Genomic DNA, 72,089 nt, shown 5'->3' with positions numbered 1-72,089 from the left:
ATAAATATAATGCATGATCCATTCACACAATATTAAATTTATCAACTAAATAACATCATCATTTTCTAATTTCTTACCATTTAATGATTTTCGAAATAAAAAATCTAATGATTTATGCACATCGCTATAGTCAAATTTAGCAGACAGAGATGATTCTAAATGTAGTAATACTTCATCAACAATAATATTCATAATACTTTTAATCAAGATATTTGTGATGATTGTATATATCCAAAAATTTAATGATCTAATTTTAATAATAAAAAAATAAAATATTAAACGTGGACCAGTCAAGTATCAAATGAAGAAATAACAAATAACGTTCAACTAGAATTTTAAATTTTAAATTACCTTAATGTCTAAGAATTAAGATACTAGAATCTCTGGTAATATTTACATTTATATTAATGTTCAAGATTATACTTAAAATTTTAAAAAAGTGGCCTTTACTGTTTACTCTTCGAACCTGCAGGTTATCACATTAGCGATAAATGATAACGTTTATCAGTGTTCAGTTATCTGTTGACCACAGGGGGGTATTATGGTTTTTGTCATGGGGGGGGGAATTCATTTTATCCAGTAGCCCGCGTCTTTTAAAGCTAGAGGCCTTAAGTTAGGACTCCGAAAAATGTTGCATATTATATACAGACATACAGTCTATAGGGGGGGGGGGATCCCCTTGATCCCCCCCGTAAATACGCCACTAGTAAGTTGACCACGATCACGGTGTAGATATTATCTTATATTACATTTTCAAATATTAGATTTAAAAAGAAAAATTGTTATAATTATAAACTCTCAACTCAAAATAATTTGCTAATTTTCGTGATTTTTCCGTATTTTGTCAAAATTTGAACTTTAAATGCTTATAAATAAAAACTGTGACTAAGGATTTTTAATTTTTTTCATCTGCCTTTGAAACAATAACCTAGGAGCCTTATATTAAATTTTCAAGCTTTTTTACTCAACAGATAAAATTTTATTGATATTTATAGAAAAAAAACTAAAAAAATTGATAACTGACAATGTCCGTAAACAGCTCAAAAAGAATCAAAATATTTTCAAAATTTTATGGTGTATAGAAAATGCTATTATAAACATTCAGTCAACATTTCATGTCCCTACGGTCATTTGTTTTAGAGTTACACCAAAAACCAAAATCGATTTTCTCGAAAACAGATTTTGCGTAAATTAGTTTTTCCTTAATTTTTCTTTTGTTTTTCACGTCGCTTTTGAAAACTACTGGGAAATTTAGTAACAATATAGTAGGAGCCTTCTATTAAATTTTCAAGCTTTTTTACTCAACAAATAAAACTTTATTGATATTTGTAGAAAATAAAACTAAAAAAAATGGAAACTGATAATATCCGTAAACAGCTCAAAATATTTGGAAAATGTTATGGTGTATAGGAAATGCTATTATAAACATTCAGTCAAAATTTCATGTACATAGGTACGGTCATATTTTGTTTTAGAGTTACACCAAAAACCAAAATCGATTTTCTTGAAACAGATGTTTCGTAATAATTCCCTTTTTTATTTTATTTTTCACGTCGCTTTTGAAAACTACTGGGAAATTTTTAATTTTGATCCACCAAAGTACCAACTAGATTCGCTTTCCTATCAGAAAAATTACGGTTGAAAAAATCCAAGCATTTTTACTGTCCTAAAAGGTGATGACAGACACAAAAATAAAAAATAAAAAAAATTTTTTCTTAATTTTGTTTTGTTTTCTACCGGCGCTTTTAAAAACTATCTGGAGTTTCAAATTTTGACATCTTTAATTCATCAACTAGATTCACTTTCCCATCAAACAAGATACAGAAGTTTAAAATCGAAGCATTATTTCGACTACTTACAATGATCTTTACAATGATGTGTGTTTTTTTTAACTTTTTGTGTCTGTCATCATTGGTTTGGGGCAGTAAAACTGCTTCGATTTTCTTCAACAAAATCTTGTTTGATAGGTAAGTGGATCTAATTGGTGCATTCGGGAGGTCAAATTTTCAAAAGCTCTGGGAAAAACAACATAAAAATTAAGGAAAACGGGAATTTTCATGCAAAATCGGTTTTTGACAAAATCTATTTTGGTTTTTGACGTAACTCTAAAATAAATGATTGTAGAGACATGAAATTTTCGCTGAATATTTATATTTGCATGTGCTATATACCATAAAATTTTTTTGACTTGTTTTGATCTGTTTACGGACATTATCAATTTTCAATTTTTTTAGTTTTTTTTCTACGAATGTCAATAAAATTGTATTTGTTTGGTAAAAATATGTGAAAATTTAATACATGGTTCCTAACGTATTGTTACAATGACATTTTTGAAATAAATAAAAATCCAGTTACAATTTTTTTTTTTATAAGCTTTTAAAGTTTGAATTTTGACAACCTTCACAAAATTTATAAGTCACGAAAATTTGCATATTATTTAGAGTCAAAATTTTTTATTTTTATATCTAAGATTTAAAAATGTTATATAAGATTCCTTATAAGTATTTTTTTGCCTAGAATTTCCGGAAAATCACATTCATTTTTTCAAGTTCAAATTTTTGACATTGAATATTCCTCCTTAAATTAACTATTTCCCCTCAATTGATTTTTGATATTTAGTTCAAAAATTAATAACCATATATACTTGATATTTTCACCAAATGATTATATATTAGCATTTTCAATACGCACATGGTAACATTTTAAAATTATGTTTCACCTTTTGAGAAATTTAAAAGTTTTAAAGATACATGCGGGCATGATGTCTTTAAAAATGAATTCCATTAACATAAATAGATGAAGCGTCATCATTGAAAATGTATAGTGGGGCTCCAGCCCCTTCCCCACAATATATTCTATCTCCAGTTTTCTCTCTACAGAGAAATAACGAAATATATGTCTTAAATAGGGACAGGCGGTGGATCAAAGGGTACTGTTTTTAAGGTTACAAAAAAATAGAATAATTAATTTAAAATACCAGTACTAGTTTAGGTACAATAAGTCGATCAGTGTATAACTAATAATGTATTTTTTTTTTTTAAGGCTTCGACGACTGAGGTCATTAGCCTGTAAGGTTAGTAGGGTTGGTGCAGTAGGGTTGGGACTGTTGGTATGGTCGGTTAGGAACACGTGTATGTGTGACAAGGTTTTTGCGCACAACGAACCCAGATGGTCACCCATCCGATATCTAGTGGCAGCGGCCGTTGCTTACTCTTAATCACGTCGCGTGATTGATTTCAGCCACTGCACCGCGCCGAGTCACTAATATTGAATTATAAATAATAAATAAGTATATATTATATAATATATGGATGGAGAAGACACGACATACCTGTACATATATATTTTGACTAGGTACTTATTCCTGAAGGGATATCCGGATGAATCCGCTTACTAAGTCATCAAGGTAAAACTATATTACTTCTTCTTGTCGTGTCCAGTAAGGATTTCCAATAATTCACATTTGTTTAAGTAATAAAATAATATAGAACTATATATTACTATAATATCATTATCATATATATATAAGCGTAATCTGAGGGGGCAACAGGGCAAGTGAGTTTCACCCCTGAATTTTATAGTGGGGTTATATATTAATTTATTAGGTATATTGCTTTGTCAGTTTGCCCCCAACCCCCTCCTAATTTAAGCTCTAATTTATAGTATATACTATACAATTTAGAACACATTTTCCACATGTATAGGTTTAATATTGGTAAATTATTCGAAGGGCTTTCTCCCTTCATATGCTTTTAAACACAAAAGGTAAAACGTTTTTTTAATATTTAACACTGTCAAAAATTATCTACAAGTTACGCCGCTGTTAACATACATTTTAATTCATTGCCATTTGTGAAGCCGAATTGACTTATACATATGAATTATAAGAATGTGCAGTTTGATATTTTATACTTAACAACTTATAATTTATAGAAACACTGTATTTTATACGTATTACGCGTAACACCTATTTATTTTTGTATAATATAAAAGAACAAAAAAAGAAAAATCTCTTTAATTCGTATGATTATATAATATAACAATTATTATCAACATCAATATAATTTTAACAAAATTTGACAACAGTACAAATTAATTTTTAGGTACAAATCGTGCGCGCCAAACAACTGAAACATTTATCAAAATAGAATTCAATTAAACTTGATCAAATCGTAAAAATTATATTTTACACGCTAAGTTATTACATGAATAAATAAAATTCTTCTAGCCTCTAGGTATCGTTAGAAATATACAAAATGAATACGTTTGCTATGTATAAATGTATAATATATAATAATATGCATTTTTGTTAAGTCATGTAAATATGTATTATTGAAAAAAAAAACATGAATCGAATATAATATTATGGTCATATAAACATTACAGCGTGTAGTTGTTCGTGGTTAGTTGGAATACTGATATGTAGCTGTGATTTAGCCGTGTGTTTCATTCAACTATGTAGTGGTTGAACGTTTTTTTTTATGTACCTAATAATTGATAGGTCCCTACATAATATATTACACCATTTACACCAGAACAATTGACACGAAACTATTAAATTTGTGGTTCTAGAACTTAAGTAGCTAGTAACTAGTATAAGTAATATGACGGTACTTAATAAAATAATTGTATGTTATTTATCAATAGTATATTAACATTATTGTTTATTACATTTGTAATCAAAATAATTAAATGTAAAAAGGTGAATTTTATCTTGAACCTATAATCTAAATCTGTTATTTTTATTAGACCAATTAAAAATAGAATCATGTAAATTGTGTTCAATTTATACATACACACATAATTATATAAATTAATAATCGTCTGTATCTTACAAAATACATTAATAATAATCAAATACAAATAATAAATAAGCTTACAGCAAGGTTAGTTGTATGTTAAAAGTGTTTAAGTTTAAAACATACAGGTAAATTGGTATTTATAACAATTAATACATATGTAATATTCTGATATTTATTCGGTATAAAATAAAAATTTAGTAAAAATATAAGTACACAGATGATAATATTATAATATTAAGAAAACATTTTAAATTACAACTTTGTAGTAATTAATATAATAATACCCGCTGTACTAACTACAATTTATTGTAATTTATATCATGTTCAAATATTTATTTTGAGAGTTTAAACTGTTTTTATTGTAATATTATGGCCTAGGTATTTAAATAATATAACATGTGTATTTAAGTAAGTTTACTTTTAGGACAATTAGTTCAATAGGCCACCATAACATTTTTTTCTTTTCATTATTTATTTCTAGTAAATAATTATAAATTAGTAAAGTTATATAAATATAATGTCTTCGATTACATGATAACACATGGCATGGCACAGCACATTGGCAAACATACTGGCACCATTGTTGCTCCAGAACTTTGTTTTTCCTTTGACTTGCTTTTGCTTTTGTACTTGTACATTCCTTTGGCCTTGGCCTTCATTTGTCCCTGACCAAATTGACCTTGCTGTAGGACACGAATAAAAAAGTATAATAGATGGAGCGATAACAGATTATGTTTGATTATAAAAACGGTTATTATATACCTGTTGCATTACTTCTTCCTTCTTCACAAACGTTGTTGACCCGGGGGGATAAAAAACTGGCGGCCCGGCGACCGACTGAGTCACTTCAGTTTCTTTAACTTCCGTCAATTTCTCAGGGCCTTTATTTTCAGGAGCTAAATTATCGGGATGTGGCTTCTTAATCGGAATCGTGTATTCTGCTGCCTTGTCGTGTTCGTATTCCTTAGACTTGGACTGGTAATCCTTGACGTTCGAGTGGTATTCTCTATTACTGTGGTAGTTCGTGTAATCTGTTCTGTCGCCAAACGATGCCATCAAGTCGTCCAACCGTTTCGGTGGATTTTGGAGTCCAGGTGTGTCAGCCTCGTCTCTTGGGAACGGCGAATGGCGTAGTGGCAACTGTTCTTGGTGTATAGGTTTTGTGTACCCATTTGGTTGTCCATATTTTGTGTTCTCTCTGGTCTCACTCGAATACTTATACGAGTAAACCGTCTGGCCAGGCGGCGAAGTTAAGTTATTATCCACGCTGTAAAAAAAAACAGTGGTGCATAATTAGGTAATTTATTATATTAACAAATTATGTGTTCACGTCACATTCCCTGAACACAACTATGAATCTCACGTACGATCACAATATTAACCTCCAAAACGCTTACTAACCTCACGGGGAAACGACGGGTTACAGGGGGCGTGGCATGAGCGACCCAGGTCACCTCTTCGCTGCGACATACACACTCATTACAATCCCCCGAAATAATATTTTATATTAAGCAAACTAAATTCGTAATACTCACTTGATTCTGCTTGGATCGGAAGGACTAAACTTCTGTACCGACTGAGGTGACGTTGTTCTGTTCGTATAAGTATGACTACTCGAATAGTTTCTAGGTTCTGGTGGTTGAGCAAACGACATGGGCGACGGCGAACGGTGCGGTGACGGTGAACGTGGAGATGAAGATCTATGCGGACGAGGAGACGGTGGCAAATCTCTCAACGAACGATTCCTACTATCAGAGCGATATTCTTCTGAATAGTTGTACACTTTAGATTGACCTGGGTCCGTTGTAGGTGAACCGAATTTTTGGTACGTCGAATAAGTTGTGGTACCCGGTATTATTTTTTTTGTAGTTTCTTTTGAATAAACCGAGGTCTGATAGTTACCCGGAGATTGGTTTTGAAGCAACTTGGTATAACTACGTGGAGTATCGGTTAAATCTAAATCTGTTATATAGAATAATATTCATGAGTATCATACACAGTAGTACAGTACCTATACCCTAGGGTTTTATTTTTTAGTACAAAATGTTTCACCTAAAGGTTCTCCGTTTGTTGTCGAAGTTTCGTAGGTGGAAACCACCTCACTGGTCCCTGGCATTTTAGATCGGTTAAGACTTCCATACCTATGTTCTTCGTGTTTACTATATTGCTGTTTATATGGCGTACTGCTCCTTAATGGCTCACTGTTAAAAATTCGACAAATATATATGTAAGTTAAGTTACAGAAATCAATAAGCCATCGCCCATTTCCACGATGATATCCCTGTGACAGATACGAGTTGGGGGCTATCGCCAAAAAATACTACTCAAACTAAACCCAAAAACGCGAGAAAAAAATTACCTTTTTAACAACTTATATGCGTAAAGCGCAAATAAATTATTAGTTACTACCTATAGGTACAATTATTTAACCACTTGATTTGAACAATTAGTTTTAAAATAAAAATAACAAAAAAGATTAAGTTTTAAATTAATGTATAGGTAAAGTAATATATTATTGACAATATTTTTCATAAAAGTATAATAACATTTGATGCCTAAAGGCGATAAACAATTTAACATAGGTTTTATGACGCAACGAATCATTAAAATATATTAGTTACAAAAAAAACTGTTACTTATGTTAAAACGTATTATATTAAATAGAATAATTAAAATTTAATACCAATAATAAAATTAGTTAATATATAGTTTATATGTTTAGACATTAGTAATTGCCATTCATCGCCAATTAATAACTAATTAGGTACATTTTAGTTTATAATATTTTAAAAATCAATGTTTTAAATATTAATTAAGTACCTATAACCTTAAAATCAAATATGAAATTTAAAGCTGAAAGTTGGTTATCAATTTAAGTATAATGGGTTTTAATTATACCAGATGATGAAATTTAATTTTGCACTTTGTTTAGATACAAAAACTCAACTAATGTCTAATTCTTGCGTTAAAATAGTCTGTTTGGAAAATCACACGATTTGCGCTTTTGGCACCACCGGAGTTAGGGCCCTGATGCTAGAGATACTTATTATTACTTACAGACTAATGTTATACTATACAACTATACAAGTTAGGTTCTGGATTATTTTAGATATCTACTACACTTCAAGCTGGATCCCGAATGGTTTTTGGTAGCTGGTAAGCATACTATACAGTATAGTGTGAACACACTATATGTTCGTTGCAATGGCCCAACTAGGAATTTAGGGCTCCAATGAAAATATATTTCTGGGGTCTTAAATTGTCTAATAATAACCATTGTTATACTCAATGACGTAAATGTTTTTTTTTTTACACACCAACGTATCTCACATTCTCACAAAAATTGATCTCACTTCGTTTGATAGTTAGATAATTAATAACTCTCTTCGCTTTTTTTTATTTTTGAGTGCTTTTTATAAAAATATTTTACAATAGGAAATACCTACAAATTGTGATTCGATATTTAATCCAGGACACAACTTCTATATATTACCGATACAAATCCGGACCCAACTAGTTTAAGATTTTTATTTTGTGACCCAACTTGTATGCAGCCATCTCATAAATGCTTGGTTAGGGCATTGCTGTTATGAGTTATGAAATATCCAAATATCCAATTAAAAAGACATTAAGCCTAGAGTAATACAAATAATTAAATTAACTTACATTCCGGACTCATTAGTTGTTATTTCATGTCTGTTAACTCCGGAGTTTGAAAATCCAACTCTCTGAGCATGATTCAAATCGTCTAATAATGAATCAAGTTCAGAAATACTTTGTCTCATGTTAACACTGTTCGTTTCTTGTCTGGGAACTGTACCTTTGCCTATAACATAGGTACACATTATAAATATTTTGTTACACACGCAATTTAAATGGAAATATGATTAAAACAATACAATCAGCGTACTTTCTGTCGATTTATTATATTGGTAAGACGAAACCGTTTCGTAACCGGAATTTTTTCCATTGTTGGTCTGTCGCTGAAATGTTAATACGTTATTTTATAAGACATAATTGATATATGACTCCATAATTTAATTATGATTGCGGTCATTAGTTAATTAATGCCCACCAGCAAGTCAACCGATTGAAGATCGGGTAATCTTTCACTGAGCATTGTGGATTTGTTGGCTGGATTGAGATATTGGATTTCATATTCCTTGTTAATTTCTGTTTGACCGTTACCAATCGTCCTTGATGTGCTTTTAGTAACTTCTCTGTACCCAGTTGACGATGTGTTACTGAGTCCATGGTTTTTACGCGGAAGAGTGGACTGCAAGTCGTCCAGTAACAGTTCTAAACAATAATAAATGTTCAAGTTTGAACTAATTATACGTTGTAACGCAGCTATGTGCGTTACGTCGTTACCTATTAAATATAACAGTGTCAAGGTGTTATTCACGGAATATTTAATAATCTGAACATTACTATTCTCAAGTGAGAGGTTTATTGAAATTTCAGCACATTTATTCAATTATAATTTATAGGTAGGTATAATATATTGATACTTAAAATTTGAATTGAATAAAATTTAAATGTTCATTTTGCGACTATAATATTATGTAATATACATAATCAAATTCAAGTATTTTTTGGAAATACAAGTGTCAGGGCAAAAAAAAATTGAAATTATACGAAAATATTTTATTGATATGTGTGTGATGGTGGTAGGAGGGGGAGTAAACGGTGAATATATCACAAGAAGGTGAAGTAATTTTTTAGTTCTCATGAGACCATAACTAAATGAGACAGTGTATACCGTATGGTGAGTGGTGACTCCAGTGCTCCACTAAATAATGTAATATATTAGGAGGTACTAAGAATAGTAATATCGTGATATTATTGGGTATAACCTCGAATAATGATAAATTAATATCCAAGTAAAGTAGTAGAAAATTATTTTACATGATGTTATTTTTTGTTTTTATAATTGGTCGTTTAGAAAAAATAACAATTGTGAAGGTGAAATATCCTTATGTAATTATATAATGTTTGTTCAGGTTTCTATTTTTAATAGTATTAGCTACGGTCCAGACAGCCGAAATGTGTCAACGTTCAAACAAACTGTAACGTTATAAAAATAGCAGTTGGAAATGAAACACGATTTGTTTTTTTATATATACCTTCACCTAGGAATTAGGATGCATTACAACCCAGACGTTTCCTTTACACATTACACTGTCAAATATTTTTTACGAGGGGAACAAAATACACATATCGCCAAAATATCGTATGGTTGGTAGATTTTATAGTTAACTCAAATGATTAGGTATAAAAGTTAAAAAACTCGGCTTATCGAATTATGGATTCAATGAATTTTGTAATGTTTATTTCATAAAAATCGATTAATAATCTCCACGTGAGTTGTACATCGAACATACAGAACTGTTTCTTCCTAATGGGCTTTAGACTCTATAGAGTACTTTTATGGAATTAGTACCTACCTACTTTGCAGGTGACTAATAGTTAATACTACAATATTAAATAAATTGTCTGTATTCTATTATTCCATATAGGTACAGATAAATTCGTGACTAATCTAATGCATGCAGGTTTATATAGGTACTAACCGAGTCTCGCTTCGCCTTGATTTTGATTTGGTCTGCTATACATTGTTCTAGGTCCTGAAACATGACAATCACTACTGTTATTGAAAATCCATATCCGCACGGCGCACACTATGATAAAAGACAATGATACTGGTACGTGAGAATATTTATAATTTGTATTTTAAAACAAAAAATATGTTGCATATAATTTTATATACAAATATTTGTGACTTATAAAGTTCAATGCTGGGCTTATACCTTTAACTAGTTCAAATAATATAAACGACTTGGATGTTTTTTTTTTGTTTATCATAATAAACCTAGTTGTATATAAATCACTATACATATATAATATAGTATATACTATATAGCACATAATATATATAGTAAATATTTAAGTGCATTAAGTATGAAATGAGATGGAAATTCGCTTAGGAGGAAACCAACCAGATACCGGGATATCGGACCTACATAATATAGTACCGACTACCTACCAATATATTTATTTGGCATCTACAAACATTTTAGTACTTTTAGTACATTTTAGTATTGCAATACATATTATTTTGTATAAAACATTAATTAGGTAATAAATGTTAATTTACAAACTATATTGTAACAATAAATATTATTTATTCGCTATAAACTTATTTTTTTTATACCAGGTTTGGACCAAATGAGGAGATAAAGTTAAAATTTTTGGGGTTATACACATGTACCACACATTTGTCGCAACATTATAATTTTTCATATTGACCACGTAATATAACCTACCACTTACACCCAATCAATGGTTTGCATGTTCACGCCAGTTGCAGGGTCTTAGATGTTTTTCAATGATTGGCCGTTTTATGAATACATAAATACATAATATTTTGAAATTACCAAATGTTATATAAAAAAAATAATTGAACTTCGATTCAATACAATATTCCTGTGGAAAATCATACGCATCTGTATGAGTTGCATAGATATTAAATCATTAAAAGATAAACAATTTATTGGTATTAAATATATTTGTTTTATTACGATGACCAGAGAAATTATTAAAAAAATAGGTCATATGAAGCTGACCTATATTGTATAGGGTTTTTCCAATAAACATTTTGAATGACATAGTTTATTTTTGTAATGCATAATACATTAATATTTAATACGACTATAAATAGTATAAATATTATTACGACCAAATGAGTTCAAAATCATAATATTATACGTGACTATATAGTGAGTAACTAGGATTTAAGAATTAAGATTGACTGGACGAATCTAATTTCGTTAAATTAAAAACAAAAATCTGCGATTTAAGATTTTATATCTCAATTAGCTTATGGATAATTTTATCCAATTAAATTATAAATGGAAATAAAAATGTAACAAAATAAATCAAAATATTTAAATTATATTACCTATTTACTTTTCTATAAGTAAATATTTCAAGATAGAATTTATACAGCCAAATTGTATTGGTTTTACAATTGAGTGTTTATACTTTGTTTATTTATGTTCTTATGATGTCACCACTCATTTTAGGACAATAATTGAGGGTAGAACTGTAGAAGCTAGAAAAAAAGTCTACAACGCTCATTGTAAACCAATATAGATTGAAAATTTGATTTAGTTGGTTTTTTTTTTATTTAAAGTTTAAGCTGGTTAAAGGAAAATCTAATGGAAAATTATGAAAACAATTTCAATATTTAGATTTATAAAAGCATATATGAAGTCTGTTGATAATCAATTTTAGTTCATTTTTTCGCAATTTATTCAGAAAATTATAACCTTAAGAGGACGCTACACCCACATGTGTTGTCTCCGTCTTACAAATGTACAACATAGCAAAAACTGTTTTGCGCGGGAAAGAACCAAGAAGGCTACAGTCATAACTAAGAAACGAGATTTTCACCACATAAAAAAGAAGAACTTTGGCTGTGCAACGTTGTTTTTATTTTTTTGATATCATTTATATGAAAGAAGTTTATCAAGTTTGAAAAACACAAACAATAATAGTTTTTAAAATAGTAAGAATTTTTTTCATATAAGTGATATCAAAAAAATAAAAACAACGTTGCATAGCCAAAGTTCTCCTTTTTATGTGGTGAAAATATCGTTTCTTAGTTATGACTGTAGTCTTCTCGGTTCTTTCTCGCGCAAAACAGTTTTTTGCTATGTTGTACATTTATTAATTGTAAGACGGAGACAACGCATGCGAGTATAGCGTCCTCTTAAAGAATTTAAATGTTCACATAATATTATAATATTTATTTTTTTTTAATTTTATATTGCTAATGGTTATAAATTTATATAATATAAATCTATATTTTATTTAAAGTACCTATAGACTTGGGAATAAGACAATAAGTTGATACATTCTGGCATAATTTTATTATTGTTCTATACAATTTACATTTTATAACCAAGATCTTAAAATGTTATATAATACTAACTATTGTCTATTTATCTATATCATTATGTTGTTCTAACTTCTAACTATTACTGAAATAATATGTCAAATGTATTGAATACAATTTTTTCATATTTTAAGAAAATGTCATATTCTTATTTTAACGATTATTGTTTTTCAATAAATAATACACTACACACAATAATAAGTACACCACTATCTTGTCTGGCTTTTTAATGGTTTGATTTGTTCTTTAATCTGTTTGTATTTATTTCTTATTGTTGTAGTACCTATATATATAACTAGGAAGTTTTCTGATGAATGAAGAACTGGCCTTGAGCCAACCTTATTATTTTGTAATAATATGTGTTAATAGATAAATAGATCATCGACTCATCATAACATAAACATTCTGCAATAATGCAATGGGGCAGGTAAATTATTCTCACAAGTGCAACAATTTTTAATATATATTATATTACATTAGTATCCAATATTTCTATGGCATATTATTGTCATAGGCATTTTGTTATTCATTAAGAAATTAGGTACCTAATTTTAGACTTGAATTGTTTATAATTTATAAATATTCATACAAAATATAACTTATAGTACCTTGTAACTTAAATACCTCTATAATAATGTCATTGATGTGCAGTCCATCATAAAGTATACATACATTCTAAAACGACTGACCTTTTTGCCTAATATGATCAAAAATGTGAAGAAAAAAACAAACATACTGATACCTTCACTGCGTTTATGGTATTGTGGGTTCGAATATCCTTCATACTTAATATTTTGGACATAATCCAATATGAATCTATTCTGCATTTGTAGCCTGCAGCCTGCAGGAGCGCATATGCAGTAGTCTTTATTTATTTTGTTCTCTTTGTTTTCGTTGTTCGAAAATATATTATTTTTACATACAACAAGTGGAACATTTTTGTCGAAGGGCGTGTTCTCTTAATATACCAAATATATTATAGACATTAATGGTCCATTATAAAAATAAGATGAATATATTATATAGGTATAGTAATTCTAAATTATGTAAATGGCTATTGTTTAAAAATGACTCGACGAAAACATTGTGCAAAGCAGACTACCAGTGAGATGTATAGGCTGTATACCTACCTACCAACTATTATATAGCTACCTATCTCGAGTAAAATACCGACGACGATGCTATAAGTATGTATCGTGGCAACGATAATAATATATTATACCCAAATACAGTGTTTGGCATTGATGACGCTTTATGAAATTCCATCGCTTAATAACAATTATGTACACCAATGATGACATTTCTGTTTGGTGTGAACACGTAAAAAAAATTTTTATATAATTGCGACCGACGTTTATAGGAATCTTTTTTTTTAATATTTGTGTAGGACTTAGACAATGTCTATGCTAAAATGACACACCTTAAAAGGGGTTTAGCACCCCGACAATTTGATACCCGTGGTTACTGCCATTCTTAATATAGCACTGCAGTATTATAAATGGTTACCGTGTATAAATGTATAGACGTATAGTCCGCAAAAACGATCAGACATCACTAAATCACTATATATAAGTAGCGCAACCAACAATAATAATTAATAACAATAATATTGGACATCAAATTTTGGGATTTTGCAATCGCTTCTTTTCGCGTGCAATAATCACTAATAGGCGTTCGTGTTGAACCTAACCACCGATATGATGATAAATCGTTCAACGTCGTCATGCTAAACAATTATTAATAATAATAATCATCTATAATGATTATAATTACTATATATATAGGTGCTAAATTATGTATTACATTATTATAAGCAACAAAAGCGTGACTACAGTTTTTAACATATTATATATTTAGGCGTGCCAGCTGGTATGCCTGTGCACCTCCTGACATTACAGTAATTGGGCCGTTTTTTATCTGTTGTTAGCAAATAATTTTTTTATAAAATAACAATTTATTTACGTTATACTCGTCTTATTAGGAGAGGACCCAACTTGAAGGGGGCACAAATACAGTTACCGTCTGCGGAAATGTAGTTCTGCGCACGCGCGTTGCAGGTTGTAAACGTATACAAATATTGTTATGATATTTAGCAAGCGGTGTGTATGAAAAATGTGGGACAATCTCATCGTATCGTGGAGAGTAGAAGAAGAATAACACATGAAAATAATAAATTAATAAATATAGGAAGCTATTAGCTAATGCGCGCGCGAACGCGTTCTGATGCCGATATGGAGTTGCCTCCGTTTTTCTCCATTGGAAAGGACACACGGCACGCACGTACTACGCATACTATTATTATTATTATTGTATATCATAATATACGTGTGTGACCGATACCAAATAAGGAGAAGAGTGGCCGCCGCCGAGGCGTCAATGACGTAAGACCGAAAACGGGCCTGTCCCGCCGGGGGAGTGTCGCCATCGTCGGGCCGATCGTCGCCGTTACACTGTGTGCTGCTGCTGCTGCTACACACGACGCAGCGCGACCTTGAGAACAGTGCGCCCGCGCGTGTTTTTGCTCGGCAACGACGACGCGACGACCGGCCGGTCGACCGGCTTTGGCGGCGTTGCGTTGACCTTGTCGCCAAAACATATTTTGTACTACCCGCGCCTGTTTTTTTCCTATATTTTTTTGCGCCTACACCGCCTCCTCGTTGTTTTTTTATTATTTCCGATCCTCTGTGCGCTCCTTTATTTGTTTCCACACACGTTTAACATACCTAACCATGATAATACGAAATTGCTAATAACATAATAATATATTAGTATAATATTTTAGAGGCAAACGTATTTTACGTGTTCGTCAAAAATCACAAGAAATTAAAACTCGATTGGACCTGGGAGTAGACCACGACAAGGTCAAAATAGTGAAAGACACACTGCAGAACAGTACAAGTAATGTTATGAATACAAAATAGGGTTGCAGGAATTTGATGCCCAAAAAAATATCATATAAAAATGCATATTATATGACCATAAAAATTTAAATTACAAAACCATCAACATTTAATGTGCATTGTAGATGGAAATTCAAAAATATTATTTCAATTATTTATTTTGATTTAATTAATTTGATGAAGCTGAATTTGATTAATATATTCAATGATTATTAAAGTATTAAATAGGTAGGTACCAACTTACAGGTATATCGTGTATAACCTTTTGGCCCGTTTTGATTTTATTAGTTGCTTGGAATTTCAAATGCAAGATTAGATAATGATTAGATAAATGTTAATTGTTTGCGTAGAATATAATATTATATAAAATTCCATTAAAACCTAGAAATAATATTTTTTCATTTTCATTTTCATTTAAAATCATAAAAAATGCTATGGAAAATGAAAAATTCTCTTAAAAACCAAATAATGCATGCAAAATAAATGTTGGACATTAAATTAAACAAGACAAAATGAGCATCACTGAACCTAATCTAACCAGCTAACCTAAATAAATAATTCGCAATATTTCTTGATTACTTATATATATATATATATAAACAGTACATACCTATTTCCTATATAATAGGTACCTCGTCGTACATATTATAGTATTTAAATATTGGTTTTATAACTGAGTTAAATGGATTAAATAAAAACCAAAATATGTACCTTTAGATATTTGCTAATTATCGTTTTTTTAATCTGTACTACAAAATTTAAGGTACCTATACTCTCTAGTTTTTATAGTATATTTTCCAGTTTATACCTACTATTAGTTTAAGAAATGAATTAAAATTTGTTCAAATTCTTGTACGTATAATATATTTAATCATTGAATTATTAGAATATGTTTGATAATTAATACTATAGATGTTTAGCTAAGGCCTATAAATGGACTACGGTATATTATGCTGCAGGATCGTGGACAAGGCACAATAACTAGTATCTGCATGACTGCATTCTGTAACTATTCGCGTGGAAAGGACTTTTTATAATATTGTCTCGACGTTTGCTATTTACACGTGCAATATAATATCGAAACCTTTGAAATGACATTGTCGTTACACGCAGCTTACATGCCACCGCCATCCTGTCTCCTCTAGTCCGCAACGACAAGTGTGACACGCGATCGAGCGATCCTATTAGTATAGACAGTATAGTAGTATTTAGAATAATATAAAATTATGTACAAGCGCATCTCATTATAGTTATTGTTACCCCGGTCATAAACATTAAACATCCGCGAGTGTTAACGTCGAATGCCGAATAGTATATAATATATATTATAATTTATATTATACATTTCGTATTATACAAGCACGGGGTGTGTCTAGAAACTTAATATACGTGTCCCAAACATTATATATTCTAAACATCCTGTGTATAATTATATTATATTATTTTGTTATATTATTATTGTGACGAGTTTGTAATGGTTTATTTAACAAAAACAAAACGCTTTCTCGCGGATGACGGCCGTAAGTTGCAGAGGAGGCATCGTATACCACATCGCGCTCCCCACGATATAATATGATTGCTGCTGGCGACGGGGCCGAGACGCCGAGTGAGTAGTCGAGTAGAAATCGACGTACTTAAAACTGTTTACGGCTTGTTTTTCAAAACAAACCCCATCCCGACATTCCACCTCATCCTCGCCCACTTCGTCGACGGTCCTATATATATATATTGTACGTCTCGACCTTTCTTTTCGAGTATATTATAATATCTTTTCGGTCCAATCGACGACGTTCATCGATGTTGGGTGTATTTTTTTCTTTACAACCAAGTAATAAGTATACATACCATATTCTCACGAGTTTGGCGTTTTTATTATTGTTATAATTTTATTATTATTACACTGTCCTCGTTGATTAAAACAGTGTATAGATTATAGATATTAGATACTACGACACAGCAGGCTTGCTGTTAAGGTGCCGCGCGCGTTTAACGACGAGTCCTAAGCCTCGGCCTTCCGCGTTGTTAATCACACGGCAACACGCTATATCGATTTAACTTTTATTTAACCGTTTTCGTCAACCACACAGAATACATACCAATATACGTATTCTGAGTTCCGACCGTATCGAATGCTCGATGATTACGTTTTACGTGTATGTACAATGTAGAAGCATAAAAGTTCCGCATAAACACCTAGCGAAACGAGTAAGAATTGCCACTTCCTTCGAAGCAGTATGAATTATTATAGTAAGATAACTTGACGTTTCGTATAATAAACATAATAACAACGTTTCACAACGCGAAGTTGAAATAATAACCATTAAATTCTACAATTAAAATATGACGCACGACAGTTGACAAATCCTTCCTTGAAAATTAAAACAGTATAATATTTAAAATATAATCTTTTTATTATTGTTGTACCTCTACGGATCTACCTTTGCGGTTTTACCTACTCGCTGCATAAACTTGTCAGTTGTCATATTAAGTTTTAGTCATCATATTGATTTTAATGCTATCAATCACAGAAAATAGACTATTTCTTATAAATGCGGTAAAGTTACCTTATTTTTGTTATGAAGTTAATAATTTATTCAATTTACTTTCAATATGCGTATTGTGCTACCTATAGTGTAGTCAACTGAAAATTACTATAAAAAATAATAATTATACATAATGTTACTATAATGTGCAATGACATCGATTGTATTTTTTTTTGAATAATACGTACCTATGTAGTATATTATGTTTCAAATACAACAACAAAAAATTCATACATATTAATAATAAAATGAGTAGTAGACAAAATTCTTTATACTTATAATATTTGAAAAATATGTTGTCAACAATTACCTATGAGTATTTTATTTTTAATGTATGTACTAAATCAAATGCAAATAATTTTAACACTTCTTATTGGTATAGATCAAACAATACAGAACACTGACCTACAAGGCTACAGCCAGTATTCAACACTCAAAAATGACTTTTATAACGCCTAAACATCATTTGTGACAAGAATATCAATTTCGTAAATATTGAGTCCCGAGTCGTATAATAATTAATATGTGAGCATATCCCGAGCGGCAAACAGTGAACACTGCCTACATAATTAATAATGCCCAAAATCGATAGCAATTTTCAGTTAACACTGTGATGTAGTAAATTTTGCAAAACGGAAACATTCTATTAATATATTATTATACCGCATATTTTACTAGGAAATTTATACTCGAAAATAAAAATTACAACAGTAAAATATTAGACGATTTTCGATTTGCCGATTAATTACCTACCTGGTTTAATTCAGTACGTACCTAAGCCGTTCCGACTACTGCAGACAGATGGTGTGAACGTGTATAGTACTAAAAACACATGATTATAATATTATGTTTTTGTGTTGTGTAATAATTATTATTATACCACGTGTATTGCGATAGTGATCGTCTGGATTTCTGTTATATAGATATTCTAAAAATTAACAGGAAATTGAAATATAATATTATAAAGGAATAATAATAAAAAAAAAATATTTAAGAAAAGTGAAATATAATGAATATAAATAATGATTAAGCTAATTTCAACCTTATTATTCAGGATATATTTAAAGATTCCTCGTGCTTGTGAGTTGTAATTTATATTTTCTATAAATCCGACAGCAGTGTAAGTTATATACAACACACCGCAGCTGTCATGTATACGCAACGAAACCACAAATTGATTATCTTAAGCACGCGCACGATAAATTTAGCATATGCAACCGTTATAATTTTGTATTAAGTATTCCTATACTATTATACATCACATAAGACCAAATATCCAGAATATCGGGATATGAATAATGTATATATAATATATTACTCAGTTCGTGAGTAGCGATCATTAATGAATACAATTGTATTATGTCCATCATAATATGTATAATAATGAATAATTTGAGTTTACAGTTTACACCAGATTCGTACGAGAAACGCAATATTGATTGTAAAACAATATTTGTATAAGTCGGTATAATATGCTTTATTATGATGTACACCGCACACATACACAATAATTTATTATGGAAATTAAGTTAAAAGCACATTTATTAGGTCATCAAAGGATCCTAATCAACAGACAACAGTTGAACAGTTTACAGTATACATAACATTAATTATTATTACAAGTAATGAGTACATTACAAATATAAAAATACACTCAAGTGTTTTTAGTATAAAATTATGTAGAATATAGGTACTAAGGTACCTGTTATAATTATGAAAATGTATTCAATCTATCGAAGAAATCAGATAAATTAACAAAAAAAACTCCTACGTGGTTTTACTGCAGCAGCTCAGTTTACAATAATTACTGTATTAAATGTGGGTAGAAGATAATATTAATATGATGTTTCTATTTTTTATTAAGTTACCTCACCAACTTTCATATGGAAAGTTTTAAAGTAAATTGAATTTAAATTAATACAAGTTTCGCATTAAATATATTATTAAAAACAAATTCACAAAAATAAAGATAAACTAAAACAAAACAAAGAATATTTTCTGAATGTTATCAGTTTTTATCATAAATACTGGAGCGAAATGTGAATGATAAAAGTAAATTAAAAGGTTTGTATATATTATTATGTATATTATAATTTATTTTACAGGTCCCCGTGGTGGATAAGAGATCACATATTTAGATTTTTTCTATCTGTGGAGGTATGGGAACCGCGGGAGGGAGATTTTATAAAACCAAGTAACGAAGTAACACCCACGCTCCGTGAGCAGTTTGGCATAGTTTTTATGTCCAATTGGTTTTATCGTTAGAAAACTATAGAGCAGCGTGTTGAGTATTATTTTTTTTACGAGTTCATTGAAGGAAGCAATATAAAAAAAAATATAAAATGCTATTCCTAGTGTTGGCGCTTGTCCACGGACGGCTGAGTCAGCAGCGTTTAAATTTGGATTCGAAAAAGTGGAAGACTACAGTAAGATGGCAAAAAAACTGCACAGAAAGGCCGAATATTTATCATTCGTCTTTATTATTATAACAGTGTGGGATAAGAACGGACGCCTTCGTACCTATTTAGTTTTCTAAGATGCGTGGCGCCCATTTCGAAAGTGCAGTACATCAACCATATTTTAAAGACCGGGCCAAGGCGTTAAGATTTTATCGAAATTGGCTCTGTCTTTTTTTCTAAATTAGACATCAGTATTATATATTTGTATATCAATATAGTTTACAAATATCATATTATTTTTATAACTTGAAAATAAATTTGTTTTTGTTGGTAATTGTTTATTTGTGCTAGTGTGTCAACTTGTCGTGTGTGTATTTATTATAAAATATGTACCTACGCTTTACCAGCTCGTCAAGTATGGTGGTATTGTAAATAAAGTCACTGCGTCATTTAGTGAATAATTTTCATAAGTTTTCCGAAGTTATTGTACATATTGTATAAATATTATTAATGTTGAACAATAAGAATTGCTAATTTCGTACATATCAATAATTATATAATATAATTAATACGTTTTTGATTAGTAAAAGATAAAGTTCGAATGAGTTCATTGAATTATTATTTCACTATCTGCTAGACATCTATCATCCAGATGTACGTCGCTAATATTATGTTTTAACCTTTTTCAATTTATTGCAATGTTTTGGTGTTATACATATATTGGCTTAGTACTTTTATGTTTAAGTACTATAGTGTTAATTTTTGTGTAATATTTCAACTATCTAAATCAGAAATAATTTCTTCATAATTGTACAAATCGAATGTTTAAGTATACCTGTATACCTGTCAATATTTTTTCTAATTTTAATATTAAACAACTATGAGGAAAAATGACTGGAAAAGATCTCTCATCTTTGTCCACTTTAATCTTGCGTTAGTAATGTTACATAAATACCTGTTTAAATGATCGGACTCTTTTTATTTTTACACAGGTATAATTAATATAACGATGTTAAACCTACAACCTTGAGCTGCTATATAGAAATGCAGATATTATTGCATATTTTCTAATAATGAGGTAGGGTACATATTTATTTACCCATTATTTTTTATCGTTATATATATTTTACGTAAGGTTTTTCAATCGGTGCTAATTCTACGTAAATTATATAGCACCAATTGAAAATTCCATTTTGGGAAGAGGCGATTGATGCGGTTACGCCTGTACGTTTTACACTACAGCTGTTTTACTCAAATAATTATTAAGTCAAATATCATAATTCATAACTATTTTCACTCATTCACCCATCACACAAATTATATTATTATGATAAGTCTTTGAAGTCGTGAAGCTTGCGAAGGACGCACATTTTAGTAGGTAAGCATCAAATGTTTGCAATATTATATGCTCATATATAAGTAGATAGGTATACTATACAGGCTCAGGGATGTATTGTTTTATTCTGCAACATTTGAGCCAGGCAGCCAGCTATTGTTAATGTGCGAAACTTCAGGCAATGTCTAGTTTCCTATACATCTTACATGGACTGGCGGCTTAATTATTATGTAGTATATACATAGCCATACAGACAATAAACCCAAACCATACGATAAAAAATGACTACAGGAAAAACTATAATCTCGCCTTGTAGAATAGTCCGACTTTAATCATTTTATTAATTATAATTATTTGAAATAGGAACATTTTATTCAGGACGTATAAATGGACTCCACTTTTCAATAACCTTTCAAATAACGGCAGAAAAATAATTGTTAAAAAAAAATCAAAAATTTGAGTTAGAATACAGATGCGTTTATTATTTATTTACTTCTAAAAATGGAGTTTTTTTAAATCGGGGTCTAATCTGTATTGCACAAAGTCCCTCATCTTTCAAATAAATAAAAATAATAGATGAAATCTATAATTATTTATTACTTCACAAGGCGTCATGAGTTTTTTCCGTTTCGTAATATACTATATGAAAACGCATCGGCTCTGACACCGCATTAATAGTAAGTTGTAAATAAAGTACCTTGTCTGATGCGGTGTCATGTACGATATGCTAGCAGCAGCAGTGACGCTGGCACGCAGTCTTCGGAGCGGCGGGTGTTTTTATTTTTTTCGGAAACTAACTGCTTCCGGACACCTGCAGTATATTGTTAGGTATCACGCGCGATGTGATATGTGAGAATTGTTGTTGTTGTAAATCGTATGCGAAACACGCGCGTATTGTACCGTTGCACAGGGAGATGCCGTCGCGACGGCGTCGAGCGGAAAACTGTTGCGACTCGCGGTCGACACGCGTTGCAGCGGGAGGAGCGGTCTCGTGCGTGCGGCGGGCACCAACGGTGGGACAGCTTTTTACGGCGGACCGAGCGCTCGCGTACGGTGCTGACTGCTGATGGTGGTGGCGGTCGTGTACCACCGATACCGGTGCGGCCGCCGCGAGCTTCGCGGATTCGGTTCCGGTGCGTAGGCGATACAAGCGCGCGGCGTGGGCGTGGAATCGCGGCAGCTTGGTTTGGCTCTGTTGCGTGGTGGTTCCGGCGGCGGTGAGGAAAACGACATGAAATCTGTCGCTATCGCCGCGCCACCACCTAAGCATGCCCACCGTATTCTTAGTTATCTTTATGAACAATAGTCGCTCGTTGTTCTTCAAATATAATATTATAATCGTATCGTTGATTCCCGGAATACGTTAATATATAACGTGATTCGCCACGGTTTGTTTACATGCATATTATAGTGCATACGGTGTTGATACACATTTACAGTGACGTAATTGTGGGCGGGCAAGTTCCCATTGCCACCCTGAAATTTTTGAAGGTTGGAAGGTATCATATTGCCTTCCCTCAGATATGCCATCTAAATCTTCTGAAATAAATAATGAATACATGTAACATACATTTTTAAGATTTTAAGATAAAAAAATTGTTTTCTCCAAATTATTGAATAAGGTACATTTACACGTTCCTCCTGTTGTATAATATGTTATAGGTACGCCGTACGCATTATCATCTGGGTTAAAAAAATAAATACCCCTATAATATAATTTCTGTAAGTGCATATAGGCGTGAACAGATTCAAGCCAGGTACCCAAATGCAGTGAACATTAATTTTACCCACCCATGTTTCATACTTTATACAAACAGCTTACAGACCCATTTATAAGTTATTATAATTTATAATCTGTATATATGTAATAAATATTTAACTTTATAATAAATCTGTTAGGTATAGGTATATTTTATTGAGTTAATAATGTGTGATGTACGATGAATATTGTATATATTATACAATGAAAAGAATACATAAGAAATTTAATTTTTTATTATTAACATAACATATTATACTAATATAGAAAAATCATAAAGAAGAAATGTTGTTTGGTTGTTTGTTCGAGGATTATCTCTATGGAGCTACACTTTTTGCATAAACGATTTAAAAAAAATTTACCATCAGACAGTGAAACTATCCAAAAAATATATAGGCTATATTTTATATCAATAATAAGTAGCCCTTAATTTTTTTTTATTGCAAATTTATGATTTTTTGTTTATTTTAGGGTAACAAAGCTAAAAATGCGGGAAAAAATAGTTGATATGATTGAATATAATTTTAGACTTGTATTTTATGTATGATCAAAACCATCCAAATGACTGTGTTAAAAATGTTTAATGGTGATTGAGATGGGGGTAAATCCACTCAAATTTTTCACGGAAAATGTTTTTTTTAATTTAATTCTATTATAATTCATAAAAGTTGGACATAATTGAAAATAATAATAATGAACTACAAAAAACATCAGTCATGAGTTATTATATTCGTTAATAGATCTAAAAATAAGTAGAATGCTGCACGATATTAAAGCCTGCATAATATCGTTATTTAAGTATATTATGTAAAAAAAAAGATAATTTTGAAGTGGTCTTTAAGTTTACATATTACGTGTAATCTTAAACAATTAAATCCAGTCCTAAGTACAAATAACTGTGCAATGTTATAATTAATGTACCTATTAAAAATAAAATAAAACTTTAACTTAAAAAAAGCGTGTAAGTGGAAGTCGCTCTGCTGTACAGTAGCCCGAGTAGGTTACAATAACTTACAAGTGGGGGGGGGGACTCAGGGACTGTAATGTATGGTGTTAAATTTTAATTCAATGATATAATATTATTGTATCTATACGAAAAACGATTCTGAGGGGAGACGGTTTGTTTGACTTTGTCAGCAAAGGATATTTTATATTATCTATATTTATATTAATTTATTATTATTATTTGTTTATTATCATATTTATATATTATATTATTGTAATAAATAATAATATACTTTAGAAGTTTCAAATACCCCCAAATAATATTTTTAAAATTTAACACGAAACTAAAATCCTTCATTTCGTTTAAATATCTAATTTCGTCTAAATTTGAACATAAAATAACTATAAAAAAACTGTGTTTTATACTTTTGAGATTTTTTTTTACAGAGTACCTATCTTACTTAAGTAAAACATTGTTTCAAATTTTCAATCCTTAATGAGCTAATTATAGTTATAAAAGTTGAACATTTTACAAAATCATTACAAATTTTAATTTAATGCATTTTGTCAAAATTCAAACTTTAAATGCTCATAAAAAAAATTGTGTCTGTGTATTTTTAATATTTGTCAACTGCTATTGTAATTTGTAACAATATATTATCAGGAACCTCAAATTAAATATTCATGCTTTTTGAGCCAGCGAATAAAATTGTATTGACATTTTTTTTTGTATATTTTTGACGAATTTTGTAAACATTTTGTTGTATAAACGCAACAAAAAAAAATTCACAATCTGAACTAAAAAAAGGTAGTAATAGTAGATGTCACTAGCTCTGCTGTTCAGTAGGTTACTAGTGGTTTTTGCATTACAACAAAATTAGAAAAACGCTACACGAGAAATGAAGTAAATATCCAATATCTTGTACAAATTTGAACTTTGAACGCTTATAAAAATTTAATTTGACTTTTCAGTAGACATTTTTTTTGTTTGATAAAGGTAGACAAACATATGAGGAATTTCGTAAAAACATTTTACGAATTCTCAACTCAAAATAATTTGCAGATTGTCGTAATTTTTACGTATTTTGTAACTTTAAATGCTTATAATAAAAACTGTGACAAGGAATTTTTATTATTTTTCAAGTGCCAACGTAACAATATTTTGAAGATATTAATATTATAAATACAATATTAATACAATATTTTCAAGATTTTTAACTCTACGAATAAAATATTATTGATATTTATCGAAAAAAAACTAAAAAAATTGGAATCTGATAATGTTACGGAACCAGCTCAAAACAAGACAAAATATTTTGAAAATTGCAGTATGGTGTATATAAAATTCAGTCAAAATTTCATATACCTACGGTAATTTGTTTTAGAGTTACAACAAAACCAAAATCGATTTTCTCCAAAACAGATTTTGCGTAATAATTCCCGTTTTTCCTTAATTTTTCTTTTGTTTTTTATGTCGCTTTTGAAAACTACTGGGACATTTTTACTTTTGACCCCCCAAAGTACCAACTAGATTCACTTTCCTATCAGAAAGTTACTGTTGAAGAAAATCCAAGCACTTTTACTGTCCTAAAAGGTGATGGCAGACACAAAAAAAAAAATAAAAAAACACACATCATTGTAAAATCAATACATTCATCGCTTCGCTCAGAATCTAAAATTGAAAACTGACAAAGTCTGTAAACAGTTCAAAAAGAGTCAAATTATTTTCAAAATTGTATGGTGTATATAAAATACTAATATAAACATTCAGTGATTATATTAGCATTTTCTATACACCATAACATTTTCCAAATATTTTGACTTATTTTGAGCTATTTACGGACATTGTCAATTTCCATTTTTTTTAGTTTTTTTTTTTTTATAAATATCAATAAAACTTTATCTGTTGAGTAAAATAGCTTGAAAAATTAATAGAAGGCTCCTAGGTTATTGTTTCAAAGGCAGATGAAAAAAATTAAAAATCCTAAGTCACAGTTTTTATTTATAAGCATTTAAAGTTCAAATATTGACGAAATACGAAAAAATCACGAAAATTAGCTAACTATTTTGAGTTGAGAATTTATAAAAATTTTTCTTTTTCAATCTAAGATTTGAAAATGTAAAACAATATTATCCATAAGTTTATCTACCTTTATCAAAAAAAAATGTCCACAAGTCAAATTAAATTTTTATGAGCGTTTGAAATTCATATTTTTACAACATTTGATATTCACTCGATTTCTCGTGTAGCGATTTTCTTATTTTGTTGTAATTAAAAAACGTATGACTGTAGATACTTGAAAATTTCACTGAATGTTTATATTAGCATTTTCTATACACGATATAATTTTGAAAATAATTGGACTCTTTTTGAGCTGTTTACGGACATTGTCAGTTCTTAATTTTTTTAGTTTTTTTTAATATCTGTTAAAATAACAGTTGAAAAATATTGAAAATACATAGGTACAGTTTTTTTTATAAGCATTTAAAGTTCAAATTTTGAAAAAAATTATCAAATTTAAAATGTAATAACTATTTTGTAGTTAATAATTTATAAAATGTTCAACTTTTGTAGCAAAGGATTGAAAATTTAAAACAAGGTTTCACGTAAATAAGTAAATATATAAATTACTTTATTCACAATAATATCATCAAATATACTTAGTAATATACTAATATCATAGGCTGACTGACCGTTTTCGCTCAGAATCGTTTTTCTTATACAATGATATTATATCATTGAATTCAAATTTAACACCATCCAATACAGTGACCCACTTGTAACCTACTGTACAGCAGAGCGACATCCACTTACCTACCTTTTTTGTATTGGTTTTTTACTATATGGCTCCATCCATAGTATATGATCTATAGTATAAATTATAATAAATTGAAGACCGAATATTATACAGGTCTGGTTTTGGAATGTCGTATCTACTCTTTTATATCTATAGGTTTGTTCGTTTTTGAAAAAAAGTGTACACTTTTGACGATAAGTGTACACCAAAGTGTTCGTTTTGAAATAATGTAGTCGTACACTCAGTGTACACTTTTTACACACCTACCCATTAGCAGGTCGTGTAGTAGCAGTAGGTGTAGGTGATCGTTATCATTTCTTATCAGTGAATAATAGTTGATTCCATGATATAAGCAACATGGTACCGTAAACCGGGCCAACTTGGCGCGCGTGCTTAACTTGGGGCAAAAATATTATCTTTTAAATTTACCTCCATAACGGTTAATTGATGTGATACAAGTATTCTGTTGTTATCTTAGAAATATTTTAAATCATTTTGCAAGTGTCGCAGCATCAAATTTTCAACGTAAGTATTAATTTTTATTAATTCTTTTTGTGTCTAATATCTATCGTTTTTAAAAGGTCCGAAAACTTACACTAATACTCATTGAATGAAACGCTTCATACATACAAATCAATAATAAAAAATATGTTCGGATGCGTGTTAAATTTACTACTCCATAATGTAAATTATTATAATCCTGCATTCATTTCTGTAAATTACGTTTAACTCATTTAGTCCAAATTGGGGCATTGTTATTCAACCCTGGTCCAAGTTATACCTAGGATCATTAAATTAAATTTAAACAAGACTAACTTAGCTAAAATTTAGTCTAAATACTACTCAGGTATATTTATATTAAATTTATATGTAAACTAAAAGACTGTTTGTAACATGAATTCCTAATTTATATTTACAAATTATAAGACTTATTTAGTAGATACCTACCTAAAAAAGAAAGTTACCTGTTATTTAATATCTAACAATTATGTTATTATTTTTTAATTTTTAATGTTATTGACATATTTTAATAATTTTTTAATTGGTTAACAAGAATGTTTTTATTTTTTTGTATATGTTAATATACACTGACCAGGTACAAAATATATTTTTTAAATTCAGAAAATTATCTAGTATTTTTTAAAAATTTAAAATAGTGCCCCAAGTTGGTTTGAGTAAATTATAAAATAGATTTTTCATAAGAAAAACATGAATGCCCCATGTTGTCGATATTCGGTACAATATGGGGCAAGCAGAAAAATAAAAAAAACACATAGAAGGAATAATTTGTATGATTCAAATGCAACAGAAATTAATAAATTAAACCTTAACTAAAAAAAAATGTTATATTGAAAATACCTATAGAATAATTAGACTTAAAGTTATTTATAATAGAATTTCAAAACTGCCCCAAGTTGGCCTGGTTGACGGTATGATCGCAAAAGTTCAGATTTGGTCCAAGTCCGTGCAAACGTCACGTGCTTACCGAATGATCTGACCGTCAAAAATTTACGATCATACCCTGTTTTTATATCATGGTTGATTCTATAATTCAGCTGAAACCAAAAACCATTGACATATTTAGAGGATGTCACACCCGCATGTGTTGTCTCCGTCTTACAAATGTACAACATAGCAAAAACTGTTTTGCGCGGGGCAACTTTTATCTTTCCGTGTTTGTAGTAGTGGCTCCAAAATTTCTGAACATTTAGGGTGGACAATTATCTATGTAACAGCTTGCTCATATTTTAGATAACATAAATACAATAAAAGTTATTTGCTTCTAATATTTGGTTTTTTGTTTTTTTCATTTGCTTATAAAAAATGATTGGATAGTGCTATTAAAAAAAGCACGCTGTTGCACAGATAAAGTTCTTCTTTACGTGTTGTGAAAATTTGGTAGTTCTACAACAAATATGGTGCGAGAAAAGTTGTCCCGCGCAAAACAGTTTTTGCTATGTTGTACATTTGTAAGACGGAGACAACACATGCGGGTGTGACATCCTTTTAATAAAATATGGACGGCGCCTCCCATACATCCCGCCTATGTCACCGTGAGAAGACCACGGTGAGAACATTGTTAGAAAGAGATCATTGAGACATTGATATTACACATTTGTACGAAAGAGATAATAGTTGAAAAAACCATAATAGAAAAAAATGAGATATCATGGAGAATAAGGAAAGTTTGAAGGTGGAAACATTTTTAAAAACAATAAATATATTATAATAGTAGTTATAATCACGGACTAAGATATACAAATTAAATTTGTCATGTACAGGACTGGAAACGAACCTTTATCATTTGATCAAGATCTGTAACGGAAAGTTAACGAGCGATGTGGCGACAAAATTGAGTAACTAAAATTTAGTCGCTGTATTTAGTAATAGAGCAGCATAGGAAGCTGGTGTAAAAAATAGATACTAGGAGATGGCGCTACAATCGCTCGTTGAATTTCCGTAACAGATGTGGATCTTTTCATTATACAGTGCACTATTGTTCGTTTCTAATCCTGTTAATCATAGTCCGTGGTTATAATATATTACAATGTTTTTTACTCCATGATTAAATCTTTTATGACCGTCTTGAGAATTAAGGGCTAACACCATAGCCACGAAAAGTGATTACTCCGAATATAGTACTACTCCGAATAAATTACTACGAATATCAGTTACTCCGAATATGGCTGCTGAAAATGATGATACCACGAACAATCATAATTCCGATAATGATATTACTCCGAAAATATTGCTACGAATATCAGTTGTTCCGAAAATATACAACTACGAAATAATAACCACGGTTTTAGATATGCACATAGGCGCAATTTGGGGGGTGACTTGGAGGGCCTTAGCCTCTCCAAAACTTGTATTTGAATTGATTATTGAAGTATTAAATCCTTCATTAGTTAGGTATCTAATCTGCATAATCCAAAAAACGATTTTTTAGAAATTATTTTCTTAAGTTAAAACAATGATTCATTATTCACGTGATTAGATATCGGATTCACTCACAGGCCACCAAGCATAAAGTAGGTTTAATAATAGTAATATAGTTTTACAAATTATGAATTGCCTACTAATCACAATACATTAGGTAACCAGGTAACCTACTGGCTACTGATAATATTTAAATTTTTTTACAATAATATAGCCAATACACAATAGTGATTTTTTTATAAATTTGCAGTTCGACGGTTACAATTCTAATATAAATAATATAATATAATAACAATAATATGTACCATACCTACCTGAATGTTATTTTTTTAGCAATACGAGCGGTATTAATTTTTTGTAGGAGTTAACACTGTATTTTGTAGTAGTTAACACTATCTTTTGTAGGAGTTAACACTACATTTGTAGGAGTTTACCATTCCCCATTTGAACAGCGACAGAGCCCCCCCCCCCCCCCCCCCCAATGGTCTGATTCATTTAAATATGTAAAGCACCTCAAAGTCAAAAAAAGAAATGGCACCTATGGATATACAATATACATCCATGATAATAATATATATTATCAATTTTCATACGCATAACGTCATAACCTATTTACATAATATATTTTAAGTGTTTTCTTGTTTCTTCTAAAATAGCCATAAGTACCTACTTTACTGTTTATTTTAAATTTGATTATTTTTTTATTCTTGAACATATAGGTACTTACGTTATATTAACATTAAATTTATTGACTATTAACATATTTTATTATTTAGCAGTTTAGTACCTACCTAAGTTTAGTTGCTCTTAAGTCCTAAGAATATGCAATTTTAAATAAACATAATATGTTAATTATTGAAGTTAACCTGTATTAGGTGAATAAATAAATAATTGGTATGTAACGTACCTATGGCCTAGAATAAATCTTAGATTATATTATTATTATTTATAAAATTATTATTGATTATTTATTTACGGGCTATGTAAGCCCAATATTATTTGGCGGTGGTCGTTTGGGCGAAGGTAATTATTTTGATAAAAAAAAAAAAAAAATAGTCTGTGTGGGTAATTATCATTTAAACCGTTTAGTCGAATAAAATTATTTTTATAGGTAAGATAAAAACCTGGTGACTTTGATTTAGGACTATATTATTATCCTCAGTACAAATATTTTAATAACCACTCAGAAACTACTCATTCGAATTTTTAATTTGGTATAGGTACCTAAAAAAAATATCCACTAAATAATTTACAGTAAAAGGGGGGGGGTTTACACAGTTTTCATTTTAAAAACAGAAGTCTGTATTACCACAGGACATTTCTTAAATAGTATCATTGATTATAAATACTAGTTTAAATACTAATTTATAATCAATGATAGTATTACTTGATACAATTACTTGAATCAGTGGCACCGAACTCATATATCATGTGAAGCGATCGCTTCAATTCTTAATGGGTGGGTATAAGTGAGAATCATGTAGAAACTCAAATAAAATAATATTAACAAAAAAAGTTGTGTGTGTTTTTAAACCATATTCGATGGCTGTAAAGTTTTGGTGGGTGGGTGGATAAAAATTCTAGATTTCACTTCACGATAGGTATAGTGTATACACTAGTTACCTATATATACCTACGTGACGTGTTACATATGTTTGAATTTCTATGCATGAAACAACAATACAACATTTGTGTATTATTTAACTGTTTAGCTTAAACTATAATAATTTGTATTAAATCCTTATTATATAACCCTTTTGGCCTTTTGTTATTAATATTAATTTTTATACCTATATAGGCACCTATTATCATTGTTTAAAACAATTAGTTTTATATTTTTATATTTTTTTGTTTAACTGTATTTTACTTCTGATCAGGTGGCCCTGCTGGGAGCCTTCCTATTCCGTAATTAATGTTATTTTATGTCACCCCACGTACGTATGTATAGATTGTAAGTAAAAAAAGTTTAAAAAAAAAACTGTACTTACAAATGTACAGAATATAATATATGGAAATCATTGAAATAAATTATGTTTAATAAAAGTAAAAATTAAATAGTTTTGTGTTAATATAATTGAAGTGAAGAAGTCAATATTCTATTAATATTTATATGTTATGTTGTAGAATAGTTTGAAGAAGTTTAACTAAAATTTAAAAATGTACTCTCCCGTACAGCTCACGATTTTTTATTTTTTATAAAACGATTTGTTTTTATGCTTAAAACGATGGTATGAAAACCGTTTTACAGAAACCATTATTTTAGAACTAATAGCCGTTTCAAATTTGTGGTTATATATAGTATAGGGCCCAGCGGTTCCCAACCTTTGGGCCGCGGCCCACAAGCGGGCCGTGAAAAATATAATATTAAATATTATATATATTTAAAATAATATTATTATATATTTGTATTATATACCTAATAATATTTCTGGTTATATTGGTTATAATAATATTTAATTATTATTAACTACACTACTACAGTGTACAATTATAGTATACTATTAACGCTATCGAACGTTTGAATAAATAAGCACCTATACTACCATTTGAACTTGTTAGTTCCTACACATGTTTAAAAATCGTCAATGTATATAAAAAAAAAAGGCGGGTAAGTGGATGTCGCTCTGCTGTACAGTAGGTTACAAGTGAGTCAATGTAATGGATTGTGTTAAATTTGAATCCAATGATATAATATCATTGAATAAGAAAAACGATTCTGAGCGAAGACGGTCAGTCAGTCTATAATATCTTATTAAATGTATTTGATGATATTATTGTGAATAAAGTAATTAATTTTAGTATTAGTCATTAGTATTTACTATAAATTGGTTAATTTCAGGGGCGCCGGAACGATTTTTTTGCTGTGGGGGCAAAATATTTCAAACTTTATTCTAGAGGGTATAGGAGCAAAAATAGTGGTGTTTAATATAAATTTATTAACAATACAAATTACAGTTGTAATTAACTTTTTCACATACACAGTTTCTTTGTTGTACAATCTTTAATCAAAAATCCCATAACTATATTTTATTATACAATAATAATAAATAAAATATACAGTTCAAATTTTAATGAATAATTTACATTTTACCAAATACACTTTTTCTCTCTGCTGTACGGCTAATGAACTCTTTTAGGATATCATCCAAGGAAATTTCATACAAAATAGTTTGGTTTAAGTGTAGTAGTAACAAATGAGTCAAACGCTTTTGACTCATAGTTGAACGTGTATAGGTTTTTAAACGCTTGAGCCCACTAAATGACCTTTCTGGTGTGGCTGATGCTGCAGGTATTGTGTATAATGCAGGTATTGTACTATTGTGGGCTAAATGTAAATATAATTAGGCCATGAAGTCGTGGGGGCCTTGCCCCCACAGTATTTATCTTGTGGGGGCAATTGCCCCCACTGCCCCCATTGTTCCGGCGCCCCTGGTTAATTTCATTTTTCCCAAAAAAATTACATTTTAAAATGACATTGCGTGCATATACAATTAAAACAATATACTCTAAAAGTTTCATATACCAACAAATAATATTTTTAAATTATAACAAAATAACTAAAATCATTATTCTTGGTTTAAATATGAAAATTTGTCTAAATTTGAAATTAAAATGTCTGTAAAAAATAAATGTGTTGATATATTTTTTAGATTTTTTGGTTACAGTATGAATTATTTATGAGAATCTTTGTTTTAAATTTTCAACCCTTAGTTATAAAAACTGAACATTTTATAGTTTTTTAATTCCAATGATTGATAATTTTCGAGATGTTGACAAATTTTGTCAAAATTCGAACTTTAAATGTTTATAAAAAAAAATCGTGCCTATGTATTTTTAAAATTTTTCAACTGATATTGTAACAATATATTAGAAAGCTTGTATTAAATTTTCAGACTTTTTGGCCGACCAAATTAAGTTTTATTGACAATTATAAAAATAAAAACTAAAAAAATTGAAAACTGAAAATGTCTGTAAACAGCTCAAAACCTATCAAAATATTTTCAAAATTGTATGGTGTATAGAAAATGAAAATATAAACATCCAGTGAAATTTTCATGCATCTAAAATTATTCGTTTTTGAATTACAACCAAATAAGAAAAACGCTACATGAGAAATTGAGTGAATATCCAATTATGTAACATTATGAACTTAAAACGCTCATAAAAATTTATTTTTACTTGCTTTTAGATATTTTATTTTTGATAAAAGTAGAAAAACTTATGTTAAATCTCGTGTTACATTTTAAACTCTTAGATTTAAAAAGAAAAATTTTTATGAATTTCTAACTCAAAATAATTTGCAAATTTTCGTCATTTTTACGTATTTTATCAAAATTTAAACTTTAAATGCTTAGAAAAAAAACAGATTTTTCATCTGCCTCTGAAACAATATATTATGAGCATTCTATTAAATTTTCAAGAATTTTTAAACAGTAGATAAAATTTTATTGATATTTATAGACAAAAAAACTAAAAATATTGGTAATTGAAAATGTCTGTAAACAGCTCAAAATATTTTGAAAACGGGATGGTGTATAGAAACTGCTTATATGAACATTCAGTCAAAATTTCATGTATTTATTTTTTTTTAGAGTTACACCAAAAACCAAAATCGATTTTGTCAAAAATCAATGTTGCGTAAAAATTCCCGTTTTTTCCTTAATTTTCCATTTGTTTTTCACGGTACTTTTGAAAACTACTGGAAAATGTTTACTTTTGACCCCCCAAAGTACCAACTAGATTCACTTTCCTATCAGAAAAGGTACTATTGAAGTAAATCTAAGCACTTTTACTGTCCTAAAACGTGATGACAGACACAAAAAAATCGCTTCGCTCAGAATCTAAAAGTAAAACTTAGGTATTGGAGACTTGCGGACATTTGAGTAGGTACTCAAAAATGTAGGTAGAAAATCGAAACAGGTATTATTCTTATACGCACTTCTAAAATGTGTACATTTACTGGTTATAAAAGTATAGGTAATTCTTGATATATAAGTAGATAAGTTTTCCGATGAATATCTATAACGTTTCAGGAGATTTTAAGGAGTCATTCGATAAGTACCCGCATTAGCAATGAGCCAAATTATTCTGTGAACTTAATAACGGGTTAGGTAATTCGATAACAATTTTAGCAGTATTTTGAACAGCCAATCAAGATCAACAATTAAGTTTGCACAAGGAAATTATCTTAGTTATATTGTAAGACGTTAAACCATATTGTTTAGTCTTAGACGGTTAGTGTTAGCGTTGCTAGAGTTATACTTAATTTGTAAAATATCAAAGTTTAAGTACCTAGGTACTGACACGTACAGTATTTTCTTAAAATATTATTTCGATCCAAATTGTACAGCATGGACCAATTTGATGGTAAGTAAAAAAATATTTACATACCTTATATTATAACAATATTTTTTATTTAATGCTCGTTTTTTAAATTTATCATAATATTATGCGTACAGCTATTTTTAAGGAGCAAAACATTTATATATTACCTACCTATATAAAAGTCAACATTTTGTTAATTACAAGTACTTTTCAGGAAAACTTCTTCCACGACTTAGATATTATATTAAAATGTTGAGTGTAGAGATAAATATTTTTTTGTAAAAACACAGCAAGGACTGCCAAGGAGAGTAATATTTTAGCGAGTTACATAATAATATTATTATGCTTTCGAAAAATCTCTAAACACCGCTGTATAGTGTGCCTACAAAGTCGTTTTTTAAACAAATAAACAGCATATTCTATCACACATTCAGACTGAGCAAGGCGACCGTAGGGAGGCAGTAAGGACAGTTCCCCACCTTGGCTTTTTCTGGATCAATTATCATAATGCTTATTAGGGCGGGGATTTGAATACACTGAAAAAACTGTGAATATATTCTGAATAATTCACTATATTATTTTGATTTTTATAATATCGATATAAATTCTAATATAAATTTGGTATAAATAATAATATGCATTTTAAACTTTTAAAGAATTGTAATAAGTTTTTCAGATAGAACTGATTGTTTTAAACTCTCAAATCTTAAAAATTAATTATTTCTTTTTTTTTTTATAAGTTTAGATCATATAATATTTATTTATCTGTATATAGGTATTGTTAATTAAATTTAACATGTACCTAAAATTTACGTGTAAAAAATCATGTAAAAGCGTTTACAAGTTGTAAAATAAAATTTAAAATTCAAATTTAAGAAAAACTTCAAAATCCCCCAAAAATACTAAAATTACCTTAAAATTTAAAATAGTCAAAAAACGCAAAATGAAACACTTCTTATTCTATTTGTGTATGTTATAAAATTAGTATCGTGTAGCACAGTAGCTAGATTTGGAAAACAATGCAAAGTGTATTGTGTATACAATGTGCATACAATAGTTTCAACTTTTTAAGTGTTTTTGGAACCAATGACTGAATAAGCTGGAAACATTTGATTTTATAAATTACCTAAAATAACGGTTACATTTTATTTATTAAAAAATACATTAGCTAATTTAAAATTACATAACAATCAATTACAATTATTAAAATACAAAATCAGCCTCCAATATAAAAGGCATTTTAGAATGTTTTTTTATTCATTTAGATGATCATCGTGAACGAAGGTCTCGATCTAGATCTCCATTAGTTGGAAATATTTTAGATGTTGTAGGAGGCAATGAGAACAATCCGTCAAGAAGAGTGCCTGGTATTCGAGGAAATTTAGTATATTTAGCTGCTAACGGTTATACATACGTTCAAAACCATACCTCCACCAATAGAAGGTTAGAAATAGTGTTTTGTAAATGATCTGAATTCTAAGTCATTTTTTTTTTATTCTTAATTAATTAGTGTAATACTAAAATTGTTTAGACAGCTAAGATGCACAAGGTACGAACGGGGTTGCCGTGCAACAGCCTCGATGGATCTGGAGCCAGAAAATGCACCAATTGATATGTATAGTATGCATACCCATAGGCCCGGGCATGATGTTGAGATTGGAAAATTTTTGGCAGCTCTAAGAAGCAGAGTTTCGGCTGAGAGCACATCACCCAGAGTGATATATGAGGAAGAATCTAGAAGGTAAGATAACATACTAAAAGTATTATAAAAATTTCAACATAATTTTACTGCTTATAATGAAATACTTAATACAACTAACCTTTTCAATAATATTGGCAGATACCCAAATGCAGCAATGCTCACTACCGTGGATTCTGCATTAAATATGATGCGGAGTATCCGAAAAAGATACAACCCCCCAGTACCAGCTTCATTAGCAGTAATGGGCGATACGATTGTATCTCAGAGATGGCGGGGTTTAATGTCACTATTTGATGACAACATGACCAGTCCATTCTATCAAGGCCCTCTAGAGTACCTAGTTGGTGAAGAAACTGTGTTTGGTGGATTGGTTTTTGCCAATATTGTATTTTTACAAAATTATTCACCATACATGAGGCGATCATCAGTAATAGCTATTGATGGAACATTTGCTGTGCTTCCAAGAATTCCAGGAGACATGGAACAATTGGTTACCATTCATGTACTTCTAGACAACATAGTAAATATTAATTTAAAACCATAAAATCTGAGTTAAATATTTAAATTATATAATAGTTAAATCAGTATAAAATATTAGCTTTCTCAGTTTTGAAAATCAAACTTAAAACAATTGTTTTATTTTCATCATTAAACATATTAATGAAGTTAAATAATTTCCAAAATATTATGATCAAAATAGAAAATGAAAATAATAATTTATTGTTTTTTGTAAGTCTATTCCAGTAGTATATGCAATACTGAACCAAAGGACTGAACTTGTATATTCAAGATTGTGGCAATTTCTAAGATATGACCTTTCTTTTGATTTATTAAATTGGCATGGGCTACAGGTCATAACAGACTACGAGACTGCTCTTAGAAATGCAACAAGAAGAGTTTTACCCGAAAGTCAGTTGATAGGGTGCTGCTTTCATTTTAATCAGGTCAGCTAACTTACATTCATATTTATGTTGATAACTACTCCTGCAGTGACTGTCTTCCTTACAATAGCTTTTTTTTTTTTTGATTTTACTCAAAATATTAAAATAATACAATATTGTTATACTCAAAGTGAGGTCAGAATGAATTCTGTTATAAATTCCTATAATAAAACTATATAAAATGATGCATACCTACCTAATATAAATATTTAATACAGCGCATTATAATACATTTAATAATATTTTAAATTTTAATTCTGATACTTCTTTGTTAGAACAAAATATAACTGTAATTTATTTTAAATATATCAAGAAGTAAACATTAAAATACCTATGATAGATTCACTGAATATTATGTAATTTATTAATCATTACCGTAAAATGTATTGACATCTTAACCCTAATAATAGCACCAGTTATATTTGAACTGAGTTTAAATTAATTTTTCTTTTACAAGATCATTGCATTTTAATTAAATCACTAAGTTAAACATTTAACATTAGCAGAAATTATTTTTGTTCTAAGCCATGTGTACATTAAAGGTTAAACTAAATATGATGATTGATGACTATTCTAAATTATCATCATTAAATATTATTTTTTATTTTAGTGCATAGTGCGATTTATTCAAACGCACAACTTGATGGTATTAGTGCGCAATAACCCACACATAGCAACTATAGTCAGAATGGTAATGTTAATTGACTAATTTGAAAAATTTATCATTGTGCTAAAAATTAAATTTATTACCAATAGATCATGGCATTGCCACACCTGCCACCAGAGAGAATTGAAGATTACCCCGAAAATTTCCATATTCTTGGTGGGTTCTTGGAAGTACAAAGGTTAGCCAGGGACATGAATGTAGCTGAAAATATCACAGAGCTTTTCCACTACTTCCAGAATTATTGGATGAATACAATTGGACCACATGGTTTCTCTGTATATGGTGTCAATATCAGAACCAATAATTATATTGAAAGCTTCCATAGCACCATTCAGACAACAATTGGCAGACATCCACCGATTTGGACCTTCTATGGTACTCAAACTAGAAATTGCAACATAATTAGTTAATTAATTTATGTATAAAATATTAGGTTAACAATTCTGAATTCATTACTTATAGATCGATTACGATTGGTAGAAAGGAGAGTAAGGAGAGAAACACAGCAGATTATAAATGGCCACCAGGTAAATATAAATATAAACACTAGGTAATAAATATTTAATATACCTACATAAAAGATGCATTTTTTCTGTCAAATTACATAACAGATTTTAATTTACGTCATTAAAAAAATAGGAACTATTTCCATATTTTTTTTCCAAATTATTATATTATAATGAAAATTAAGTATATTTTTTATTATTTAATAAAGTGTATAAAGCAAAATAAAAGAATTTAAAATGATTATTTTACTCAATGGAAAATTTAAAAAAGGAACATCTTTAAGCAAATATTATGTATTTATAATATATATAGTTGTTGTGCTTTATAAATTATATTTGATTATAATATAAAATATAAATTGATGTTTATTTTTTTACTCAATAAAATAACAAAAGTTACATCATAACTAAGTAGATATAAATCTATTTAGTCATAAGATGGATGTTATTTTAATAAATAATTACAATTTGCATTCTTGCTGCTATTTTTAAAGTATAATTGCACACACAATACATACCAAAATTATATTATAATTATTATAGTTTTAAAAATAATAATAATATTGTTTATTTATGATAAAATATCTAATATACTATACGTTAAGTTACTTTTGTTTATATTGAAAAGAATAAAAACAAAACTTAATTCTTAGTTGTTTTAAGCATTATAGTTCTTTAGGATACTACTTACTAAGACTACCAATGTAGTTATTTCCAATGTTATTGTAGGTTCGGAGAGCAATATTAACAAGTAGAGACACCAATAACCAATTACTAACTGCTGCACTTCAAAATGTCAGAAATGGCCGATACGACATTTCAGCATTCCTTCGACGAGTTGCTCACTCTGCAAGTGGTTACTGGGATCAACAAATTGGCCATTTACCAACGGGTAAATTTATCTTGTTTTTATTAATTTAATTTTTACTAAACAATTATAAATAATAAAAAATAGATGAGCAATTAAATGATCAACCACCAAATGCATTGGTACTTAGACCTCTTCAACCACCAAATGCATTGGTACTTAGACCTCTTCAACCACCACAATGCCAGTCAGGACGTATAATGCGTGGTGCTGGAAGGGGCAAACATCAAGCCCGGGTACAATCTGCTGTTCGACCCCCTGTTTTACATGCAGCAAGAGGCCAGAGACGCCGAGGACGTCCCAATACTAGCAGAAGGCTCCCTCCTCATCAGAGATTAAATGAAGAAGCAATGGAAGGTTTGTATGGCTGAAATTTTAAGATAAATTAAACAATTTTATAGATATGTTTAAAATGTTAAATTTGTTTATAGACAACATAATGGAAGTTCTACCGGAACCAGAAATCGAAGGTACAAATTATATTAATGTTTACAAATAATATAAATTATAATGAAGCAGATTTAATATTTATCTTTTTCTGTAGTTGTGCATTTTGAAGTAGTTGAAGCACTTACAGCTGAAAATGAACATTTAGGTAAGACAAAATATTTATTGTTTAAATCAATATTAATATGAAAATACTTGTATTCTAAGAGGATGAAAATTTTGAGATCGTGGTGGTTGGAACAGATGCTGAAGAATTGAACATCATCAATTTGGAGGATCAGACATTACCACAAATACTAGGTTACACGTCTTATGTACATTATATTCCTAATGTAAAAATTGTTATTAGTTTAAACAAAATATTATTAACTATTATTAATACTAATTAAGTAATAATATAAAAAATAAAAATATTACATTAACTATAACTTATTTTATACTTAAGCAGGCGAGGAATATGATCGTTGTTTTGTTTGTTGGCAACGCAGAGCTGTCGTTGTAGGTATAAATATTGTTCTGCCATGTGGACACGGGTGGTGTTGTCATGTGTGTGCTCGGCGATTGTCCAAATGTCCCGTCTGCAGGGCAGAATATCCAAGAACCCTAAATATAAATATTATGTTGACAAGTTTTAATAACGGTATATATTGGTATGTTTTGACTTTTAACGGTTAATATAAAAATATATTTACTTTTTGCAATAGACTCATGGATACGCAACATTAACAGCCTTTTAGACCCGACAGGCAGTAACTGCATTTGTTGTGGGAGGGCTTATAGGGACGCCCAAAATGGCTCAAGGTATGTGTACCTATATTGTGGACATGGATGGAGGTGCATGGATTGTACAATCTCACTTCCATACAATTGTGAAGTATGTGATGATACTGTGGATGGTGTTGCACAAATGTTCATAAGCTGATTGCTGATCAATTTATAATAATATATAAGTTTGTATTTTTTTTCGACTTCATTGAGCCATTTACCTATTAGTAGTTTTTTTTTTTTTTTTATAATAAACATTATTCTCTAACTAAAATCATTACTTTTCGTTTACTATTTTAAAATACCTATATTTATTAGTGTGATGGTAATTTGGTCAACAATATAAAAATAAGTAGGTATAATATAATATTTAGTATTAGTATATATAAGTATTATATAAGTATTCAATATTTAAGTATTATAAAATAAAATAAGTATATGAATAAATATAAAAATGTAGAAAAAATTTACGATCAAATAAAACTGGAATATTACAATTTTAGTTTATTAATTTTAAGACAGATTTCCTGACAAAAACCTATTTATGAATAATTATATTTTTTATAATTTATCATTAACTTTTCTTTAATACAGAAATTTAGCAAATTATACTTATCTTAGTAGGTAGATATTTTATTTATGCTTAGTACATAGATGACTAATAATTTCAACACCATTTTTTAATAGAAAATGGACATAATGATTAATGATTTATCAGTAGTTCTGGTAGTTCATCATCTTAAACATATTAGGCAGTTTTGAACTTACAAAGAAACCTCATACCAGAGGTTCAAAAACATATTAAATATAATACATACCTAAAATACTAATTATTTAGTCGTTAATTTAATAAAATTCTTGTGTCAATGTTTTTGTTTGAGAAAATGTAAAAAAAATTCATTTTTTTTTATTCATTCAAAGGTTTTTGTTTTGTAGGTACTTATGTAAAAACCAACAATTAATTTTAACTCTAAATAAGCATTTACAAAGTAAAATCTCAAAAAAATAAAAATAAATAGACAATCATAAAAATATTGTTACATTATGCAAATCAATGTTTACTAGTTTTAATAAATTAAGATTTATGGTTAGGTAATAGGTATACCGTTTACCTATTACAAAATCGGCTCACCGTGAAATATTCTAGAACTGTGGTTGGTTGAACCACAGAATAGATTAAATTTTATATTAAAATTAAATTTAAATTTATATTAAATTTCATATATTCTGTGGTTGAACCATGTAGTTAACTAATGGTTAACCATTAGTTATTCCTTATTTATACCGCGGATACCACATAGTTGAGTTCAATTGGTTCAATCTCAATCCTAGTTCCTACCATGACTAACTAAATTTATTTAGTCATGGTTCCTACTACCCCCTGGGCCATGAGCGTGTATAGTGTGTACTGTGTTCAGTATGTTCATACTTCATAGTAGCCAGTAGGTTACTGTTAGTGGTTCAAATTGAATTTAGTTCCTACCGAAAAAAAAAGACGAAAAGACAAATTATAAATTATCACGTTTCACGCCTTCACGATGAGGTGTGAATGGTTTATTAATTTGGACATTGGACTCCACAAATTCCTCTTTACATGTTAATAACGTCTAAAAGGAATTATTTTACTGAACTTGTGGATACTTGATTGAGATGTTATAAGCCTACATTATTCATGATCTTGAAGTTGGTAAGTTTAAAATCGTAGCCTCCAAAATAAATTCCAAAATAATGATTTCCGCAAATTTGTTTTTGCACTATCGTTTTTAACTTGTTGAAATACATGTTTTAAATAAAAAATGTAAAAAAAAAAGCTTGGTAGCTAAAGTGAATTTGTTCACGTAGTAAAATGATATAGTGGTATTCACATATCGTGGTAATAGTTCATAAATTTCATTATTTTATAAATTCGATGTAACATTAAATCGTGGAATGTGTTTATTCGTAGCAGCTGATATTCGTAATAATTGTATGATAATAGAAATTCGGTGTAGCAGAAGGTCGTAACTTTTAATGTTCGAAGTAAACACGGCAACCCGAGAATTAAAACCCAACTGTCCCCATCACTATTCTTTTATAGATGTATGCTATCTCTTTTTAACAATGTTGGTATACGAACCTCTCTATCTACGATCAATCCATTTATTAATAATGTCTATGCCAAAAACTCACTGAGTAAAATATTATTATTTTTTTTTTAATGAGAATAATCAATAATATCAAATAATTGTAAATAATCGGTTGATTGCTTGAGAGTGTTGAGAACTTGAATTCCAATTGCAATTTGTAAACAACCGTTGGAAATCGTTGCTAACTTCAGACCTCATTTTTGTTTACCGCTATGACGCTACCGCCATGATGCCATTATCGGTCAAAATTTTTTATTTTACCACAGGTTGAGAATAGGTTAGGTGATAACTGAGTCTTACATTTTAGATTTTACTCTGGTTCTTAATTTCTTAAAACAGTTTAAGGTTTAAACTCTCGTGACTTATGTTCATCGTCCGAAGTGTTCCAAGTTTTAACAATAATACTATAAATTATAACTGAAAGACTTTTGTCTTGTCATTCAGCATTCTACCAGTCAGCCACACGGCCGCTGTTTCATTGATTATTGTTGAATTCATATTTTTGTTTATTTGTAAGTTTTTAATTCCGAATTAACCATACTCTCGTTTCTGACCTTCAATCTTACACCTATATCACTTTACAAGTGAGTAAGTACAATGGATATTACACTATTTTGTTTACAAATATAATATTGTTTCGTGTGTTGACATTACAAATGATTGCCGCCATTTAGTCGTTCGCGAATTGAGTTTTTTTGCTCTAATGAATTACCGAGACTCCGGTGACATTAAAAAAAAAAAAATATTGAACACTGGATTGCCAGAAATTAATTATATGTTACCTATTTTAATTTTTTTTTTTATTAAAAATTGTCAATAGTTTACATGAAATTATAACTTTAGTCGCAGATCCATGTTTATTTATTTGTATTTAAATTGATCTTTATCTCGCTTTAAGGATTTGGACCATTACTGCTACATAACGTATAATGACTATACTGTTTAATGATATTGTACATTTGTACTCCCCGCTTATCTTTGAATTATACTTTATATTGTATTAGTTTGAGGAGACCATCAATCTGACATTAAAATGAATTATTTAAATCATTCATATTTTTTTTTTGTGTTGAGTTAATAAACATCTCTATGCAATTTAGCCTAATACATTGTAATTATTAATAATAATATTAAATATTTTTTACAGATTTGTTCAATGTCTTCAAAAAAAGTATTTAATGTCAAAGACAAAGTCTTTGCAAAAATACGAGGTTATCCAGCTTGGCCAGCAATAATATCTGGTGTTAAAGTTGATACTCCATCACGACAAAGGTATAATGTTTATTTTTATGGAACTGGTGAACGTGCTGAATGTAAATCAGAAGAACTCTTTCCGTATGAAGAAAACAAGTCAAAGCTAGGAAAACCAAATAAACGTAAATATTTTGCTGAAGCTTTATTACAAATAGAGGATGATGATGAAAGTCCAGTTCTTCCTGAAGCGGATCCAAAAGTACTCGTAACACCAAGTAACACTAGTCTCTTAGAACAAGAATCACCTAAAGATGAATCCGAAAACGATAATGAAGTTGAAAAATTAAATGAATCTAAATTAGAAAGTGAAGAAAAATTAACAATCGATGAATCTACTTTGTCTAAGGGAAAAAAAGTTGTTGCATCCAGAAAGAGTTTGGGTCTCTCAATTTCTAAAGGAACAAAAAGGAAAATATCTGATGTAAAACCTGAAGCACCTCCGAAGAAATCTATGTCAAATAAACCAAAAATCTTGGAAAGTTTAAACCTTAAACAAAGACGCTTAACAATATTGGTGGAACCATTGGAAAAGGGTTTAGTAGAAAGAGCAATTAGTACACAGCAGGTTAGTAAGATGAAGTTTTTTAATAATTTTGATGGCTAATTATAAAAATATATCATTGGTTAGATAGAACAATTTATAATTTAAAGGAGCACAAAATACAAAAAACAAGGTTTTGAAGAAATGATAAATTCTAAGAAAAATGGTATAGGTTTAAAATTTTTACTCCCATTTATCAATGAGTTATGGGAAATTGAAAAACCACATAATTGGGCTGGGCTTGCCGTAATTGCCTATCGTAAGATATAAATTACATTTAAACGTGTAATAGTTGCTCACTTCACAAAAGAAATTACCTACCTTTCAAATTTTTGTTGAATGTATGTAATTTGTTTTTATTCATGAAGGCATTAGTAAAATCAGAATTTTTCTTAAGTGTTATTTTTTTTGAAATATTTAAAATCTTATATGTGGGGGGGGGAGGCTATATTATATGGGATCTTCCAAACTGTTTTATCCTTAACCCATTAGCGCCGGAGTTTTTTTACAATTTACAATTTTAATCAAAATGTTGTTGAAAATGTATATATTATACCTCAAAAATTGATTGTAATAAATCTATGTTGCCATATGGCAACGCACGGCGTTTATGGGTTAAGAGTTAAATAAGTCTAAAAGTAGAACACCTTGCAGTAGATATAATAAAAAAGTTAAATATAAATTAAGCTGTTCCAAAAGAAAATATACCAGTTCTGCACACCATTTTCCACTTCCACCATTCACTATCTTTGCTGTTATGTTTGAATGCAGCGCTGGAAAAAAATTGGTGGCCGTCTGGTATATTCTTTTTTGGAACAAATTATCTAGGAACCTAATATTTTTCAAGTAACATAATAAATAGGAAGTAATACATGCTTATATAATTTAGATATTGGTATAATGATTTTCAGAAATTGGAGCGGACTGCTGATAAAAATGATAGTGTTGATGAAAAAGTTTCTGAAACAGATAAACAATCAGAAACTCCTAATAAAACTGAATCTGCTCTTGAAACTAGTGATGTATTGTTGGATTCCAGTAAATCAATAAAATCCTTGTCAAAAATAAAGAATAGTCCTACATCAAGTAGTGAAATTTCTTCCACCAATAGTGTAAATGTAGGACATGTATCACGCTCTGGTCGTAAAATCAAGCCAAAAAAATATTCTGATTATGAAAATGAATCAGAGGCGCCAAAACGTTCAAGATTAAGTAAAGAAAATTCCAAAAATTCAGAAAAACATAATAGTAGCAATAATGAAACAGACTCATCAGAACCAAATTCTAAAACAAAAGGTAATATTTTAGTTATTTCTTTGTTTATAAAATATTTTGTTATTTATTTATGTGGTGATAATTTTCATCAGTATGATTTCAAAAGATAAGATTGAATGGTTTTATTTTCAAAAATCAATTATTTAAATAGATTTGCTCTCTTGAAAAATTTAACTTTCAATTTTATTTCGGTAATTTAAATTTTGTAACTATTTATTTTTATAAAATTGGGTTATTTCGATAAACAGTGTGCTTTATTATCATCATTTTTTAAACACTTCTAATTTAATGTATCTAAAATTGTTTTTTCTTCATGAATTATTTGGGATTACTAAACTTAAATTTTTTTAGATACAAATTCAGAAACAAGAAAGACATCTAAAAGCCATGCGTCAGGATCAGTACCACATATAAATTCTTTACCAGCGAGTAAAGATATGGAGCAAATTGATGGTGACATTTCTGAAGACAGCGAACTTCCGGTGGTAATAAAAGATCTCATGGTAGGTGCTTTGTCAAACATAGAAACTGGTTGGATAAAAGCTGGTCCAAAAAAAATAACTAAAATTGATATATTACATACCGAAGTTGATCTGTTAGATTATATTCATAAATTACGCATGGCTTTACGAACTGATCATGCTGATTATGGAGTAGCATTAGAGTTATTGGAGCACATTATTGAACTACAAGTTAATGCATTAATGTTAAAAAAACATCAAGAAATTGTGGATACAATTAAAGCACTAACAAGATACACTGGTAATGCAAAAGAATGGAATCTTAATGAAGAGGAAACTATTTTACATAACGAAAAGTCAGCCCTAATTCGACGTAAGGCTGAAATAATATTTAATAAATTTATATCATTGTTCACTGTATCTGATGGGCAATCATTCGAAGAGATATTTAACAAAGAAGTTGAAGACTTTTTTACAAAGACTAAACATTTGGCTTGTGATCAGATATATGGGCTTACTTCAGATAAGGACTATAATTAATTTTTCTTACTATTTAAAAATTCAAACAATCAACATTTTTTTTATTGTTACAAAACAATTGTATAATGATCTACTAGTATTCCGCAACTATTATAATATTTTTTTTTGACACTATATTGGTTACATTCTTTTGTATCCATTATTATAAGTTTTTATTAATAATACTTAATACATTTTTAGTGTTCATTTATCAATTTAGTAACTGTTAAGTACCTAATATAATTTATAGTATAGTAGTAATTTTCCATTACATAATCACATATAAGTAAATTTTTCAAACTAATTATGTATAATTTTTATAATAACAATTTTGCTTCCATTTAATTGATAATAGATTACATTTCATTTTTATTATATATATGTTAAGAACTATTATATAAGTGAATTAAAAACTAAACAATCAGAATAGTTAATTGATAATAAATTATACAAGGAGATTTTATAGATACAGACTAAGAATAACTATTAACGAAGATGAAAACTATTACATTAATAATTGATATAGTGCACAGTATTGCAGTATTTAGTCTATGTAAAACTATATAGTATAATATACTTTTTTTCAATAAATGCTTGTGTTCAATTATGTATTAACTATAAGCCAAGTATTCCATAAATATGGATAAATTTTTCCAAGGCTGGGCATTAACAAGTTATAAAGTTAAAGTTAAGTTAAAAAGTTAATTTTATTTTAACTTTTGGATTTTCATTAACTTAACTGTTAACTTACTAAATTCCTTTTTTAATTGACGTGAAATTAATGAATTAATTTTTCATTCTAAGAAGTAAGTTAAGTTAATTTATTTTGTTTTTAATTTTATTACATTTCACTATTTCAGTCTACTTCGTTTTCATGTCAAAAAATATTTACCGTGAAAAGTTAAAAAAATGTATATTATTACAATCTAACTTATACGGAAATATTATATAAAGTATAAACACTATGGTCTATAATTAAATTTTGGGTTAGAAAAAAATTAAGTATGCTACCGTACATACAAAACTTTTTTTAACTTAAATTTAAAAAATTAACAAAATGTGTGTATTTACTTTACAGAGTTAACCTATAATTAAATTAACTTTTAACTTTTTGTTATTGGTGCATATTAACTTAACTGAGTTAAAAAAAAAATCATTAACTTGCCCAGCCTTGCATTTTTTTTCCTTTAATGATAAATTTATGAAAATTCAAATTTTTGGAAATTTTAAATTTACTTAAAGATTATAATTTCAAATTTGTATATAAATTTGATTTATTGTATTACAAGAAGTGATCTGTGGTGATGCGAATTTCTGTTTTTCAAATGAGAACCCCTTCCCCTTACTGTAAATTATTTAGTGGATATTAGATTCTGAGCGGAGCGAAAGAATGTATTGGTTTTACAATGATGTTTTTTCTGTTTGTCAGCAACATGCCGGATAGTAAGCATGCTTTGATTTTGGAGATCAGCATTTAAAAAGAGTCGAGAAAAACTACTTACAAATTACGAAAACCGCTAAAAATGGGATTTTAATTTGTAATTTGTTTATCTTCATAGCAGCGAATAAAAAATAATAATATAAGGACTACGCAAAACGCTCAGAATTGTTTTTCGTATACAATCGTTTATCATTGTATTCAAATATAACACATCCATTACAACTACTGTACAGCAGACTGGTATCCAAATGTCCACCTTTTTTTTGTTGAAAATGTAAACTATAATGTACCTAATTTAAACGAGTCGTTTTTTTATTATTAAAATGGTTTTATAAAAATACAAAATAGATGTCAGATCTAGTATATAATATTAAACTTTGAGCATTTTTATTAATTATAAATATTGATGGATTAATATAAATTATTAACATTTTCAAATTATTATAGTTTCCTTATCTTCCAAACGACCAAACCCATTATCTTTTGTATATAAAGTTAAATAACTCAAAAACAATAAATAACAATTTTAATTTTGATTCGTCAACATTTCAAAAAAATAATCTGCTAAATAATTTACCATATAAAATGGGGGGGGGGGGGGGGGTAATGAAACATCAAAAGTTTATATCTCCACAGGATACTGCCTAAGTTGCAAAAAATCTGAGTAATTTAAATGGTTTAAGAATATTTAAAAAATCAGATTTTGAATATTAAAGATAAAATTGGGTGAGCACTGAGCATGCTTTGTGAATCACTGTATATGGTAATGGATTCAAAGTACAATTTATTTTTTAAATATTGTATCTAAATAAAATGCTAAAGGTGTGGAACGTTCATGAATCTACACTTAAGACTAAACAGTCAACATCAAACTATGTAATAATAACATATGAAAGTTTGAATAGATGGGTTGGTTCCATAGACATTATTATGTATATCATGGGCGTACCCAGGAATTTTTAAAGGGGGTCCAAATTTTGTTGACATGTAAAAAGTATACAATAAGTGATTTGCACCTTGAAAATTTTAAATTTTGTTAATCAATAGGGGGAGAATCCAGACCCGTACGCCCGTGATGACTATGGTTCCCACATTTGAACAATTTATTGTATTAGGATAAAAAATCGGAATTGAAGACCAATAGACAATAGGTAGTAATGGATGCAGTTAGATTTATATAATTTAATTTTTTGATACTTATTACTTAATAAATAATTAACTTTTTTCGAACACATTTAGCGGTCCGATACAGGTCGTTATGTTTCGTTGGTATATCGTACATGTAACTTTTTCTTCATTTGATTTTGAACAGGTACAGAAAATAATAATTATTATTTATGATCAACGGTCAATAGACGTATAGATCTTATGGTCGATAGTCGATACACACTCTAGTAAATCTAGGACGAAATATCGTACAGTACCTACTAACCTACTACAGTCGGCGCAAGTATGTTTTTATTATTACTATAGGGCAGTTTGTTTAAGACGTAAGTCTGCGTTTCGTGGTGGACGACACCAACAGGCAACGTGACGTAGGTACCAGTGTATAGCTGATCAACAGATGCACAGAACCAAGTTGAGAACACACCAATATTGTGTTTAGCCAATTAGCTATGATTTTGGGTCTTTGGAGCTTGCAAGTTTGGGTTTGTCGTTACTCGTTTCACGTTTGTTTTGGGGTAAACGCATTTTTAGTCCCCGCCAATTAGTAAGATAGGACATTTGCCCCCCCCCCCCCGGGAGTTTTAATAAAACGTTATTTAGCCATAGCACAGAACAAAGGCCATAGTTTACGTATTAATTGTTTAAGAATTACATTTGACAGTTGAAAATTATAATGCAGGTAATATATTTTAAAATGTTTATATCTTATTTATATAAATTATACTGACATTTTACGTTTTATAAAAATAGTTGAAATTTAAAAAAAAAAAAAAGCAATATAAATGTATTTAATTGAAATATCAGTGGACCAAACGTCCAATATTAATAATTGACGGAGACGATTTCGTCCGTGGACTGGTTTTATTGACCCGGACGAAACGGCGGGAGACGATATTTTGTTTGCCTAAAAAGACCATAGACATATAAATAATATTTATATAATATATTATATTATAGACTATCTATATCATGGTATATAATATTATAATAGACCACGGACTAAAGACTATATTATTATATCTTATTTCTTAGTGCTAATATTCGTGTAATTTATTTGTTTAATTAATTTAATTTATCTCGTACATTTATCATCAGTTGCCTCATCAGCAATAGTCAATAATGCGGCATTATAATAACCTTCAAATCTACGTATTTAAATGTATTGTTCGAAATTTCGACGCCATTTTACAATCTCAAAACATAAAGTATTAAATAATATACAAGATACGTAATATTAATTAAGAACACGACAACACTTCTTCCTAGTACTCGAATGCATCAAATTAGATTGTGATGTCAAATTATTATTGAATGTAATTTAGTAAAACATAAATATTAAGTATTACACGATGTTCTTGAATGGAATTTTTTTAAATGTTATCTGTTTTTGATAAGTAATTATAGATAACAACGAATTAATCGTGCAACTTTAAATTTTAATTGAACGTCGTCGAGTGTTTCTCTTTCTATTGAACAGTACATCACTTTTTTCGATTATTAGTTAACTCTTATTTGACTACAATACAATAGTACTCTAAAACTTTTTAGAACTCTTTAGACTTTATTTCCATTCTTAGCTGTTTTATTGTTTCGGTCGTGTAAAAAAATGGGTGATTCTAGCATTTTAAAGTAAGTATTTAAGAATTTCTCATGGTCAATGTTTAATTGTATTAATTTATTTTAGACCTGGATCCATCGTTGGATTCTGTAACCCATTATTGGATATGACTGTTGTTGGCGATCAAAATTTATTAGATAAATATGATCTAAAAAATAATAATGCTATCTTGGCTGAGGAAAAACACATGCCTCTCTATGAAGAATTGATGAAGAATAAAAATATTGAATACACCGCTGGAGGTTCAGCTCAAAATTCTTTAAGGGTCGCTCAGGTATTATTAATGCTTATCCAATGTACATTATCATTTTTATTCTTATTATTAAAAAAAAAAAATGACTATTTAGTGGACTTTGGAAAAACCTAACATAACTGTGTTTTTTGGTGCGGTTGGTAAAGATAAATACAGTGAAATTTTGAAACTTAAAGCTAACAGTGAGGGAGTTGATGTTAAATATCAATACTCTTCGGAAAAACCCACTGGTAAATATTTAATTATTATTTTTAACTTCTGGAAGTTATGTGGAAAATAAATATATTTAAACATTTTATTCAGGCACCTGTGCAGTTATTGTTACCAATAATGGCAAAGATAGATCTTTGTGTGCTAATTTATCAGCTGCAGAGACTTTTACTGAAGGCCATTTGGATGTTCCTGAAAATAAAGCTATAGTTGAAAATGCAAAATTCTACTTAGTTACAGTAAGTTCAATTTAGGATTACAAAGCTTTAATTTAATATTTGATTTTATATATTTTGTTAGTTGTAACACTAATATACTCCATTCCACGAGAGAACGTACATGTACCAAATTTCTTCCACTCTTTACCACTTAGCGGCTACGTATGCGAGGAGTCTTTGCCGACTGCCGACCAAACAGACAAAAATGGTGGGGGATATGCAGCGATGAACGAAAAAATATGTACGTTCTCTTGTGAAACGAAGTATAGATTATATTATAAATTAAAAATAATTGTAATAAAAAAATCTATTAACTTAAACAAAATTTCTCGTATTGTTCAAGTTTTAATTTTGTATAACTGAGGTCGGCAACCTTTTTGATGTCAAGGGCCAAAAGATAAATATACATTTTCACTGGCAACAATTTGAATATACCTTATTTTATTTTAAACAAAAATATATAATCATATCAAATTTAGTTTACTTAAGTTCATAACTGTTAAGTTTAAATCTAACAAGGTGTCTTCATTCTACTAACAAACAATGTTTAAATCCGCAGTTTCCAGTCCATTTTATTGCAGTTTGTGATTTTTTACAAATTATAAATTTTACTTGGGTTACTGCCCCCCCCCCCCCCCCTTGTGTACAATTAAATATAAATATTAAAAATAATATTGTTATATATAATTTACCTAGCTTATTTAAGTATTTCATTATTGAATTGTATTCTAAGCATAACTTCTAACTAATGGTGAAATTATAAATTTTTTTTTAGGGTTTTTTCTTACAAGTCAATGTAAAAGCTGTTCAAAGAATTGCTAAGATTGCTTTTGAACGAAAGTGTCCATTTTTATTCAATATGAGTGCTCCGTTTATTTATCAATTTTATATGGATTCAGTTATGTCAATTTTTCGTTATGTTACTATTGTAGTGGGAAATGATGAAGTTAGTAGCATTTAATTCAGCTTTAACTTAATTCTAATAAAATGTTTATTTTATTTTAGGAAGCCAAAGCATTTTCTGACGGACAAAAATGGAATTTAACTAACATTGAGGAAATTGCATGTAAATTAAGTACTTTTGATATAGAAAATGATGGACATCGTTTAGTTATTATAACTCAAGGTGAAAAACCAGTCCTCGTTGCTAAAGGTATATATTTAAATTAAATTTGTCATGCAATGTATGTGTGGTCATTAAATCCAGATTTTTAATAAATTATGGAAAACTGAAAAAATTATTTTTATTTTTTATTTCTTAGATGGAGTTATCACACAATATCCAGTGCCTAAAATTCCAATAAGTAATATTGTTGATTCAAATGGTGCTGGTGATGCATTTATTGGTGGTAAGATTAGTTTTGATAAACAAAAAAATTTAGTTTATTTTTATATAAGTATTTTTAAAAATATTTTTTTCTTAGGTTTTATCAGCAAATATATTTTGGAATATCCAATTAAAACCTGTATAGAAGCGGGAATTAATGCAGGATCATATATTATACAACAACCAGGAATGACGAAAGGAGATTCATTTAAAATATAAATATTATGTTAATATGTTATAACAAGACTTGTTACAGTAAAATTAGTTGTCATACAAGACTAATATTTATTTTACTGATGCGACTTCTTAATTATGTAACAATATTTTTTATTTAACATTATTATTATATTATGATTATGATACTCAAATAAATACATTTGGAATAAGTTTTACTATTTACTTCACTCAATAAAGTAAAAATGTATTATATTTATAACATAATTGTGAAAACATTACAAGAATATGATATTTACAAAACAATATAATACATTTAAATACTTAAATAGTCCATAACTGCATCACTGAGACATGATAAAAAAAATATTAAGAAAATAGTACAAAACATTTTTAATTTTTACATAGAATAATGTTAACAATTATTTAACTGTATTATTATTTTTTTAAAGCTATGCAACTGAGTTTCATCTAATCCAATATCATTGGCGTACATACCAAAATTCAATGCTAGCATCACAGCACAAGTCTTAACGTGTGTTTTCAAGTATTCAATTTTTTTGGTATTTCGGTTGTTAAAATTTCTTTGTTGGACGTCCAGTTGATTTTTTAGATCTAAAATAGTGCTAACAATTTGCCCGAGTTGTTCTCTGACTATACCATACTCGTCCTCCTTTAATGAAACTACAGCCAAATTTGAAAGTATATAACAGCACCAAACTGTTGCTTCAAATTCTTCTAATAATTTATCTTTATCCAATGGTCCAAAAAAGTAGTTATACAGCCAGAACTTTTCAAAAAAATATAAAAATATGCTATGTTGATTTACATTTTCTTCTGATGGTTTGCTAATGACACTACCATTAATATGTATTAATCTGGCATTGGTTATATTGCGTCGACTGATTAACTTGAGTGGTACATGGTTGACTAAATTTTTCATGTCTCCTATGGTGGATTTTATGTTATTTATACAATAGTTAAATATAGTTTTCCAACTCTGAGGAACACTTCCCGCAAAACTTAAGCTAAATATTTCTTTCCTTCTTTCTGCATCTTTAATTGTAGCTTGATAAAGATCATAGAGAGCTAATGATTTTATAATCTTATTATCAACATTCAAAGCATTAAGTAAACAATTATTGTCTTGATTTATCGTCACAATTGGAAATACAACACGTTCAGTCATATTTAAGAATATAATGTGCTCAAATGAATAAAACAAGTGTAAGACTAATGATATTGAAAACCATAGAATCATAAAAAAATAAACATTAGAACACAATTTTGGTTCAATTACATATAACGGAATAAATATGAAAAATAGATATAAAAATGATTTTTTTAACGATTTAAATAAAATCTCCGAAAGTTTAGACATAAACATTGAATATTTTGTAGTTTGAATGATCGGAAAGTGAAAGTCTTGTTCAAAGTAAACATTTTCATAATGGAATAAAACGCCAGCGAGAGCACATCCAACATTGAGTAAAATCCAAATTTTTTCATCTTGACAGAATGGATTTATACTGGACAGAAACCATGCACTGACCGAAATCAAGGCTGCCGGTAATACGGTTTGAATTGATAATCCTTTGACAATTTTGCTAAAGCGGTTTGTACAAGGCAAATCTGTTCTCACATATCTGCGTGAGCTGGTTATAATGAACAATAAAACAGCTAAAAATACTGCCGGCACGTACAATAAAGAATACAAGTTGAATGTGAAGCTGAGAATCGACCGAAGTGATAATAAGAATGCTATTACATACGTGAATAATAAAGAACTGAGTGTAGATTTAAATGTCCTCGCTAAAAAAATGTTTGAATTGGACGTCATTCTGTCGGTTTTTTGTAACTTAATTCAACAGAACATTTCTTTATAGTTTGAAGTTAATGACTTGTTGTGATATTTTTCTTTAACAATATTTTTTTGTAATTTCAAACAATAAACAGAATCTTTATAATAAGTTTAATTCATAACTATTATTTTAATAAAATTGTATTACACTCAACCGTTAAAAAATTAAAATTTAAAACCGTACATTCGAGCAATACAAAACATGCCGATACATTCAAGATTGGTATCATCCTATCATTATATCACATTATCTAAAAACTGAGCAATTTCGACCACGATTGGCTACTTTTTAATATTTCACCGGGGTTTTAAGGTTACATTTATACCGCAGTATTCAATTATTATATCATTGAAATACAACTTCAAAGATGTAGTAAATGGGATTTTATTATTCGAAAACTTGTTTATACCTACTACAGACTTACTTGCCAGTTAGCGTCATTACTCATTTATTACATTAAAAAAAAAAAATAAAATTATTCAAAAGTTTTTTTTGATAAACTATTTTCTGTTCAAAGGCTGTTAAATCCCGAAAATTCAAATTTTGAGCAAACACTTCTTAAAATTGAAAGAACAAATGCACTTTACCATGCACCTCACGAATTTCAAAATTGTTTTTAAAAATACGTGTTTTTCAACGCTGATTTCGAAACTGTTAGCATTTTTTGCGGAAACCATTATTTTTAAAGTTATAGCCTTCCAAAGTTCGCGATTTCACGTTTAAACGCATGTGCGCAACACTACTTTACTGCCACGCACAGTGCCTATAATGAATTTTGATTTACGGGCAGGCGGATAATAACCTAACAAGTAAACTGAGCCTTGTTAGTTAAGTACACAAGTGGCTTTGGTATATTCAAACTCGACTCTCGAGGGACCTCCCGTCGCCTGCCGCCGGGTCCGCTATAGACTCGATTGCCAAAGTATATTTTGTCATGAGTAGATTGAGTGGCTCCCTTCGCCTGCCAACTTCGGTCACTAATAAATCGTTAAAAACTACGTCTTGTAAAAAAAAAAAAATTGAGGGGCACGCGGTAAAGTGCATTTTAGCCCGGAGCGACGAATGTATTGATTTTACAATATATTTTTTTATTTTTACTAATTTTTGGTTAAAATTCCCAATAGTTTTCAAAAGCACTGGAAAAAACAACATAGGTACAAATTAAGGAAAAACGGGAATTTTTACTCAAAATCGATTTTGGTGTAACTCTAAAACAAATTTCCATATATACATGAAATTTTCACTGGTTGTTTATATTAGCATTTTGTATACACGAAAAGTGTTCAAAATATTTTGATTGGTTTTGAACTGTCAACGGACATTTTTAGTTTCTAATTTTTTTAAGTTTTTTTTCTATGAATGTCAATACAATTTAATTTGTTGATTAAATAAGCTAGAAAATGTAATTTGTATGATTTATGTTTCCAGGTTTCTTTTAGCTGCATTTATACTTCTCGACACAAACTTATATTTATCTATCATCTAGTCCGGCACGAGCTGCGAATATAATACAAGCATCTTGCGGTGTCTGTGCGAGTGTGTTGGTTTGAATTCGTTTAAGGCCGTATCTGAGGGGGGGTCCAGTTCGAAACTTTTTCAATATCTTATTTTTAACCAAATATCAAAACCTAAATTCAATAAAATTACAATATACATGTTTTGGACCCCCCTCCCCCCCGAAAAAAATGTCTGGATACGGCCTTGAATTTGTTTGTCCACAAAATACAAATTCCAGATCAGTATGTGTTTACGATGGTCTAAGTCTTAGACTCTAAGATGTACAATATTAATATTAGTTGAAAACATCTACGCGTTTTAGACCGAAATAAATATAGTAAAAAAAAAGGTTTCGCTGACAAGTGCAGCTATAATATAATTATGTAGTGAAAGCTAATCATAATCGGCCGTTCAGGTCAGACGAATTCAGCAACGACACATTCTGATAAATTATATATATATTTTTTTTCATTAATTAACCCGCGGCTGCAACCTAGACTATTGGGTGGTTTTTAACTTTGGGGGTGAGGGTACTGTAGGTTTAAAACACATGTGTTTTTAGTTTGGCAGAATTTTCCAGTAGGCACCCGCGTAGGTACCTACCATCTCCGGTTAGGTGGAGGATAGCGTCCTGTCTCTTCAGACACTGTGACTGCCCGAAGAGAAAAGCTGCCCATGGCCGAGGTTCGAACCGGTGACGGTGCGCGTCATATATTATATTATCTTGGATTTACGCATACATTATACGAGTATACGACCGACCATGAGCGAAGTAAAAATTGCACCAAGGTATAATATTATACTTACACAAATATTTATGTAAAAATAATGCCATTCAATATTTTATGTGTGAGTACTCAATTTTTAGTCTTCGTTTGCCTTTGCTCTTTGCATATACATATAAACGTTTATGTTATATTTTTATTCCCGGGGATTTTTTTTTCCGAGATTCGCTCATAGGATCCTCGAGGGAGCTTGAAATTTTTACCTTATCAATTTGCGTAAAAACACATTTTCAGACGCTTTAAACTATTTTAAACTTTTTTTTATACTAGCTAGTGGCTACTCCTATTTTATTCTAGTTGAGGCACCAAATATGCGTATAGGTAATAGGAACATACATTTTACATAAATAAATTATTGATAGCTACTACATTTTCTTTTATTTTAATGTTATAAACTTATTGCTTTGTGCAAATAAATTAACAATGGTATCGGTATACACTTAGATAAACTTTTTTCTAAGGGGTGTTGTTGATATTAAATACTTGAGCCATTGTTGAATTTATTATAATTTAAAACTAATTCATAATATCACAATGTCACAATAGTATACAATCACTGAACTGTATAATTATTATTATACAGTTCAGTGTATACAATACACATAAATCATATAAAATAAAGTTTATAATTATAATTACAAATATATACAATTTAAATTGACGGCTGGTCTGACTGAGTTCTTATTATATGATATTATTTTAATATTATTGATACATTACGTCATGGCTAGGTCAAAGGCCTTGTAGCATTTGAATATTTTTAGTCAAAAATATTATGGCAGAGTACGAAACATGGCTACTACTAAGGTAGCGACGCTACTCCCGACCAATGTTAACGTTTTCTTAATAATTCAAAAATACATCTTAAATAATGATTCATAATATAATTATTAAGGTAGGTACAAGTAGGTTTTGTTCTGAGGTACAAGCCACAAGGTACCTAATAAGTAATAACTTTGTCTTTTAGATGTCAGAAGTCAAAAGATGAGAAAAATAAAAAATGTTTCAAGCTGATAAGGGGAACTAGTTTACGGAAGAACTAGTTGACAACTATTTTTTTTAGGGCGTACCCACGACTGCCCAACTACATTTTTTTTGTTAGAACTCCAAGGTCCAAGGATGTAATCATTACTGTACGCATTAACTCATATCTCAAGTTCTCAAATGAAGTCAAAATTAAATGTATTATAACTATAATATTACCTGTTGAATTGTAGTTTAGTATTCATTATTCTCGATTCTCTTGTGCACGATGTTTAAAATATGTGTTAATTTTTTTTGAATGATATTAAATAAACAGCTATATTGTTCTGTTATTTTTTATTTTAATATGCATATCTTACTAAAATTCATTTTAACAGCATTTTGTCTAGCCTCATGTAAGTGATGTGTATTTTAACTGTTATTTCTGTCAACAAAAATATCTGATATGGGTAGTGCCCAATAGATGACAAATGAAATATTTTTGATTTATACATTTAAATTTCTGATCAATAATTAGTCAATTGTACATGTATAATTATATTATTATAATATACATTTGTCTATTTAAAACAATTAAAACAAAAAAATCAACTTTATTTATGAAAAATTACAATCTATTGCCACGCTATCGGTTATTTGTTTGTACATTTATTTAAGACTGGATAATATTATACTTTCATAATACTATATTTTAATTTATTTACATTTTACTAAATATACTGCTTTGGGTAAATTTAAATTACACTTTGATTAGTAAACATTTAAATGCTTCTAATGATAGGTACATAATATGTACTTTGAAAATATTTAAAGGAAGTTGGAAATGCATTAAAATTTAAAATGTACCTAATTATATTTGGGATTTCTAATTGTAGTGTGTGGAAGTTATGAACTTAACAAGGTAAACACAAAATGTAATATTCCATTGGTAATTCGTGGGCAGTGGTATTCTTGGGAAAATGGACACAGTACAACAACAGAAATTGATGCGACAAGTATGTCTAAACGAGGAAATTGCATTCGATCAATGGAAGAAAACCAGGTAAATTTCACATTTGTATTTCAAAAGAGTGCTGGTGATTGTTATACTTGTGTCAAATTTATGGTTCGGACTGTTAATGTATTGGATAAAATGGAAAGTAAGTTACCTGTTAGAAAACATAAATTTTTAATTTAATATATTAAATTTTTTAATCTTGGAAATATTTAAGGTGTTTGTATGACTTTAAATCCTAATGAGTATGAATCTCCTGATAAAATATGTCAATTCCAAGACACACAAATACACACATTATTTTCGGAAAATTATATACCTGTAAACTGTCGGTCCAGTCTTGAAGGAGTATGGCAATTTGCATACCAGGTATTATAACAAATGCATAAGTTTTATTATTTTTTTCAATTGGTTTAATATGACTATGAGATAAATGTTGTTGTTTAATATTTAATTTTATTTTATAGAACCGTTTTCGTTTTACTGGTGAATGTAATAATCCTGAAGCACAAATTAAATCTTGTCAAACGGCAGGAACACAGTTTTTAATAACTAATCAAAAATTTAATATAACGTACAAAAAATGCCCTGGTATGACAGGCACATTTGATGGAGGTAAATTTCTCATAATTTTCTAATTGATTAAAAATACGGTACTTTCCTGTTATATGAGATTACGACTATTATCCAAGACTTCGCTATTAATATAAATATTATAAATATTTTAACATTGCGGGATAGGGCGTTATCAACTAAAACCATATTTAGTTGAATTTATGAGATACCAGAATGTAAAAGAATATAAATTCACTGGAATTTTTTTAAATCTGCCAAAATCCAATTTCCGCCAATAGATAATCCTATGTAATATTAGTATATTATATCCAACCAATGAATCATGTTTACTAAAAAACATTTAAATTTTTTATAAATTCCATTTATTATTGGAAAAAACTTACCTTTTCAACATTGATATTAACATATTTAACATTTTATACATGTTAAAATACTGTACTAAGAAGTAAGTATGTTTTGTTAAAAAAAAATAGACTGATAATAGTAGAAAATTTGTCTTGCATAATAAGTCTTGCATAATAAGATTGTGACATTTCAAAAAACAAGATAGTCTCGTTTATCGAAAAAGTACCAAAAATACTATTTTTTTTTGTTTTTACTAGTTGTTGAGTACAGTTGCTTAGGAGACTGGTTTGTAGACAAAAATCATTTCTTTGCTGTTGCTAATACTAAAGAATCTCGAAAAGATGAAAAATATCGATGTTTCTTAAAAAATCGGGATGATGATTTGTATATTGGTGTGTCAATTACAGCAGAGTGCAATACTCTTCAGACGGTAGAAAAAAGTCCAGAGAGATTACATATAAACCCTGGTAATAAATATTGAGCATTTAATTAAATTTATTCATTTTTGTAGTAATCATATAATTTGTCTAGCTGACATTACTATTATAATTTTAAAATCATTTATTCTTGCAGTGAAAGCTGAAGTTGTGGAGGCAGGTTGCCGACTACCCCAAAATTTTAGTGGTGATTGGGTAAATACAGCCAATATGGATGCTGATGTATTTATTAATGAAACTCATGTAATTGAAACATGGTATCCGGATGAAGCACGATTCAGAAGAACAATATATGTATGTCGTGAACAAAGAGGATCTCGTTATATGATGGCACGGCTCACTGTTGATGGATGGTATAAATTATCTCAATTTTATAATATTTTAATGTCTTACAATATTTTTTTATTTATTTTAATTTTAAATATAGCCAAAAGGATTATGTATGTTTTGATTTTGTACCCAGACATCATAATATTATTCGTTATAGAAGAGGTATAGCTTTTATTAGAGATAACTTCCATACTGTATGCTCTTGGGTACAATTTCCCAATAAAGATAATTGGAAATATGATATTTTTGTCTGTAAGTATATTTTTTTCCTTGTTAAGTTATAAATAACTATTGAGAGAGAAATTTTAATTTTGTGATAATATTTTCAGCCAAAACTCCAGTTCCTATTAGATGTCCAGTGGCAGGTAAATTCAACTTCACTCAACAGGGTGATTTTTTGTTTGAAACTCGTATTCTTGGTGGTGTTACATTATCACCTCGTCCACAAATTACATGCAAGGACAAGATATCAGATTTTGCTGCTTGTGATGGTGATCAAAAAGAGATTACAATTGATGAATCATTTTGCCTTGACGTGGATCATCGTGGACAGCCTGTAGACATTTATAGTGATCCAGACTACCGATTACATTGCATAGGTTACTGGAAGGAAAATTTGAAGTCTTATTTAGTGACATATGATCCTCTTGACGCTGCTAGCATGTACAGATGCTGGGTGTATCAACGAGCTGATCTTAACCGTGTACTAATGTCACAAGCTATAGGATCATTTTGTGATCTTAAACAAGATGCATTTAGTAATAACTTTACAGAAGGAGCCACTGTTGCTATTGAGATGACAGAATATGAACGTGAAAGTAAGTAATTTTGTCGTAATGATTCTAGATAAATTATGTATAAATTAAATTTTTAATTTTAGGAGATCAATGTCCAATGTATTTTGATGATGGCGCTAATCCATGGATTCATTCAGACAACTATATACAAGTATTTAAATATGGTCGATCATCTACATTAATTGTTTCATCCAGTATGCTCTCAGTTGCCGTTCTCTTTACCATTCTGTTGTAAATTTTAATTGGTATGTCTCGCCGAGCTATAATTTATACTTCTAGTAGCTTTATCACATAGTTCAGATATAATTATTTATTCATTGTTTATGTAAGATAATCAGTATCTTTTTTAAATATTGAAAGTTAACTATAATAATTGTATACACACTTTTTGCTTGACTACCAAAATATTTTAATTTTAAAATTTCGATTTTTGTTGCCATGCCCTGCACTTAATATTATTTCAGAACATAATTTCTGATGAAGAGTAATTTAGTATATACTGTAATTTTGATTTTGAGATTACATAAATCATTCCATTAATTTTTATTAGAATTCTGATTAGTAAATTCCAATAATTAATCAATTTAATAATCCTATTACACGTGTATACAGAAATTAACAATTTTAAAGTTTGTTAAATCACAAAATTGAAAATATAAATACATAATATATTTAATTACCCACATATTGTTGATAATATGATAGTTGTCTTGAGCTGTAGAGATAACATATAAAAATACGAACTTGTCTTGCGCGATATACGATTTTACTTCACATCTGTTTTTAAACATTATGTTTAATAATTGAGCGTTGCAAATCATATGGTTATTATTAATTTTAATATATTTAATGATAAAGAACAAAATGTAATGAACAAAACTGACTGTTCATTATGTAATTATTGTTATTCTGATTGTATAAAATGTAGCTTAAAATATACAATAACTTAGATTTTACAATATTGATTTTGTATTGATAAAAATAATTTTTTATTATATTTTTATGAATAGTTATTAAAATTAATTTACCTATGTATAATATTTTACAATTTATTATAAGAAATATAATTGTGATAATTACAAACGATCCGTCCAATTTTGTGTCCATTACATAGTAAATTGTATAATAAAAAAATTACGTTTAATACATTTATTTTTATACAAAAGTTATTTTTTATAAATTTTAAATTTATTTAATTTTAGCTGTTATGAATATATTTAGTAACACTATATTTTTTAAAAAGTATGCAAAATAATTGGTTTTTATAAATTACATACCATTTTGATGATGGGAACTAAATTCTAATTTTATATAACATTTGTATGTAATTATTTTTATTTAAAAACATAATTATAATTGATTCTTTTTATTATTATATCACTGAATTAGTATCTATATTTTTGTCTATACATTTATTTACACTTAATTCAAGTGGAAAACCTATCAACTTTTAAAGAATTAAAATATTATGAAACTGTTAAAAGAAAATGATTGTATAACTTTATAGTAAGTTATTTATAATAAAAATGACATGATAAATCCAACACAAGTATATAGAACATGAACATTTATTATCAATATTTCGTCCTTACTCCATTATATTGTACATTATTAAAAAATCGATTTAGGAGAATTAGTATTTATTTAACAATATATCTACCTACGTGTTTTCAGAAATCTAATCTTTACCAAATAAAAGAGCTATTTCTGGCTGGTCGACTCTGATCAATTTTTTGGCCACATTCAAATAGGCAGTGTATTTAACCGTGGTTGGTTCTGTGTCATGATGATAGTGTCCACCTTCTCCGTGATTACCAAACAAATGAAAATGCTGAGGTCTCAAATCCAAACCCTGCAAAATTGAAAATATTAAAATGTCGGTATGACATAGAGACACAGTAGTTTATAATACAATATAATTATTAATTAGTTTCATTACTCATACAATGATTTGTAAATTTAAATAAGTAAAGTAGATGTAAAAAAGGTGGGCAAGTGGTTGTCGCTCTGCTGTACAATAGGTTACAAATGGGTTACTGTGATGGATGGGTATTAAATTTGAATTCAATGATATAATATCATTCTATGCAAAAAACGATTCTGAGCGAAGACGTTCAGTCAGCCTATGATATATTACTAAATATTAATTGATAATATTATTGCGAATAAAGTAATTTATTTACCTATTTATGTGGAACCTTGTTTTAAATTGTCAATCCTTAGCTATAAAGTTAAACATTTTATATATTTTAAACTACCAGATCATTTTTTAGATTTTAAATTTTAAATTTGATAAATTTTGTCAAGATTCAAAATTTAAATGCTTATAAAAAAAATGTGTACCTATGTATTTTTAATATTTTTCCACTGCTATTGTAACAATATCAGGAGCCTTGTATTAAATAGTCATGCTTTTTGACCCAACAAATAAAATTAAGAAATTAAGAAATAAATTGAAAACTAAAAATGTCTGTAAACAGCTCAAAAAAGAACATAATACGGTTATGGTGAAAATGTTATGGACTATGGTGTATAGAAAATGCATACACAAAACAAAATAAAAAACACACATCATTGTAAAATCAATATACATTAAATGCTACGCTCAGAATCTAAAATATATATTAACTATTAAGTATAAAGTAAAGAATATATTAAGTAATTTAATCACCGGATCGTGAGAGACAAGATAACCGAGAGCCACTAATGGCGTAGACACTTCGAAGAACTTGAGCCAATTGTTCAAATCGGTTTCCGAGTCAAGCGGTATTTTTGAAAAATCAGGCATAACATGAACTTTTACTTTACTTGTTTCAATTAAAATCACTCCACCCAAACCTAAAAATAAATCAGCAATACTAAATGTCAGAATTCAATTTATTGTCAAAAAATATTTGTTATATTATATAATAATTTACAGATAGGTTCTTACCGACCGGTTTGTCGCCAAAGTATTTTGCCAACGCTTTTCTGATAGACGTCACAAAATCTAACGGGCCATTCCGAGTTTCGCACACTATTCTCAAAACCTGATGAAATGTTCAAATGTAAAAATGTATATTTTTTACGTCATACCCATTAAACTTACATAAAATTATATTTTTTATCATTTTTACTTGTAAAGAAATTGTCTGTATTGAAGAATAAACTTTTTTGCGTATTTCAATTAAAAAAACATGCTCTCATTTAGATTTACGATAAATCACCCATAATAAAAACGAAAGAGAACAATACTTAGAACTTAGAAGTACATAATGAAGCATTTTTTTGAAAAATTAATTTCCTAAATTTATAATTCTAAAAATACTGCCCCCTTATAAAACGTGGTTATGTACCAAGCATATGCTCTACGCCATTTGGCATTTTTCATTGGAAAATTAATCTATTCAAATTATAACTATGAATTTTTAAGTATATAGGTATCTATAATAAAAGACCGAACTTTTAATTATTCTTATTATTTTTATACCGTTTAAGTGTACTGTAAAAAAAAAATCGTGCAAATGTAAGTATATTTAGTATAGGTATTTAAATAGCTATACATTATTTATTATGAGGACCGTTCTACTAAATTTTAAAGCTTTTTGACTCGGCAAAAAATGGTTTATCAGCATTTATAAAGAAAAAAAAAACTAAAAAATTTTTTTATTTAATTTAAAATATAGCTCAAAAAAATCGAAATATTTAGACGTTTATACCACGTATAGCTGGGGATGATTATTTATGAATTAGGCATTTACAAAAAAATAAGAAAATCATCGTTGTTTTACGCTTGAATATCCAATTTTGTCAAAATTTAAGATTCAGACACTCATAAAAAGTATTTGTGGAATTACGCTCAATTTCTTCTTTTTTTTATTTCATATATTATACAAATTATACAATAATATAATTCATGTATTTGTATACACAGTACACTATATATAAAAGTATATTACCTCTCCTTTCATACCGCGACTCGTGTAAAAATTGGCCAACAGCGCAAATCGAGTTTCGTCTTGAGGCAAACGGTGGTGCACTTGATTTCCAGTCTGGGGATCGACTTTGTAAAGGTGAGAAAAATTATTATTGTTAATGCTATCGTCGGACGTCAATCGTACGTTTCCGATGAACTGAAAAAACGTAAAGTCACAGTTATTAGACTGGTCCTAGACCTAGTTATTAGTGTTTTACTAATATTAATAAATTATTTATGATTTTCATTACCCCTTATCCTTATTATTAAAATAGGTATAGGTAATATAGTTAAGCAATGATATAACTTTAATTATATAACTAATTTACTAATGAGTAATAAGTAACAAATAATAAAATATTATTTAACCCCCTCTCGGAAACTAATTTAGAATTTTTGAGGTCCGGGACAAAAGAAAACAAATAGGCCTATTTTTATAAAATGTAAATTAAATTATAATTAATAAATTAAACAATAATTTAATTTAGGGCGTAGGTAATTTAGGTATATATATACTATATATATTATATATATATATACTATTAAAAAATCTTAACAATTTTTATAATTTTTTCCGAGCCATTTATTCTAAAGATTCACCAATAACATTCTCGAAATTAATGTTTGCTGTGATGCATAATTATCAATGGATAAGATTCCTAGAGGATCCAATTTTTTTTTTCAACATTTAAAATTTTTTTAATTCTTTCTTTTTATTTTCTCTTAGCTGAGCCACTGAAGTATTTTTAGGTAACATTTTTTGAATGAAAAATATAACAATGTACTAAATAATAAAATAAATTACAAAAAAAGCAGGCAAGTGGGCAACGCTGCAGTCTTTATAGATGTCATCGTAAATTATATAATGGATGTGTTAAATTTAAATTCAATGGTATAAAATCATTGTTTACAAAAACGATTCTCAGCAAAGATGACCTGTCAAATTGTCAACCTATTAGTATATTTTATGATATTTTAGTAATTATAGTAATTTATCTTACTAGGTAATATACTTCGCCATTAGTAAAAAATTTTAAATGGTCATAAAAATTGTATTTGAATTATTTTTGTTAAATATGTAGAAAGATTAGTATAAAATTTCAAATCTTTGATATACATAAAAAAATGTTTTATTTACGCTCAACTTTTTTAATTTCCATTAACAACAAAACTTATGAGTACCTAACCTTGTATTATATTTTTGATTTATATACCTACGTTTGAAAACTAAATATTTTATATAGGATATACTTGTAATTTGTATTTATTATTAACTACCTATATAATAAAATTAATTTTCCTTTTTGCTTTTCATTTTTTCTACAGGATTTATTTTACGCACTCGCGTGAACACAGCTTTACCAATATAAAGTAATGAATGATTGTCGTGGTCATCAAATATTAACAACAAAATAAAACTTCAAAGTAGTGTATAGAAATCAATGATTATATATTATATTATTTATTGTAGACTGTAGTAGCAGATTACGACGATAGCACGGTAAGACTAAATTTGATAAGTATATGTTATCTAATAGTATATCCAGTGCTAGACTATACTTGGGTGCAAATTAATGCCAATGACGTCGTAAAAGTAAACACGTATAATAATTATTATGAGAACCCCTCGTTAAATAATAATATTTTACAATTTTTTGGAGCCAATTCAAATACCTACCTATACATTTTTCGGGAGTCAAGTCAATAGTCACTGTTTAAATATATTTGTATATACAAAAATATAGGATTTATACAATTATACCTAATTATTTGTATTTACTCAAGTTTTAAGGCCCATTTTATGATTTAGAAACAAATTGTCGGTATAGTATAGGTTGTAGGTAGTAGCCAGTAGGTACCCTGCATATTAATAAATAATATTACTTAGGTACATAAGAAGAGTTCATTAAAATACAAATTGGCATATCAGGGGGTAATTTCCCCCCTTGTTTTTCCCACAGTTATACCACTGTAGGTACAAGTGTCTTACTTCACAGTTGACCCCCACGTGCGGCCATGGACCAGCGCCCGCTCCAATCACGAACAGTGGGTCCGTCCCGGTGACTTTCGCAAAATCTTTGATATCGTAAACCTTGTCTAAGTTTACTGAGGGTAGCAAGAACGACGGACTGCCGATGTCGATTACCATTTCATCACCATTCAGTCCTATATAAATATACACGTGTATAATATGGTAAGCACACTGTATAGTGAACACCAGTAGCGCCAAAGTTTTTAAAATGTGGTCGGGCAATTTAAAAACTTGGCGGCCTCAATATCTTAATAATTTAATATAGAGGTACCCTAATATACATTTACTCATCATAAAGTTATGATGTAAATAAAATGTGGCCTACTGGCCACATTTTTCAAAAAAGATATCGGGCCAATGGACATTGGCGCCACTGGCACTGAACACCTCAATAAATAAATAATATACATAAGTAATAAGTACATTAAAGTAGGTATGTTTAGTAAGTGTATACACACATTACGCAAGAACGACGATGAATTTAAAAATACCAGTAATACATAACTACATGTCTACATACATCATACATGTTAAATGTAAAATTTGGCGCGAAACAGTTTACTGACGGGCGGCCGCTTACGAGAAATGAGTACCTACGCGACATGCTACAATCCACCACTCCTAGTACGTGGCCACTGCAGTGTACTATAGAGTATAGGTAATACTATTATTATGTTATTGACTTTTGTGTTCAGTGACCAGTGTTCACATTATCAGAACATTTCAAGTCACCTGCACGGTGTGGCTGTGTGCCGTATATGTAATTTTATCTCGATAAAGTACTTAGTACTTACCTTCGGCAGCCAAATTGAACGGCGAACAGGTCAAATTGGGACATTGTACCGCGTCCACACTCACGGTCTCAAAATTTTTCGACAACTCCGGTAAAAGGGCTAAAGTCATAAAATTAAATCATTAAATGGGTGAGTACATCCTACAAGGGTTGATTGGTAGTGGTGCATAACCCACAAGAGGGGAGGAGAATGGGGGTTGGACGTTGGACCCGAAGTACAGTGGTCCGCTATTTTAGGGGCCCGTTGAAATGAATTTGTAATTTTTGAAATTTTGGTAAGAGAATACTTATTTTATATACCTACTACCTAGTTCAAAAATTATACCTAGTCGGAAATCGCGCGTCCTCGGTTTCATGTTTTATATGTATATGGAGATTAAATAATATTTTTATTTTTATGATATTATAATATGATTTTGTTATTTTAAGCTGTGGGTTAGATATTGTCCATTGATTACTTATAGAGATCGTGTATGGGACACCCGTATTGCTTGTAAGTTGTAATGGGTTGTTATGCACTTATGCATAAGTCCCCATTACAACTGTTGCTATGCATAAGTCAGTTTTATAGACCCACGATTTTTGTAACGAAATTAGAGCTATAAATTGCCTATAATTAAAAAATGTGTGATATATTACCATCGACACGTTATTTCGTTACAAAGATAACGGACCTATAATATTTTACTTGTGCATAGGAGTTTATTATGGTAGATAATATATTGAAAAAATATTCTGAAAACAAATAAAGAATATAACATATGCCATTTAAACGAGTACTGAGTAGTACCTACCTATATTCTTTATCATTAACACCTATTGGATAATTGGATTGGTATATTAGTTATTAGTGTGAAAACCATCAAACAATTTTACGCTGTATTGTTGAAAGTATAAGTTGCTATCGTTCATTCAAATTTTAACAGATTTTAAAATCGATTTTTTTCTCAATATTATAAACAGGTACCTAAATAACAAAATTGCTATTTTCGAATTTTTAAGTTTTTTTTAAATACAAAAATATGTAGGCGTTTTTTGATTTTTTTTAAACCCTTTCATAAGAGAGTATATTTTAATATATAGTCATATATTACATTAAAACAACTGCACTAAAGTATTTGCATTTTATATTTGTTCTTCAAATTAGAGCTAATGATGACTTTCGAAATTAATTAACATACTGTATCGAAGAAAAAATGTCCTTGTCCGGTTCTTTTTTGTTTTATTTTATAATAGGTAGGTAGGTCGGTTAGGTTAGGTAGGTATATCTGCGCTCAATCAACATAATATTAATTTATACGTTACTAATACCCGTGGTTAATCATTTTTCTGGCAATATATCGTCCAGTGAGACACACATTTTAATATTTTATCATCATATAATATTACCTCTACGCAGTATACAGAAGAGATAATCAAAAATTATAATGTGTATATTATGTAGAATGTAGATTGAAGAAGTATTTATTTTTGTGTACAGAGCGCTTGAATCAATGGCATGCATACAATTTACACGGTATCGGGTATGCCTTGTGAACAATTATCAAATGTATTCGTGATACACCATGTATAATGCGATGGGTATATAATATTATACGTATATAAATAATAATATGTAGTTCTGTGATATAAACGACTAATTATTTCTTAATATTATTCACTTATTCATATCGGCTATCGTGTTTGTAGTTTGTACCCTATTATTAAACGAACTGCATATTCTACCTTCGATGATTCTGTTCAAAGTCGGTACGCTGAGATCGACGCGCACCGTGGGCAGACTGATCATGTCCAAAGTCGCGGGCGAGCTCAAATCAGCCATTTTTAAGAAATATTAAAACTATATCTTTGAAAGAAAGCGGCAAAGTTTGCAGACACGAAAAATTGGACCGTCGGTGATAACGTTTCGCGGTACACTGATTAGTGATTACTGACATAGACAAAATATAGGTAGGTATGTCAGTAACGATACGAATTTTTATCTTGAATGCGCATCCCCACTTTTTCCTATATGACAGGTTCTCCCCTCTTCAGCGAATCGTGATTTATTACTGTGATTTTATAATAATTGTATGTATGATGTATCTACATTCTACATTATATTATATATAAGTATATAATAATATATTATCAAATATCTTATGTAAAATTCACTTTTGTAAATTGTGTTTATAGAAGCTGTAATTTGATGTCTACTTTATCTAGTATCTACACAGTTCTACCTTACACATCGATAAAACATTTGCAGCAACTAACAAAAATGATGTAGTAGGTACACCGACATAGCTGCAGGTACCTTACTGGATCATCGTTTAAAATAAATTGCAGCATAACGTTTGACTTTGATCAATTTTAGTAAGCTCCTTGGAAACACCAAAATAACCATTATATTTTATGGTAATGTCCTATAGGACAAGTATACTTGATCGCGATTAGTGTATGTATAGGAGGAAATGTCGAAGTCCTTAAATTCAACATTTCGACCCCTAACAAAAGGGAAACACACTTTAAATAA

At 29.2% G+C, this 72,089-nt stretch overlaps 8 protein-coding genes and 1 long non-coding RNA gene across 21 annotated transcripts in view; 4 read left to right on the top strand and 5 right to left on the bottom strand.

The window, feature by feature from the left end:
- The window catches only part of LOC132946726 (bifunctional peptidase and arginyl-hydroxylase JMJD5), a 3,323-nt gene extending 2,844 nt beyond the window's left edge, over positions 1-479 (bottom strand). Inside the window, exons 1-2 of one of the 3 annotated variants that reach the window (XM_061016785.1) lie at positions 352-479; positions 78-247 (exon numbers count right to left, since the gene is read on the bottom strand). In XM_061016785.1, the coding sequence (XP_060872768.1) occupies positions 78-192 (115 nt within the window). In that variant the 5' untranslated portion in view covers positions 193-247; positions 352-479. Of the gene's footprint in view, positions 1-77 lie in introns of all 3 variants that reach the window. The other 2 variants (XM_061016786.1, XM_061016784.1) reach the window with 2 other exon arrangements.
- Positions 480-4,013: 3,534 nt separating this feature from the next.
- Positions 4,014-23,021, bottom strand: LOC132946871 (serine/arginine repetitive matrix protein 1). Of its 2 annotated transcripts, XM_061016974.1 has the most exons (10): positions 22,638-23,021; positions 10,376-10,429; positions 8,878-9,101; positions 8,713-8,785; positions 8,469-8,628; positions 6,855-7,003; positions 6,338-6,764; positions 6,204-6,263; positions 5,565-6,069; positions 4,014-5,485 (listed from the first exon to the last, which is right to left on the bottom strand). In XM_061016974.1, the coding sequence occupies exons 2-10, from the start codon at positions 10,416-10,418 to the stop codon at positions 5,330-5,332; spliced, it is 1,797 nt and encodes a 598-aa protein (XP_060872957.1). In that variant the 5' UTR covers positions 10,419-10,429; positions 22,638-23,021; the 3' UTR covers positions 4,014-5,329. The 2 variants fall into 2 exon arrangements, with proteins under 2 accessions (XP_060872957.1, XP_060872958.1); XM_061016975.1 differs by lacking the exon at positions 6,204-6,263 and having other exon boundaries at positions 22,638-23,019.
- Positions 23,022-36,815: 13,794 nt separating this feature from the next.
- On the bottom strand, positions 36,816-43,833 carry LOC132947868 (uncharacterized). Of its 8 annotated transcripts, none has more exons than XR_009664949.1 (7): positions 43,720-43,833; positions 41,531-41,763; positions 41,034-41,441; positions 40,215-40,968; positions 39,101-39,401; positions 37,528-37,917; positions 36,816-37,441 (listed from the first exon to the last, which is right to left on the bottom strand). It is a non-coding gene; the product is annotated as an uncharacterized LOC132947868 (long non-coding RNA). The 8 variants fall into 8 exon arrangements; XR_009664948.1 differs by lacking the exon at positions 43,720-43,833 and adding an exon at positions 42,422-42,729; XR_009664953.1 differs by lacking the exon at positions 43,720-43,833 and having other exon boundaries at positions 37,528-37,746; positions 37,817-37,917; positions 41,531-41,669.
- LOC132947864 (uncharacterized) lies at positions 37,702-41,760 on the top strand. Its single transcript, XM_061018098.1, has 12 exons — positions 37,702-37,929; positions 38,144-38,353; positions 38,961-39,041; positions 39,107-39,392; positions 39,480-39,544; positions 40,253-40,415; positions 40,479-40,748; positions 40,823-40,861; positions 40,936-40,986; positions 41,046-41,138; positions 41,287-41,478; positions 41,543-41,760. The coding sequence occupies exons 1-12, from the start codon at positions 37,711-37,713 to the stop codon at positions 41,758-41,760; spliced, it is 1,887 nt and encodes a 628-aa protein (XP_060874081.1). The 5' UTR covers positions 37,702-37,710.
- A 152-nt stretch (positions 43,834-43,985) lies between the features above and the next one.
- On the top strand, positions 43,986-48,370 carry LOC132947865 (hepatoma-derived growth factor-related protein 2). 3 transcript variants are annotated; one of them, XM_061018101.1, is made up of 4 exons: positions 43,986-44,241; positions 44,877-45,548; positions 46,436-46,820; positions 47,151-48,370. In XM_061018101.1, exons 2-4 carry the CDS (start codon positions 44,886-44,888, stop codon positions 47,798-47,800), a joined length of 1,698 nt encoding a protein of 565 aa, XP_060874084.1. In that variant the 5' UTR covers positions 43,986-44,241; positions 44,877-44,885; the 3' UTR covers positions 47,801-48,370. The 3 variants fall into 3 exon arrangements, with proteins under 3 accessions (XP_060874084.1, XP_060874083.1, XP_060874082.1); XM_061018100.1 differs by having other exon boundaries at positions 43,986-44,313; XM_061018099.1 differs by having other exon boundaries at positions 43,986-44,317.
- Positions 48,371-49,889: 1,519 nt separating this feature from the next.
- LOC132947867 (uncharacterized) lies at positions 49,890-54,400 on the top strand. The gene is made up of 8 exons (XM_061018103.1): positions 49,890-52,016; positions 52,072-52,279; positions 52,353-52,488; positions 52,562-52,707; positions 53,462-53,632; positions 53,692-53,839; positions 53,949-54,035; positions 54,111-54,400. The coding sequence occupies exons 1-8, from the start codon at positions 51,994-51,996 to the stop codon at positions 54,230-54,232; spliced, it is 1,041 nt and encodes a 346-aa protein (XP_060874086.1). The 5' UTR covers positions 49,890-51,993; the 3' UTR covers positions 54,233-54,400.
- Positions 54,401-54,422: 22 nt separating this feature from the next.
- Positions 54,423-56,261, bottom strand: LOC132947866 (nucleoporin ndc-1-like). Its single transcript, XM_061018102.1, has one exon. It carries the CDS (start codon positions 56,025-56,027, stop codon positions 54,603-54,605), a length of 1,425 nt encoding a protein of 474 aa, XP_060874085.1. The 5' UTR covers positions 56,028-56,261; the 3' UTR covers positions 54,423-54,602.
- A 3,147-nt stretch (positions 56,262-59,408) lies between these two features.
- Positions 59,409-64,169, top strand: LOC132946653 (uncharacterized). The gene is made up of 9 exons (XM_061016698.1): positions 59,409-59,710; positions 60,191-60,454; positions 60,527-60,678; positions 60,777-60,924; positions 61,488-61,697; positions 61,804-62,020; positions 62,095-62,249; positions 62,327-62,815; positions 62,878-64,169. The coding sequence occupies exons 1-9, from the start codon at positions 59,614-59,616 to the stop codon at positions 63,027-63,029; spliced, it is 1,884 nt and encodes a 627-aa protein (XP_060872681.1). The 5' UTR covers positions 59,409-59,613; the 3' UTR covers positions 63,030-64,169.
- A 177-nt stretch (positions 64,170-64,346) lies between these two features.
- On the bottom strand, positions 64,347-71,506 carry LOC132946654 (ester hydrolase C11orf54 homolog). Its single transcript, XM_061016699.1, has 7 exons — positions 71,300-71,506; positions 69,576-69,674; positions 68,740-68,915; positions 66,733-66,906; positions 65,727-65,823; positions 65,466-65,632; positions 64,347-64,646 (listed from the first exon to the last, which is right to left on the bottom strand). Exons 1-7 carry the CDS (start codon positions 71,394-71,396, stop codon positions 64,473-64,475), a joined length of 984 nt encoding a protein of 327 aa, XP_060872682.1. The 5' UTR covers positions 71,397-71,506; the 3' UTR covers positions 64,347-64,472.
- Positions 71,507-72,089: the final 583 nt, after the last annotated feature.

This window comes from Metopolophium dirhodum, chromosome 6 (genome assembly GCF_019925205.1).
Source record: "Metopolophium dirhodum isolate CAU chromosome 6, ASM1992520v1, whole genome shotgun sequence".
In the NCBI taxonomy this organism is placed as follows: domain Eukaryota; kingdom Metazoa; phylum Arthropoda; class Insecta; order Hemiptera; family Aphididae; genus Metopolophium; species Metopolophium dirhodum.
The sequence above is the reverse complement of the archived record's forward strand: the minus strand, read 5'-3'. Positions and strand labels throughout refer to the sequence as shown.

Coding starts and splice junctions, on each gene's coding strand:
- LOC132946871 (XM_061016974.1), bottom strand. CDS start 10,418: ATGTATAGCAGACCAAATCAAAATCAAGGCGAAGCGAGACTCG. Junction 6,765..6,854: donor AACAAACGGAGAACCTTTAG/GTGAAACATTTT, acceptor TCTATATAACAG/ATTTAGATTTAACCGATACT. Junction 6,070..6,203: donor ACCCGTCGTTTCCCCGTGAG/GTTAGTAAGCGT, acceptor TTTTTTTTACAG/CGTGGATAATAACTTAACTT.
- LOC132947864 (XM_061018098.1), top strand. CDS start 37,711: ATGACCAGTCCATTCTATCAAGGCCCTCTAGAGTACCTAGTTGGTGAA. Junction 39,545..40,252: donor AGATTATAAATGGCCACCAG/GTAAATATAAAT, acceptor ATGTTATTGTAG/GTTCGGAGAGCAATATTAAC. Junction 41,139..41,286: donor GACATTACCACAAATACTAG/GTTACACGTCTT, acceptor ATACTTAAGCAG/GCGAGGAATATGATCGTTGT.
- LOC132947865 (XM_061018101.1), top strand. CDS start 44,886: ATGTCTTCAAAAAAAGTATTTAATGTCAAAGACAAAGTCTTTGCAAAA. Junction 45,549..46,435: donor GAGCAATTAGTACACAGCAG/GTTAGTAAGATG, acceptor AATGATTTTCAG/AAATTGGAGCGGACTGCTGA. Junction 46,821..47,150: donor ACCAAATTCTAAAACAAAAG/GTAATATTTTAG, acceptor AAATTTTTTTAG/ATACAAATTCAGAAACAAGA.
- LOC132947867 (XM_061018103.1), top strand. CDS start 51,994: ATGGGTGATTCTAGCATTTTAAA. Junction 53,633..53,691: donor TTGTAGTGGGAAATGATGAA/GTTAGTAGCATT, acceptor ATTTTATTTTAG/GAAGCCAAAGCATTTTCTGA. Junction 53,840..53,948: donor ACCAGTCCTCGTTGCTAAAG/GTATATATTTAA, acceptor TTTATTTCTTAG/ATGGAGTTATCACACAATAT.
- LOC132947866 (XM_061018102.1), bottom strand. CDS start 56,027: ATGACGTCCAATTCAAACATTTTTTTAGCGAGGACATTTAAATCTACA.
- LOC132946653 (XM_061016698.1), top strand. CDS start 59,614: ATGATATTAAATAAACAGCTATATTGTTCTGTTATTTTTTATTTTAAT. Junction 60,679..60,776: donor TATGGCAATTTGCATACCAG/GTATTATAACAA, acceptor TTTATTTTATAG/AACCGTTTTCGTTTTACTGG. Junction 60,925..61,487: donor GACAGGCACATTTGATGGAG/GTAAATTTCTCA, acceptor TGTTTTTACTAG/TTGTTGAGTACAGTTGCTTA.
- LOC132946654 (XM_061016699.1), bottom strand. CDS start 71,396: ATGGCTGATTTGAGCTCGCCCGCGACTTTGGACATGATCAGTCTGCCC. Junction 66,907..68,739: donor ACGTGGGGGTCAACTGTGAA/GTAAGACACTTG, acceptor ACGTTTTTTCAG/TTCATCGGAAACGTACGATT. Junction 64,647..65,465: donor ATCTTGTCTCTCACGATCCG/GTGATTAAATTA, acceptor TCAATTTTGCAG/GGTTTGGATTTGAGACCTCA.